A 72,089-nucleotide genomic window follows, 5' to 3' on the forward strand; every position below is an offset into this window, starting at 1 on the left:
CTTTCGATTATTTTATTATATTTTTAGGCGTTCTGTTTGCCATCATTGGTATGTATGACGCAGGTATCGCTCTCATTAAAGCCTTCTCCATTGGTTTACCGTTTTAAAATTCAATTTTTGATGTGCGTTTATCATTTTATTTCGTAATATATACATTGGGAAATGGTTATATGATTATAAAATATAATTTTAATTAATATAAGGCAACGAAGTCTTCCAGTAACTACTTAAATGCCTTCAAAGTCTTCCAAATTAAGGATTTTAGTCATTTGCTAAAATACAAAATGAGTGGCACAAAATTATATTTTGTGAATATGAAAATATTTTATTACTAATATAGATCAAATTCAAAGACGTTCGATATTAACACATATATATATATATATATATTATACATATGAAGTATCCATTCAGAATATATGACAATAGTAAATGTATTTAAAGAGCAATATCAATTATTATATTAATGTATAAGAGGGTGGAAAAACTGCGGTCAATATCCCTTTGTATCTAGTTATACAATAAAATTTGTTTATTATTAATGTATAAGAATGTTAGAGTTAGTGACTAAAGTCTTCCAAGTTAAATAATAATTCCAAAGAATTAATGTCTTCCAAATAATCTTAAATATAAATATATGTTATATAATGCGTGTTTACAACAATGTAGGGAACGTAATACACAAATGTATTGAAATGTATTTTAATTCGTTATTATTTTCAATAATATTGCGTATTACATAAGTGACCGTGTTCAAATTAGGAAAACATTATTAAACATTAGATAATTAAGCGGTCGAAGGTTTACTTCTGTTTTTGTAATCATTTATCAAATATTATCTGTGATTGTTCAAAATCCTTACATATACATGTTAATACTATACAAAGTAATCCTGTAAAGTGTATAATATGTAGCTTAGATTGAGATATGTGTCAATGTAACATTTCGTTTTACATGTTTATGTAGCTATTTAGGTGATCCTTATATGTATGACAAAATATCAATAAACTTAAAAGCAGATTGTCAGATTTATTTTATTTTCTTAAAACCTAATCTTCGAATATTAAATATATGATTATGTATTTTAAATAAAGACGCAAAGGTTATTTGAATTTGTTTTGGTCTTATTATTATACTAACAGTTATTTTCCATACTATAATACAAATAACCCACGCCTCTCTTTTGATTATAAATTACATTTTCTTCAATATCAGCTACATTCAGACCAATCAGGGTGTACCATTAGTGATTGGTTATTTTTCATTGATAGCTATTGGTTAATGTTTGATTATCCACCATTTTGCATTTTTATTTTTGCAATCGAGAAAATATTATTATTGTAAGGTAAATGGTGCAAAATACTTCAGTTACTTACCTAAATCTGCATGATTGACAATATTGATTTTTGTTCTTCGGACGCATGATAATACTTATACAGTGCAACTATTTCATACTAGGTGGAGCTTCATACATGTAATGAATATTATTGAAGTAAACTAACATTAAATGCTAAATCATGTTATTCAATATTAATTGTATCTACAAATATTGATTTATATCTTTTAATGTTTTAGTAAATGGAATAGTTTTAAATAGTAATATATCAGTTATTCAAAAATAATACAATATATTTTGAATATTATAGAATATGGTTATAATAAAATAATCATTGGAATTTTTGCCAAGAATTTATTATTAATATATATCGTCTATAAATATTTTTTGTTTCGTTGACTTGAGAAATTCCAACTGAAATATACGTGCCAACTGTTCTAATATTAACTCGAATAAGTAATTTACCTAGATAATTATAATAGAGGATATTATTTTTTTATACTCAAATTTTCAATGTTTACCCAAGAAAACATTCTACGTACTATAAGAATATATATTCTCAATTTATTTAATATTTGATTACTGTTCAGAGCCCTTATCTGTGTTAATGTATTCGAGGAAATATTAATTAAACTATATATTAGATTGAGATTTGTTTACGCATTTGAATTGATATGAAATAAAAAAAATAATGGTTACTGTTGTAGTAGAATAAGTAGACAAGTTTATGATCGATCAGCACTGTCCGATTAAATATCAATTAATTATCGGTACATAGAACTGATAAACACTATTTGTACATGAAACCCGGCAAAACACAACGTGAATGCGAATTGTTGATGGGACAACGAGGGACAAATGTAATTTAGGAGTAAAAATCCATCCAATAAAAGCGGAATTAGGAAATTCCGAAAAGCTCGGATTTCAAAAGAAAAGCTCCGCTTTAAAATTTATGCTACGGTTGTTAGTCCGCTTTGTCGGCATTGTCCTTCTCGTGTCGAAAAGGACAATGAGCGCCGTATGTGGTCGCGCTCTGCTCATTGATTTGGGGTGGAAGAACGATCATACTTGAGGTTTGCCAAAAGCTGCACGTTATATGTGACAGCTCATGACTTTTCGTCCATTGTTCAGTTGGCGGACGTAAATAAACGGAGGTATAATTATTCGTGAGATTAAACCAAAGCTGTCGCCCATACATTAGACTGTTTAATTTATTTTTTATCCTTTTGTAAAATGGGTATTGCTGCGGTCTACAAATGCGATCATCTGAGTAGGTTAAGCCTCGGTCCTTTGGGTAATATATAATAGGCTGATCATGTCGAGATGATTTTGAATGAGTGCAGGATAATTGGAAATTGGGTATTAATTTTATTTTTAATTGGTGTATTTCCATTCACGTATTGTTTTTGCTGCCGCATCATTTTTATTGATATCATATAAGTTATTAATTAATTTTAATTAACTGTAAAGCTATATAAAATAATAATAATCATGTACATATACATGTACACATTTTATATGTAACACAAGATTATATATTTCATTTTCTTTAAATATATGCTAGTTGAGAATAATACCTTCTCACAAGTACTCTACTGTAATTCCATGATACGTTTTAAGTGTAAGTAATATATATTTCAGATTATTCGAAAATCCTCTCAACACCATGAATCAATTATACGTGTTTAGCTCGTTTGAAATATACGTATACTTTTGTAAGTGATAGATAACAACAAATCCCTTGAACTGCCCAACACACACGCCCCATCTATTGAAACTAATTACATGAGACCCCGAATACAATCATTTCAGTGTGAATTATTAAACGTGTGTTTGGTAGGTAGAGTCACGTCGGTAGACGAGAATATTGATCTTCGTGTTGTATGTAAATTTTATAATGTAAAAAGTTTTTGAATTCCGGTTGAGTTTAAATGGCTTCACGAGAGGATACAAGAAAGTATTAATGGGCCCCTAAAGCCATAACAATATAAGGAATGAATGAACCACAACAATCAAAGGGGGAAACTATGATTTTTATTCGTTCTTTTGAAAACAACAGTATAAAATGCGAGGTATTATAAGTGTAAGTATATATATATAGAAAGAAAAAAAAACGTAGTTTGAATTTAATAAAATTGAGTACGAGTATTCATGTGGGATTCTGTTAGACAAACCGAAAAGATATTTGTGAGAATTAATCGTCTGATTAACGTACATACTCTGTATACAATATGTTCGTTAACTGAGCACTAACTGTAGACACTAAGGGGTGTTTACTGACACATACACAGAGATACAAATATTTTGCTAGGGCGATTCCATTAAGAGCATGTCTTGTGTTACTAGCAACATTTAATAAGACGTTTGGCGCTGACACTAATTCTTAAATAAAGAGAATGTTTCGACGGAGGACGGTGCTGGCTGGCTGGGTTCTCCGTCTGTGTTTGCGTGAGTATCCCATGGTATTGGAGCGGATGAAATGTGATCCCATAAAAGCGATATAACCGAGGGACAAAAACCTCTGCTATCGTTCTTCAGTTCTTGGCTACACGACGAGTCAGCAGCGACACACGTGTGATGACTCTCATTCCGTTTAATTATCTCTTTTAATTACAAGATTTTCCCCTAACACCAATTATTATAATTACATATCATAATTGATGCGCGTGCACATAATTCACAAACGCGTATTATTTTAATTAATTTTAAAGTTTCTGATATGTCGAACTAATAACTACAAAAATTACCTTTATCAAACCGAAATGATATGCCATCTCTCAGATGTAAAAGACAAAATAACTATTGGCTGTTGGCAGTTTCTTAATGACTCCATTATAAAATTAATGTGTGATACTGGAGAAAATTAAAAGCCACATTAATGAATAAATCTAGAGTTTTAATCTGACAAAACAGCATACAAACAAGTTAGCTACGTATTTTTATTAAATGAAAATTTGTGGAGAGTTCTTCATAAGCTGATAAATCTCCGCTCTGTAAACCAAGCCAACTAAACGAACATTTACGTTCTAATTTCCGTTTTTCTCGTTGTTTTAATGTACTCTATCGTTCCGTGTATACGCTGCGTCGTGAAAATATTTTCCGCCCACTCAAACAGTAGTCTATACGTGCAAATGTATGTGTAGATGAGGCGTTAATAGGATATTCATGTATGCATGAGTTTGCCTTGTTACATAGTGTATGTGTGTAATCAGTACGATCACTAATGAAGATGTAATGAGCCCCTAGTGATCGTAGAAATCTATGAGGAACGCAGACGCATTCGTCCATTTCTAACTTGGTAACGATCTTTCGTCGTTTACAGCGTACATTTTTTCAATCAATATCATGTTTTATATACTTGCTTAAATCTATTAATTGAAACTAAAAGGCATTTCTGCATATAGTATATATAATTATTTCAATTGTTAAAGTAAGGTGACAATGCAGTATGTCTAGTAGTTAAGAGTGCGTTGACTGTAATAATACTGATGTACCTCTTGAGGAAGGGAAACGTACCTTTTGGGTATACATTAATCACTATTGAAAAATGAATATTGTTGGAAAACAGATTTTTATATATGCATAAAAATACAAATATCCATAAACTATTTTGTTTGATTTTTTTTTAGTTATTAATTAGAATTTCAATTACCAAGTGTGCACATGAAAGTTTGAAAGCTTAACACTGAAAAACTTCATGGACAATATTTACAAACACGATGGACTTATGTATTTCTAGAGTTTCTATTTCTTAGAAATGACTGTGTATTTAAGCTGTGTGGGTGATGAAATATTAATATGGGAAATGTTTCCCGTGCGAGAGGCCCTTGCGAAGGTTGTATTTCTTTTATGAGAAGGGATGCGGACCGGAAGAAGGCGCGTTTACACTATATTGAAAAAGAAAGGGCCTCCAGGTCCGGCCGCTCGCGATTTACGGTTTCCCGTGCACGTAAATCGCAAAGTTGTTGGGCCGTAACGGCAGCAGTTTTTAACAGATAGCTCATTTGTCATTTGCGATATCTGGATGGTAGCTTGGAGAGAGTAATTGCACGAATTTTCAATGCAAAATTTATTCGGAACTCACCCTCAGACGCACACACGCATTCCGGAGATACTTTCAACATTTCTTTGCGAACCCCTCTCGAGATGAGTTATCGATTTTCGAAGAGGACCTATTAATAAATCCACCCACACTCATCTAAACATGTATACACACAATGTGCACCTACATCTACCCATCTTCATCGAAACCAACCGTAGGCGTCAAACTTCGTTTTTGCCTTTTTAACGCTCGGTTAACTTGTATACTTTGCTGTTTGTTTCACTGGACTATCACATATTTTGCGCAATAGACCACATATATAAATATACAGTAGATTGAGAAAAACTTAAATAAATAACAAGTAAAAAAAGAAGAATCCAGCAAGTAACGACGCTCACGAATTTAATTTGGTAATATCTATTACGATTCTCAAATAATCATACTTCAAGTAATTCTCGTTGAATAAAAACAAAAAGTTTGCAAAGATTCGTTTATTAAAATTAAAAATCATTTGCATCTGAAATTGGAACGATCTTTCCAAATATTTGGAATATACAACAACAAGGTGTGATTCCGTTTTAAAATAGGATCACTTAATTAGATAGGTTGTTGAGTCAGGATAGCGGCGGCGTTTTTGAGATGAGCCAGAAATAAACGTTTCCGTTTCCGTTTTAGACTAGAATTCTTTTCAAAATGTCGCTAATTGATTGCATTTCCAGTGCATCTTAAAACCATTAAGTTCCTCGGCAATTATTCATTCTACCAGAGGGAGGCAGGCTGGTGGGAGCAGTCATTCTCTGCGCATGGAATTTTAAGAATTCTTTCCAAAAATACCTTTTCAAACATGTACTAAAAATAGTTAATTTTTATACTCAGCATATATAATATACAAACTTTATCATAAAATATTATCATTGTATAGAAATCAAATAATTTATTTTCCATATTTTAATAGTAATATCGTTTCAGGTACAATACATTTTCCAATATAAAAAATAAACATTTGTGTTTTTCTTTATTGGTTTACTAAAATATAAACTATAAATACAATAATGTACAGTAAACATTTTGGTAATATTTAATGGAAACTAAATTTTAGATCGGAAAGCAAATTTTATAAGAAATATCAATTATAATTAGAAATTAATTAGTATTATGTAACTGGATTTATAATTTTGTATTTATTTATAAAATTACTCTAATTTAGTGAACATGGCTAAAGTCAAAATATACTTTTAACATATTGCTATAGAATTTCAAGAATAACAATGGCAGATGCATGTTGTATAGTGTGGAAGGGCTACGGAGAAGCACGATCTGAAAAAACAAATGATGAGAGCACATAAAGGATGTTACTGAATTACAGATCTTTGCATCTATTAATAAATAACGTTAAAACAAAATGATATGCTAGAAAAAATGATGATGATAATTGCATGTAACAGTTAAAACAAACATAAATTGTTGATAAGGCACGGAACGTCAGCTTTGCATAAGTGCGAAACTGTTTGCAATTGCACTGTGGACTTCCTGATGAATGGTTTGCAAAGTTGCAGTGGAGTTGAATGGCATAGACAGTCACGAACGCCCCCACGGCCCTTATTAACAGGAAACGAATGCATCTGCGCCACCTAAGAATTGATTAATTGAAATATCATGGCAGCGTGGAAGTGTCCGTTTACGGCGCAAAAGGCGCTGGGATCATTGTAAACGCTGGAATATCATATGAATCTATTTGCAAAATAACATCTCTACATGCGAGCAAACCCATGCATCTATATCCATCCGTATATGTATACATTTCAGAGGTTACACATATTTGAATGTGTTGAATACCTGGTATGATAAAATGGACACACATGAATAGGTGGCGATCCGTAAATTCACAAAATATTTCACGTGTTTAGAGAGATGGAAATTCCCATCATTGTTGAAGTTTAAATGCGAACCACTAAGCAAACTTATAGCCCATGATATTTTTTCATATATTAAATATTGAGCTTCTACATTTAACCGATATTATTTAGTATTTATTAATTCAATTTTCCCATGGTTGCAGTTAACCTCCCTAAACCTACCTAGTTTTATGTGATGGCCAATCTCGAGTTTAATATTGAACTCTATTGAAGGAACCGTTCTTGCCAAAACGTGCTCATTAATTCATAATAGATTCTCAAATTTTCAATGATTAATTAATATCTTTCGACTAATACAATTTGTCTAGATAATATATAGTCACCTAAACTTCGTACTACAACTATTATTGCAACACTTATCACCGAACTTTAAGCTATTAGTAATGTCGGCAGTTAAGGCGAATTGGAAATGTAATTAATTATTCTATTTAGTAATTTTCAAATTGCCTTTACTTATGATTTCCTATTATTCGCAAAACAATTTTTGTGCAAATCTTTGTATATACACGACATAAAATGTTGATGTGATTTCACACAATTTAAACTAAAGTAAATATTATCAAAAAACGTGTATTCTTCAATATACGGGACAATTTCATCGTTGTATTAAAAATAAACATCTCGGAATTCCCGGATAAATTTTAATTCGTAAGTAAAATTGTAAAAATTACTGTTGTTAGATTGATTACCTTGTGTACGTTCATTTTTTTAGTTTTTTTAAGGTTTGTCTTTTAAGTAAATATGATTTTGTTTATGATTGAAATGACAATAATTGAACATCGCATTCCTATGCAAACAAATCGTAAAGTTTGGAGCGGAAATTGGCTGAAGGGATGTCCTGCAATCTGGGGATGAAGAAGCGAATAAAAGGAGGAGGAGGAGCGGCGTTCACTTTAAGGCGAGATAATTGAATTCCATTTTCCCCAACACTTTTCCCAAACTCGATTTTGCTTATTATTCAAATGTATTTAAACACGAGCCGAGATATAATGAACTTTCCAATGCGAAGTTAGTGCTAGTTTTAAAACCGCATTAAAATTAGACCATCAGCTGTTTCGAAAACTATTTCCACTGGATGTTTGTGGCGCGCATCTATTTCACTATGTTTTCATATGAGATGGCCAAAAATAGTATACTGCTTTTATTGGATTTTTGACGACATTCGTATATATTTTATGCTTATCGTATAGAAATAAACTTTATTTTTTACACGCATTTTCCATCTATTTCCTTTTCATACATTCCTGTCTATTAAACACGCGGTTCGTCCTTTTTTCAAACATCCGCTTCAAGGTTACTACAAATAGTCCCTGTTTTATTTTTATTTTCTAGACAATAATATGGAAGCCTAGCATTATTTGTTTTGTTACAAATAACGTATCTCAAATAATCAATGAAAGCACAAGGAACATTACTTTTTTTTTATTTGTTGCAGTATTAATTTGTCTATAGTAATAATAACATTTTTTCTGCGCATTCGTTGAAACACATCAAACTTTAAACAATTAATTCGTGATTTTCACGAAACATTGTTTTTGTAGTCATTATTATAATTGAATTGATTTCATGATAATTGTTGATATACAGTCCAACTGCACGACCGGTCAATCAAATCAAATATATAAACATAGTATTATTTCATACAATTCCTGGCCCCCTTAGACTACAAATATGACAAGTCGTTCGCGACACATTTTTAAAACAAAAAGTAAATCTTCTGTACACAAAAGTTGGCCATCCCTTTTGTATAGTACTAGTTGAATTAATTCACATTCTTTTTATTTAAATATTTAGTTTTATTAAAAAAACATCATATTAAGGTTTAGAATAAATAATAATAATTGTATTAATATCCGACATATATTAAGGATATGTTTATTTTTTTTAAAAGCAAAACATTGAAAATGTTTGGGACGCAGTTATTGTTTTGATTTGGAAAGGAATTTTTGTAAAGGCGATGTCAATCCAAAAATTCGTTTTCCTGTAAATAGAATGATGTACGATCGCGGAGCGGTTCTAAAAATAAAAACCCCGCAAAACGAAAATAAAGAAAAAATACATTTGGAGTAGGAGTCAACACCGAAACTACGCGCTCAGCATTTACAGGGTTGACTTAGGAGTTTAGTAGCGTCGCGCACGACTTTGGTCACATATGTTTTAAGCAAGTGTAATGTATTTTAAGCAAATCGTCGCGTTCATGGTGAATCCAACGTGAAAATATTATGGGATAAATAGGACCTGGTGCGAGCTGGGCATTCGAAACATCAAGATGGACAACCTGAGGATCGAAGTCGCATGCAGTTTGATGATCATGAACATAGTGGTTTCCGGTATATTAGCATCTCCTGGACCAGGAAAGTCGAACTTTCAAAACGGTAAATAATCCTTAAAGCCCAATTGAACTGAAATTCCAAGAGTTGAAGACTGTCGGTGGCGCGTATCTTCATAGTAATTTGAACGCGACCAATCTTAATCAACGTCTCCGCAGTGCCCTTAATTTAATCATTTTTGTAATCTCGAAGTGACTCAGCCGAAACAATTGTTCAGGCCTCTGAGTATCCCCCTAATCCAATTATTCCGCAACTTTTCTGGCGAATACACGCACACGGAATTATATAATGCAAGTAATTGATGATTTCATTTGCGACAAGAAATTCGCGTCGCGTCTTTTGCAATCTCCGACAACATTTAAATTGGATTACTAAAAATTTAATGAAAACAAAATACCAGTTATTTCCATCCCTACAGAATTGTAACCCGTCGCAATTCTATACTACAGAGGCACATTCGATTCCAAATGAGTATGTTTATTATACATATGAAAGGAAACAGAAACATGTTCTTCTGCAATACCGCACATTGTGTGTGTAAAAAGGTCAAGTGCTTTGACTCACAGCATCGAAACATGACGCAAATACACACCAAAGCACACATTGTTGTACGGATGGAATAACACACAGTACATTTTTCATAAATTTCAACTGTAATATTTAATCATTGTGGCAATTAGGGATAGCTGGATTTTGGAATGCGTGAAATAATAATTTACGTTGGAAATATTTAATTCTACCTTGTGTAGAGAGCCAATAATATTTTTTTTTTAAATTGAAGTGAATATAGTTCCATTAAATTTTAATGAGCAAATACATAATGCATGATATATTGGCTGCAATCCATTGAATTCTATTTAATTGAAATTGCATCGATGCCAGAACCAATCGAAAACGAGTAATGCGCTTGTACAAAATTGAACGTTGGAATTATAGTATATTTTTATTTGCGTCAAGTTCCTTAATTTACGTAATTGAAATCGGTGTATGAGTAACGACTGCAAGGGATGTACCTATGTTAAACAGAATTGGAACATTTATATTAAAATAGATACACTATATAAATATCTGGTCTTTAAATCAAAATATTCCAGACGCATCGCTTATACTAGGTCAGTGTAATAATAATAATAATGGTATTTCTTATAATAAAACATTACACGATATATAATTTTAGAAACAGCGGGAAGTTTATACTCTACAATAGGTCGCTTTAGTTATGTAATTGAAACATTCTTTTAGAAAAACCAAAACGGTGCATATGGTTGCGGTGAGCAGGTTTTTCAATTAAATTGTCAGCATATGTATTTTTCTCTTTACTAATGGAACGTCTTATGTGAAAATTTGAAACTTGTAAATTATCCAAGAATTATTTTTTTAATGTCATTATAGTAATATAGAAAAAATAATGTAATTAAGTATTTAATGTAATGTAATAAGTATTTCAATAAAATAATAATATATGGAAGTTGGTGAATTTATATGTATAAAAACTTTCAACGTCTTGATATATTTAGAAAATCTCAGTCTGCTGGTGCTTAAAGTTTTAATACTTTTATGTTATTTTAGACAAACTTACAGGTTTAACGGTGACTTCTTAATCAAAAATTTGTACTTAAATCTTAATATCGGTTAGCTTTGTAAATATTTTTGATTAACAAATATGAGCAATATTTTGTATATTTTTTAGGCTTATAATTAAAAACATATGAAATTTAATAAAGCAGAGAAGAAATTTTTAGTAAAAAAATATAATTTTATCAACATGGTCTGCAGTATAATTGGAATAATTGTCGCTAATTAATTAATAAAATGTCAATACAAAATTAAATATTATTAAAAACTTAAGAAATAATTTGTAGTTTCTCTTATAATATTTTTTCTTGTAAATTAACAAATATTTGTATTGTCAAAGTATTTGATAGGTTTATTTGCTTGAAAATATGTGCGTGCATCGAATACTTTTTGAATATAAAACAAATTATTGTACTTTACAGGTATAAATTTAGATGTAAACGTTAGCACGTGATAGCGTTTAGTGTCAAAGCCAGTCAAATCTACAAGTAGTGAAACTACATAAAGGTGCACGCGCTTGTCATCGCTGACATTTTTTCACGCCCGAAGAGGGACGTGGGGTGCGATGGAGTCAGTTTTGAGGAGCGCGAGTCTATTTATATAAAACACGCAATCTATTTTAGGTTCACAGTAAACTTGATTTTGCTCGGAAAACTGTAAGGGAGCGGGATGGTAATAATTCCGTAGTTCTTCTACTTTCGTCTCGGCCGTTCAGCTCAGATTGAATTTGTTCTTGAGAGTGGATTGAGGAATTGGGGACTAGCACGGGATATAAATCTTGACAAATTAAGCTTGTTTCTTGCATCGGCACAATGCACGTCACCGTGTTTATCTCGAGGATTACGATTCCAATGTCCAATTGGTCTTCGGTTCTATCCTTTAGCTAAAACTTTATATTCTCCAGGCGCTATTGCTTAAGTGATTTATTGTAGTTTCGAATCGTTTCTATCTAATTTACTCAATTCAGGTTAATTTTTGTAATTTTGTTATTGTAATCCCTTCATAATAATTAAAATTATTCAGGTATAAAAACTACGATATTAAAGTATTTATTAAGTCTTAGTTTGATTTTTTTATATTGTTATTAAATAAAATAGAAACATAGCCTTAATAATATACAACACATGTAAATACATTAAAGTAGATTTTCATTTTACAGCCACAACGGATTAACACGATATTTTGCATTATTTTCATATCTACTCCAATTAAGTTAGAATTATTAGAAAACTCAAGCACAATAATTATTATCTTATGTTTGTATTTGTATGTTTGAACTAAATTAATACGAATCCATAAATCCATGATAAGGACAATTGGCAAGGTAAATTGGATGTAATTTGCCAAGTATATCCGCGTGCAGATATGAGCAATGAAGACGTATTGCCGTTCTTTGACATCCGACCATAATTAATGATTTTCCCAGTTTTATGGACGAGCAAGTTTGCGGATGAATCCATCCCCTGCAACTCGGAACATCAAAGCGCACCTCCAATTCCTATTTTTTTCCTTTCCCCTTCTCGATACATTTCATTATATAATGTTCAATGGGAATATACGCAATCAAAGAATCGAATGATGAAATTTTAAATTCGTATCTCCTCTTTGTGCTCCCAGTTTTCCTTTAATCTTCCGTCTAAAGAGCTCTGTGCAATTATCTACGAGGCTTTGCTGGACTAGTTACATCTATATATTATGAATGACGCTTCGTTACTACAAAGATAATAAACGTTTCGTGAGAAGTGCTCATTGTATGACATAGAAACCCGGCGTGCACAAATATTATTCCAGATTTATAATGAAGATCCGTTTATTTTTCAGCGGTTTTAATAAACACATTATATCATTGCTATTGCGTCTTACATATATATCAATTAAATTAATTGCGTAATATCTTATTAGATAAAATTATTTTTTCATTAGTACACTGGGTGCAATGGATTCATAATATTTGAGAACCTAGAAATTTTAAGTACTGAGTATTTGATATGTTAGTTAACACGTTAGTAATAAAATGACTATAATTGTAAAAATAATTACTAATAGTGGTAGGACTTGGTTTATTGATGATCATGAAAGTTAAGCAACTCCTGGCACCTATAAAACTTTAATTGGTATTCTTTGTTTAATGTTGGCTCTAAGATTTATTAGAATAACATGTTTTTCACCATTCTTATTATTATAATATACAGCACATACAGTATAATAATGGGTTTAAAATTGAATTGTGATGTTGATCTTTTTTCTGTTGTTGAGGGATGTATATTATGTTATGATAGCAAAACCTTAGTCTTTAATCAATCTTAATACAGCATACATTGTAATTATACAGCTATATGTAATAAGTGTTTAAATTAAACACTATTATTACTACATTGAAACTGAGGTGGGATACAAAGCATGCGGTCTGTTTATTGTTTAGTTGATGACTTTATGACGGTTTAAGCTTCAGTACCATTGTTCATTGCAAAAACGGACGAATGGATATAATGCACATGCATACGAATGCCTCAGTTCGCTTGAAAGGAGTATACTCTAAGTGAAACGTTTGCTGCCGTACATAAACTTTATAATTTCTGTAACTTTACATATTCCAACAATTTGGAAAGTTGCAGTGCAGCGAACAGTGAGGGCCCTTTTTGGATTCTTAAGAAGCGCAGATTCTTCGTCGTCATGAGCAAAGTTTTGCTTTGTTTCGGTTTTATTTACCGTCCGTGTTTCTGTTTGGACCCATCATTTTCATCGGAGACGTTAATTAATTTTAAAATCGGTTTAATGCCGGAACAGTATCGGATCTCCTCTGCCTGTCTGCGGTGCTTAACGCAGTATTATTTAATTTAGATTATCTTGTTGCGACCGACGGAGCACTGGGTCCGGTAATTAACAAGGATTCCCAGATTATTTAATCCAATTTAACGCCTGACCTGTGTGTAAGACGTTGCAAAACGCCGCAACGGCATGGAATTACGTGCAAATTTGGCAGACACAATTGAAAACGACTACTATTTACGACCTGCATACTACGGGCATAACGCACCGCAACGGTAATGCATTTCAAGCGGGTGTAGATGCGATGCCATGGACTTGCACATAACATACGATCCTGTTTTCATTTCGTCCAGCCTCTCTTTTATTTATTTTTGATTTTACCTTTCAGACGGAAAATAACCAACTTTTGATGCAATATATATATGAATACAAACATTGAAATAACGAAATTGAAATTTACCCCTGGGACAAACAACAACAAATTGGAACATCCAATTTATAATGCTACAAGTAAATTTATTGTTTTTAACATACATATATTATACAACAGCGTTTGTCAACATTTTTGCCGCGCGACTCAACATTTTTGTTTGTATTTATAATGCGACCTAATTGACGCAATGTGACATCAGTCTCTTTGCGACCCATTACAAATTTAACGCAGTACACTATTGATAAACGCTGCTATACAATATTCAGTATTTATACAATTGGAAAAGGATTAAAGCAGATGATTTGAAATAGTCACATATATAGACGATAATTGTATTGCATACATACATAAAACATATATACAATTGACCGCATATTGATTGCTCTCTTTCAACTTCCGTTTACTTATTCAATCTGAATTAATATCGACAGCTTCAATATAATTTATTTCATAAGAACCTTCTTAATTTGGCTATTAAAGTATACTCGTTTTAATAAGATTAACATACATTACTTATATGTAAAATTTTATTTTTATATTGAACAAGAATTTAAATGTTTTATTTTTATTTTCACAAACTCCTTAAATTAATTGTTTGAGTAAAGTCTGGTAAAAAATAACCAGAAAGAATATTTGTGTTATTAATACATTTATATTTAAAGTTAACCGGATTCCATGAATATACGTATAGCATCTGAAAGAAAATATTTATCACCATACTCAAAACTTAAATGTTAAAAATAATACTATATGTTCATTTAGAATGTAATGTACTCGATCTTGTAAATTTTTTTAGCTTATCCATAAATGGTCAACTAAATCCTCCATGTTTCCAACTATTAAACACTGCACGCGTAATTAAAAACTGTCTCAGCAAATGCTGTTATAATTACTGCAAAAAGCTTACAATTCCAACCGCCCGTCGCATTCCATTCGATTTAATTTAATTTAAAGGCACGATCGTAAAATGTTTACAGCCGTAAAAACATTTTAGGACGCATCATGTTGCTAAAATAACTACCGTGCCTTCATGTTTTCGGCATAGAAAATGGTCGGAGGGCGCAGTCATTTAAGTGTAAACCGAAACCGCGTGCGACAAAGAAAAGGGAAACGAAAAGCGGAAAATTCCGTTATGCAAATCAGCATATTTTGAGAGAAGCGGATCGGATATCTCATTTGGCTTTAGGGCAATTAAGTTATACGGCCGTGGTAAGAGCTGAAAAAATTTGATTCCTTATTGAACTAATGGAATTCAGATGTTCTCAGATGAGAAGAACTTACAACGATCATAAAAATACGCAGCGGCACATAAAAAGCATCCAGAAAGAAACATGTGCGTATGTTTTGAGTTTTACTCAATGGAAAGTATTTACGGTTCTTTTTACATTTCAAACAATAGTTACAGGAGAAGAAATAAAATACTGAACTAATGGAATATGGACGAATAGGATGGGAAAAAAGAACATAAGTTTTCTTCCTTTGTGCACCTCTTTATTATTAAATCAACTTTGTTAGTTTCTTTCTTTTATTTCCTTTTTGCACAAATAATTAAATCATCTTCTGCGCAGCGAAGGAAAAGATGTCATTATTTACTTTATTTCCCTTTATTTTTAAGATCAAAGTACGCTTGTATACTTATTTTCTGTGAGTTTATTTGCATTATATAAGCATGGAATGTATTCATTTAGGTCGACTGCATTTTTTGTTTATTACATACGATAACCAAAGAAATGTTTAACTTCTTTGATACCCTTCACTACTTTTGATAGAAAAAAATATCCTGTTACATAAATCATATATCATTATTTATTTTTCCGGAATATTTCTTATTTATAATAGTTAAAATTCAAACTGGAAGCTTTGCAATCTTTCTAAATTATTTTTGGTGTACCCCAAGAAAATATTCTTCATCGAATTCGTAATTTTGTAATTTTATTGAAAATACGTTTAAATTATATTCATTAATATTTCCATGAAAAAAAAATGTTTGATATAAAATATTAGCACATTCTTATGATAATATTACTAATTTATATAACTTATATGATTATCTAACATAGATATTTTGGGGTAGATATTGTTGTTATGAAATCTCGAATTTGAGGGAGATTCCAGTTCACCTACGTCCCAACTATTTTTGGATGAAAACCGAAAGCTGTGGCATCGTGCCAGCAACGGCACACGACACTTTATTATAGTCGGCAGGGGGGCTTCGACGACCAATTTTTGTTGCGCCGTTTTGGCTCCAGTATTTTTACTCCCGTCCTTTAGCTGTATGCATCCTCTTATTTTGTCCCCTATTCCTTTTTCCTGCACTGATTATACACATGTGGACCGGTTCCAAGAATCATTAGTACGTTCCACAATATATTCGCGGAATTTTATCCGCGATGAATTTGGGTGTTTTCAGTTAAAGGTGACTAACGTGGGAATACTTAAACTGTAATTAAGAGACATGTTTAACAAATTCGAAGAAATAAATAAAAATACACGTACACTTACTTATTAAGCAAACATTTTCCTTGAAACAATAATAACATAATATTCCTTAATTGTAAATACTCTATCCATTGTAAATATTTCAATGCTACTACGCGGCTCGAAAATAATTTTAGTTTCAGTGATTCAACTCACGAAAATTTCATTTAACCGCCACATATTAATATTCGCGATACGCTTTTAGAACTAAATACTGTACTTCCTACAGTCGAAAATAGATAAACCAGAAAATATTCGTTCAGTCATTATTATAAAATGTAACTTCACACACATAATTATAATATAACAGTATAAAAGAAATCAGTGATTGATTGCAACGGGCAATTAGAATATTTTCAAAGTATTTTAATACTTTTTATTTGCAAACTAATGTTTCCGATGTATTTTACGTGAAAATAGGCCGAAGCAGTATATATATTTATTAATCGATATATAATTCTGGTACAATATTTATATTAGTTTGAAAATCTTTTTTTTGGGATAGAAAAAAGAAGGAAAGGTATGCTATATTTTTTGTATGTGCGGATTTGTTAGCTTGAAGTGTTGCTCAAATTGATTTATTATGCAAAGAATGTATCACGTGTTTTATAATTCTCCTGCCGAAAATAAATTTATCAATTTAATTCCAGTCTGCTAAACGCGAAATTATTCTCTCGTGAACGTCGCCTACGCCATCAAAAATGAAGAGGCTGTGGCCACTGCGTGATTAAGAACATTTGTCTGACAGCGAGATGCTTATATTTACCGGGCTTTTCTACACTTTATTTCTTCCTATTTTCTTCGTACTTTCTTCGCGTTTCCTCTTTGTGTGTTCGCGCTTGCTTCCTGTCGCTTCCTTGCGATTTTTTCCTTTCGCTTTTGCTACGGCCTGTGCGGATTCTCTGGGATCCTTCGAAAGGATAATAGAAATTGCGAGCCTCACTCGCGTTGCGCGAAAATAATGGCGCAAAATGGGATGGAAGCGAATTAAATGGTTCAGCCGTGGAGGGGGAACATGGAAACTGATGCTTTATTAAGATGTTACTCCCCGCTTTATCGATGTTACCAAGAGGCACTTGAAGTTTAGGGCTAAAAGTTAAGAGCCATTTGGCACTTTATCTAAATATTTTGAAGACGGGCTTTTGTTTCAGTTCCGGCCAAGGTTGTTTGGGCCGTTCCTGGAAAGGACGTGGAGTTACCGTGCGACGTGACGCCGCCATTACCTACAGATTCCGTCAACATGATCTTCTGGTTCAAAGATACCTCCGGTATGCCTATATACAGGTAAGACGGTTTTTGGGATTCCTGTTTTTTTAGAGACAGCAGAATGTAAATCATCTCAGCAAATTGCTGAGTTGTGCAGCGGCAGCTGCTGCCGCTCGTAGTCCATCCCCGCTGCGAATTATGGATTACATAAAATCAGCGGCAGAGAGAGCAATGTACTTACAGTAAATCAGGAAATCTTCGAATTTTTAATCGTTAAACTCACCCGGAGACAGTTCAATTACTTATATAATATGACGCACGTCGACCGGGCATGCGGAAAAACATAAGTGCCGGAATCCAAGTCCGAATTCGAGAAGGGGATGGATAAAAGAAGAAAGAAAGTAATCTTACTAAAGATGACACTGTCTTATTAGCAAGCATTAGGGGAAATTGTAGATACAATCCATTAGCGAGAAACGTCCATCCAAATTGTTTTACCAAAATCAAATAACATGATAAAACTGATAATTGAATGAAAATACCAGTAATATACATAAATATTAAGCAATCGTTAATAATACACAATGTTGTTCACTGGTATAGTTCAAATAAGCTAAAATATAAAAAAACGTACAAGTTCACATTCAAATTTAGTTTTTGACATAAACTTAGTATACAAATAATTTATAAGATGACTGATAAGTTATGTTTAAACGACAATTGTAGCGTAATAAAAAACATTTTATAGTTATTTAAATATATTTGCGCATATTAGATAAATAAATAATAATGTGAAAAAAGTTACTTGTTGAAGTAATTTAAATATTTATTTAAAAGCCTACGATATAAAATGTTTGAAAAACTATATTCATTAAGTCAATTTTCATGTGTTCGATTACAATATCTAGGTCAATTTGTATAGTAATGGAATGATTTGATCAAATTTGATATGTGAGCTTGAACTGGCGCGGTTTCACAGTCGGAGCAATGAAAATTTTTACAAGCTTTTATGGCCTGGAACGGATGCAAATTGAAATTCTCGTACGGAACTTTTATGACTCCGTTCCCCAATGTTCTTGATGTATATGTTCGAAAATGACGTCCGTCTTTCGATTGGATTTTACTTATTCAATCGTTAAGTGTGAAATTAATAAACTTTCGATGAATCTGATCATATGTGTCTGAAATAACAATCAATTCTGCTTACTATATAATATATAAAATGCTTGCATTAGCGAATATGAAAGTACAATGGGAATGACATAGTACATGCTGAGCTATGTGTGTCGAAGCTGGTTCTGCTAATTTGCTGAGTGCACACCGATCGGTCTATCAAATATTGAATACTGGCAGATGTGCAGATGTGCAGATGGATTATTTCATTAGTATGTAAAGTAAATTTTAACATGTCCATTCATACAAGGTTATCCATTTAAAATAACAATCAATCAAAACAAGTTTAATGTTACATGTTGATATTGAAACTTTTAATTTATTTAAATAATATGAATGTGTCAAAAGAAAATTAAAAGTTTACCATGTTTATGTGTCAGTTTGTTACTAATGCAATTTCAATTTCTATATTTACAAATATGACACATTTATGTACGTTTAATAATGTCCGTATTGTCTATGATTATATGATAAGCAATCTTTCTCAACACAACTGCATTGTTTATTATCTAGAATTATAATGGTATTTTTGGAAAATATAAGGTTAAATGAACCGTACGTCATAATTTTAAGACGACATCAAACGGTGCACATCGTTATACTTTTTACTCTTTTCATTTTTCGGACGAATGAAATGACTAATCTGAAGTCAATTTGATTGTCGCATTGTCGAGCACAGAAAAGCGGCTGTGCGCGGAATTAACTGCACTTGTTCTATTATAAATTGCAGAATTTATAATTGCGTGTTCATAAATCAAGTGGTCAGTGGCGTCCGGTGGTAATTGCGACTATAAAAATTTGGCTCGCGCGCAAAATTTTCCCCACCCCACGATAAATCATTGATTGTCAAAACCGAATTATTGATTATCGTGCATAATTTATTTGCAATTAGTCGCACGAAGAATATTAAATGAAAGCGTAATCAATCAAAGCGGACGTACCGCACAAATTGCATTCCAAGGAATCCCAGTTGACCATGGAAATGGTCGATTCTGTGTACTTCGGGGATTGCAATATGCCGATGGACCGATGCATGTTTTCGAATTACAATTTTGACTGTTCTCTGTTGCAGTCTCGACGCCAGACTCAACGAGACTTCACATCTAGCCGTGAGCAATGATTTGGGCACGAGGTCTTACTTTGTGATGGACCAGGATCCTTCGAGGGCTCGTCTCAAGATTCAGGAGGTGGCTGCAGAGGATGAGGGTGTATTCAGATGTCGCGTCGACTTCATCAATTCGCCTACCAGGAACTTTCGAGTCAATTTAACTTTAGTAGGTCAGGGTCAGGATGTATTCTGGGTTTGCGAATAATTTCATTTTGTGTATTGATTATTTATGCAGTGCAGCCATCGGTTCCGAGGATCTTCGATGCCGAGGGGAAGGAAATCCTTACAGAAGCCGGACCTTTCCTAGAAGGACAAGAACTCTTCCTTTCCTGCCAAGTTACTGGAGGTATATACTATATACTATATATATACTATACAATTAATAGTTGTATAAAAAAAGTTATAATTTTGTATTTTAATTTATTATAACTAAATATTATACAAAAATGTAATATAGTGGTTTGGGATAGACTTATCTAATATTATGATATGGTAATTAATAAATGTATGGCATAAAAAATTTGTTAATTACAATATCATATTTTTGAATTTACATATGAGAGGTAAATTTAAAATTGAGAGTACATTTAAGGTTATCTGAAAGAAAGTTTACTTTAAAAACATATAAAGTTGATGTCATCAACATGTCAGTTGATTCTGTCCCACAGGCAACATTTGTACTTGATGAAAGCAACTTGAGGGAATTCCTACAAGCTTTTCAGAAAGAAATAACTAACCAACTGGGATTACTCTTCCAATTCTTCATTTCTCCTAAAATAATAAAGTTTAAATTTTCACGTTTAATTTAAAACCACGCACTAGTGTTCATTAATTACTAACTTAATGTAGGACTAATTTAAAAAAAAAATTGTATTAATATTTATGTATTTTTTTGTTTAGGTAAACCCGCTCCCTCACTAATTTGGTGGTATAATGGCACTATCTTGGACAGTGTTGTAGATACGGGTAGAGATTACTTCACGACAGTAAACCAAATGCTAATAACGAAGGTACCTAGATCCTTGAAAGGCGGAAAACTGGAATGTAGGGCAACATCATACGAGATGGCCGGAGATATCATCAGGGAGGTTCCCGTCATCGTTTACTGTAAGTAGATATTGGAATCTCGAGGAGGCAAGGACGAAATCGAAAAAGAAAAAGAGGATGAAAAAGTAAATAGAGAATATGCTAGGACTCCCCGACATAAAATCAAATTTTAGTAATTGGTTTTCATTATATAATAATCAAATTACACAACATAGTTTTTGTGATAATGAAAATCCTGATACTAATTCGATAAATCTACAAATGATCTAATTATATAATATGGTAATGTTTGTTTAAATAAATGTAGAATACAGTTAAGTTTGCACTTCAATTAAAATGGAATGGCAGAGGTGGGCGATTTTTGTATCGGAGCTCGGAGAATCGATGGAAATAAATCTGATGAAACGATCCTCTCGACGTTTAATCTTCAATTTAACGAAAACGTATATAAAAAAAGAGGAATCTATCAGAAAAAAAAAGAACAGACCCAACACGATACGGCATAAAAATAAAATAAAATGCGGCGGCTTGCTAATTCACCGTGCCGTCCGTAATTTAACCGGAAGTTTCAGCAAGTAGTATAAACATAAATTATGCATTTCAATGATCCTCCCGGGGGCAGTCACGCAATAAACAACGTAACAAATGTTCCTCAGATTGAGTTCGATGCGAAAGGGTATTCTCGTGCGGATTCAGCACTTCAATGCAGCATTTTCCGGCCGTTCAACAAATCCGTCAATAATGATTGATAATGACAGATCGGGGTGCCATAAAACGTTGTATTAACGAAATTCATATGATAAATTAAATTCTAATTGGACGGCCGACATTACTCGCTCCAACAAATGTTCCGCTCTATTTGATTTTTTCCTTTTGTCTGTTTATTTATCTATTTTTGTTGTCGTACCATTCGCCTATTCCATTTTATCTCCTGTTACAGTGAAACCGAACAAAGTGAAAATTGTTTCTCCCAACGAGCTTTTGTCGTGCAGTAAAGCTCAGACCGTGCGCTGTGAGACTTCAGGCTCTTATCCACCTGCAAAAATAATCTGGACACTCCAGGCAAAACCTATGAGGAACGCTGTTCTAACGGTAATTACAAGTATTTTAATCTAGTTTAAGAAAACTACTACGACTTTCGAAACAATACTTATATATTTTCAATCATATTAAAATTAAAAATGTATTATCAGCTTTTAATCAAGAATCAAATTTTAAAATTCAATTACAGGAATTTTATTTAAGAAATGTTTAATGTTGAAATTTTCATTTGTATTATCTTATATCATAAATTGTATAACAACAAAATAATTGCATGAATTAGTGCGAGTTGATTTTTATGGCTTTGAAAGGTAATAGATTTATATTAGATATTTCTGGTTGTTAGGAAGAGGAGACGGAATTGTTTTCGAGCAGTATAATATCTATGAGACTGGAGGCTGAGGACGATGGCAAGGAGCTGGTTTGCAGGGCAGACAATCCTCGATTCCCAAAAGGATATCTGGAGGACAAGCGGCGGATACATGTTGCGTGTAAGTAATGTCTCGCCCGGCGCATCCACTAAAAACTCGTCCACCTTGCGCCCGTATAAATGCTCTTCTGCAGGTACTTGACCGACAGCAGGACTAACGTCACATCTGTTCATGTCGTGGCGCGCATTCAAATTCGCCACCCTCGCATCTGGCAAATTACCTTTGTGCAGTCCCCAGGATAATTCCGACTTAATAGATTCGACCGCCAACATCTTGAAACTTTCCGATAAGATCGACACAAGGCTAAACAAGAATCGATTTTGCTATCTAAATAAGGCATACAAAAACAAATGGTTTATCGAATGATTTGATACAGCTACTAGTTTAGACGCCAGAGGTATTTTCATAATCATGAAAAATTCCTTTTGGCAAGCTGATGCAGCTTATAACTCACTTTGACTGCTCCAACTTTGTCACGCAGCATAAATAAATTACGTTCGTATTTTCACAAATTACACTAGTATTAATAAGCTCATAGCATATATGTATTTCAAATTTGCCTTCTATTATATATGAATTTTATATATGAATATAATAAAACGATATGGTCTTTTTACTCATAATATTTCATGGGGCGACTAATAGTCGATTGTTAATTCGCCCTACCCACAATCGAACCGGCGACGGTTCGAATCCTGGTCAAAAGCCAGGCCCTTTGTGAGCTCTTTCGGTGCTTGCAGCAATAGGGCCATCGTTTATCATAGATGGACAGTTTAATGAATGAGATCCAGCATATGAACCTTCAACCAAGTCGATGGACAATGACAGTGTTAAGAATAGCAGCAGATTCACAGTCAAATGAAATAGTGGAATCGCAGAGCATCAATATACTACTAAAGTTAAAATCATCATAATGGTAATTATCCACCGGGAAAGATTTACTCAATGTTAACATTGATGAACAAATTGTGAATAAAATTACACGACATAAAAAAATAGTATTTCATAAATTTTTCAATTTATATGCATATAAATAACATAAACATAAATAAAGTTTTAACTGTTTTAACTTTAAAAATTATGATGTTTGGGTTGGGCAGTTGCTAAAACAGCCTAGAACTTTATAGTACAATCTCTAAATCGACCCGGAAATTCTGTAACAGTTATTTACCAGCAACTGACTTGAATTTGGCACTTGGGCTGACAGCTAACATTGCGGCTGTTTAAATGGGCGCTAGTCCCGATACAATTGCATGATTATAATGAAAATTAATTACTGCGCAACAAGCTTAATACAAATACAAACTTCACATTGAAAATATAATTAGGAAAGTGCAGCATATTTAAATGAATTAAACTACTTATTTTTTGTACGAACCAATTCACCTTTGTAGTTAAAATGATTTTGTGCTGCATGAAACAGAAGTAATACGCTTTTTTTTATGCGATTTATAAACCTGTAATTTTGTGTAGAATTTTTTTTATTTGTGACTACATTATTATATTCAAATTACAATATTATGCATAGTCTGAAAGTGTAGTAAAGCAGTTGTTAGGATAGATTAAATCAGATACACTTCAAAATATAAGAACTTTCCGACCAATTTGATAATGTAACTGTCGAAGTATCGGAAATCGCACTACATAAACCTAATAGTTGTTGCAATCAGTAAATGCGCATATTTCTTCAGGTAATATTTTGCATAATATTGCCACCGCAATTTGCTTTCTATCGATAACTAAATCTTGCCTCGTGCCTTTCAAAATGTATGCTCGAGCCTTTCATGTCCACGTAATACAATATAGAAAGAAAAAAAGATACATTTCAGTTTCATATTTGTATATTTTTTTGCAAGAAAAACAATGCATTCTGCTTGGCTTTGTTTAAAAAAACCTTATTGTTTCCTTTTTAATTACAACATATTTCTTTTTAGCGTTCTTCGCGTCATTTATTTTATCGTTGCCCTTAGGAATGCTCGCTGTTAATGTAGCGCGCAATATCTATGAATAGCAGATCTAATTATTTCCTCGTTCTTCGCTCTTAATGTTTCCATTATCGTTTTTCTTCTTTATACGTATATCCATTGTATTTCGAATAATTTACGATATTTCATTATTCACAGTTTATAAATTTTAAAAAGCATTTCAATATAAGTTAATTCGAATAAATTAATTAAACTATTATTATATGGTTGAAGTGAGCCGATTTCTCCGCTTGGCACATTCACTGCAATAAATAATAACTCCATTAGCATGGTATAATTTGATTATAGAAATGTGCATAGCGGAGTCGAATAAGATACGGGAATGTGATGTATATATACAATGTGTAAAAGGTAAACGTACTTGGGGTGGAATTTGGTGTGGTCGCACCCGTGTGTCCGGTGACAAATGTTGGGTCAGTGTGTATCCCAGAATAGAAACCGCATCCCTAACAGGATTACCGGAGGGCATTCGCTCTTTGCAGAGTCCTCTTCTACTTCAACCTCATCCCACATGTTACTATAAGTACATATTGAAATTTGAATATTTTACATATCTCATAAAATTATTAATATTCTTAGCTAACCTTAAACTATTTTCTATTATATAATGGAGCATTGATTGCATATATTTGGTGTTTGCATATAAGGAAGAAAGAGAATTTACTGACTGCTCGTAAACATTGGACTTTCAAACGGGCATTTCTGTACGTGTGGGCATTGGCACTGGCTTTTTCAATTTCCCAAAGACCTAAGTAGAAGCCTAAATAGAATTTCCATTAGGTAAAGAGGGGCAACAACGTCTTTAACAAAGGCGCAGCTTTTTACGTGGCCGTGGCATTTGGAACCTGCCGGGAATTAAAGATGATCCCTCGGTTTTGGTAGCCGACCGGCACAAATGCGGCCGTTTGTATTCTGATCAGAGGACGGGACCATCGTCTCAACGCCAAGGACTTAGATAACTGGCAGAGGTTAGACCGTTGTGTCGCGGCCGAATGTTCAAACTTTCCACTGCACCGGCGATAAATCATTGAATCTAGCCGCCTCCTCCTCCTCCTCCTTCTCTTATTCTCCTTCTTCTTATTCTCCCTCTTCCTGCTCCTTCCACTCCCGTTCATCCACCAACGCTGCCGCCGCCACAGCCCTAGACCCATTCATTAACTAATCTACGTTCTGAACCGTGCTGATAAAACGACTCAACCGTTCCATCAGTGAAAAAGAAATAATGAGCGATCCCTCCTTATATATTTATATAGAAGGAAAAAGGGGTGGCTGTGAAAATAAAAAAGAACATCGTTGCCGAAAAAACTGTTGGCAGGATGAAGAGATGAGTGCAGCTACGAAGATCACGAGCGATAATTCCGGAGAAGCCCATTCATTTTATAACTTCCCTCGTGCACTTCTGTCTGCAAAGAATATTCCTATAAATATATGCATTGAATTTATGCAATACAATTTCACAGGTTCTTGATTTTATGGACGAACGGCAAAGAAAACGGCTCGGGTATGTGACATCATTATTGTTCTGTAGGAAACTGCTTCGAATATCCAATATTTTAATTATGAAGTTTCTTCTCGATTTTTGAGCAGTTAGGATACTATTTAAATGACTACAAGTTCTATGAGATTATATATTAAAACTTTGGACTAAAATTAAAGCATAACAATTTTATATTGAGTAATTTTGTATGAATTGTGATACATTTGTGGAGGCGCCAGGTAATGCGTAAAAATAAATATTAATGTGTCAATAAACAAATTCATAATATAATTGCTATAATATTAAAAACTATCTGGAATTTCTATCACATAGTTTGTAAAATTTGAAAAAGTTTCTGCGTGAGGGTAATGTTGTTCGTAACCAACTGTCCTCTTACATACCAGTTAATTACAACTCTATGCGTCTAAGTATATAAATTGGTTAACAGACCACACAATGCATCACAATATATGGCTTAATAGCTTCCTCTAATTTAGTGATGTTCGGATGCTAGTAGCTATCTCCGTCGCTGCTGTCTGTGGCCGCAGGACTCGCTCCAATGGACACCGGACAGTCTGTTCGGAAGCCCATAAATTATAGTTATATACAATCTATATATTAACTGACTATTGCGCTAACTACTATTTCATATATTACAGTAGTTGTTTTTGTTGTTATTTATTTTTGGGATTCGTTTTTGTATCGTCTATTTTGTGTGTCTAGTTTATTTTCCGGCGGTTGTTAAACGAGCTCCATATGAAATATGGAGCTCGTTAACCAACATGTAAATATTCTAGTTTAATATTTAAACTAGTATATTTCAAATATCTTTCAATCATATTACATAATAAGCTTTCATAGGAAAATAATTATACTATTTTTCTACTTAATATAATTATTCTGATTATTCTATACTTTTCTTTTTAGAATGTAAATTTAATTAGCTGTAATACGGTTTCTTGCATAAAATAACACATTTACAAATAGACTAGCTAATGGATAAACACAAATATTCATCCTTTTGATTTGAGCGAAACTTTAATCCATATTAACATGTAATAGGAGTGGTAATGTTGTTTGTCATTATAATATAATTAAAATAACTGTACTTACATTATTATATTATCTATCCATTTTTCTTTTAAAATAATATATTATTATTCTGCATATCCCATACATATTAATAATATTATTATAATAATAATAAACATAATTTATTTTATTTATCGCATAAGAATGAAGACATTTTTATATTAAACGTATACATTTCATAAATTCACTGTTTTCTCGATGTATCTAATATCTGCTACGTTCATTTATAATTATTTTTTAAAATATCGAACAAAAATTGATTTTTTTTAAATGATTCAATTAAAGTATTATTATTATATTTGAAGTACCGAATGCAAATAAGGATGATTAATTAATGTTAGTTGATAATTTTAAATATAATAAACATTTCTTGTAAAATCTTGTAATAGTATAAATGCTGCTGCTAGAATCTAAACGAACAATTAATAATACCTAGGGAATGTTTCCGACTAGCATCATATACACTTGTGACTACAGCGTAATGATATCGTTTCAGACCCTCCCAAGGTGGCGGTCAGGCTCGACTTGGGGGCAACATCCCCTGTTAAAGAGGGCAGTATCGTGGTTTTGCGCTGTGACTGCAAGGCCAGGCCGAGTCCGCACACTTTCAGCTGGTACCAAGATGTGAGTATTTGCATATATTCTAATTGCATGTATAAATAATTTCGTGCCGCCCTACGTCCACCACCCTTCAGCCTTTCACCCTCTGCAAATCGGAAGAAGACTCACCAACTAATGTATGCGGAAACACAGCAAAAGCTCTGTTCAATATAAATAAAAATGAAACGAAGTATGTAAATTCGTAAAATTTACCCCGACAGCGCTTTCTTTACTCTCCAGTTTAATATTTTCATGGTACTCTTTCTGAGCTTATAAATATGTAGAATGGACGCCTCTTTCGGATCGAGCCCCTTACGATCACTTAAAACTTGCTTAATAACGAAACCTCGTTCGACGTCCGACAAAGAAACGAGAAGGGAACAGCAGAAAGCGAAGAAGAATTTCGTTTTCGCCGGTGTTGTTCTTCAAACATTAAACATTCAATTTGTATAGTCGACCAATCCTATTTCAACGTGGGAGCATGGAAAGGCCTTTTGCACCAAACACGACGCCCCGAGCATCAAATTACGGAATCACGTCTTGTTATTATTACCATTATTGCTCAGACTCATATTGAATTATAAATTAAGTTCGACCCGGCCGCGACCGCAATCTAAACTTCAGTTATCGCAACAATATTTTTCCTGTGCAGCACGGAATTTGCATCAAAAATGTATGGAAAGAAGAAATAATTTCAGCGCGGCGGAAATATCTCCGGCTGAAATTTCATTGCGTAATTAAAGGGGTTCTGGGTTTGGCTAGGAACGCTCTAATTAACGCACTAATTGAACAGCACTTTTATGCGGCAAATTAAAGGTGGAACGGCTTAAAAGTTTCTTGAGCCGCGCCTTGAATCTTCTGCTCCCATAAACTTTCCTCTTTTATTGTACAGAGCATAAAGACATATTAAAGCTAATTTTATCATGGTCTGCTAAATTATAATTATTATAGTTATAAATGTACAATAATATTTTTATTTTAAATAATATTATTCAGTTATTTACACGATCTCTTGAAAATGAAAAATAGAAACTGATCCTTATTATAAGTTACTTCACAAGGATAATTGGTTTGAGTAAGAAAGTATAAAGAAATATATAATTTAATCAAGGAGTACAGTTGAATCAATTTAATTAAAAATACGTGTAAAATATAAAGTACATGAAAGATAATAGAAAATATGATGCATGGAGGGAAAGTGAACTCTATCTGTTACGTTTTCTCGCTGGTTTTGTCTTGCCTTAATTTGATGTATATTAAGTGTGGAAAGTTAATGGTGATTGCAACGTGTGTGGTCTGTTAGGATGCATGAAGGATGGTAGGTTGTGCTAGGAGGGGCAACAACACATGTTTCTAAATAAAGTCTAAAAGCATAATATCGCGACCATATATCTCTGGTGTAAAACAGAAGAGAGGAAGCTAACAAAAGGGGAGGTATTTGAAAATTTCCCCAGTGTAAAGCATCCTTCATAAAGGAAAAAGGCCACGTAAGAGTTATGCGTTCGCGGCTCAAAGCTGTCTCGAGCGTATTATCTATCCATCCGGTCTGCTTAGTTCTTCCTCTATTTTCCATCCGTGCTTCACTCCCTTTCATTCATTCTTCAAGTGTATTTTTAACACGGACCATACGACGAATTGCGATAATTCCATATGTATTTGCACAGAAAATATTTATGAAGGTTTCCCATTTTGTCTCCGCCAAATACATTGACCGGCTCTCGCATCTTTGTATACCTAGGCACTAAGTGGACTGAGCAAACCGAACTGAAAACGAAACCGTGCAGATAAAAGGAGATTTCGAACCGATGCGAGCTTCTATTAAGGATCTTTACACACAGAGTTACGAAATACGATTTTCATCCGTCACTGACACATTCCGTCCGTCTCTCTTTTCATCTCTTTCCCATTAACCTCTGCGAATCCAACGCAAATACAATTCAATTATGTCATGCGAAAACAGATATATCATTCTATTTTATCATCCCAGATTTATGTCATTATCGTTTTTTCCGCTCCACGGATTAGCAAATGATTCCCAAATATAGGAATGAGAAAACGTGTAAGAACAAATTCTTGCATGTGGAGCAAACATATTTTTCGAAGCAAATTTATGAAAAATTATTTGTAAACTTTTATTCTAGTATTTTAACACATCAATTATATAAACCATCACATCAGACTAAATGTTTGGAAAATGTAATGAAATTTTAATATTATGTTTTATTTGTAGAAATTTATACTAAAAGTATGAGTATTAGGCCTTAAGTGATCTTTATGTTCATACATTTTGTGATCGAATTTGGTCCCAAAAGTTTTCTTAATGTACTCTTTAAATTTTATGATGCGAACCGCTTCGAACCCAGGTAATAACATTTTATCTAACTCTAAACTCAGGATATAGTCGTCCGTTCATATAAAATGTAATAGATATTTTAAATCTAAAGATTGAATTAATTGTTTTTAAATTTTAAAGCGTAATTAATTTGATGGAAATGCATTTATTTAACATGTTGTTTATAATATAATTAGTTTAAAATAATTATTGATCTATCCGCTCTAGTTTAGAAAATGTTAAATTTTGAATATTGAAACTAAATCATAATATATCAGAGGTATAAAGAATTGCGTAATTTAGATAAAAAATTTAGTTTATAATATTATATAAAAAGCACTGAATTTTAAAAATAATAATATTTTAACATAATTATAATAGAATCACTGTATATTGTAGATCGATTTTTAATAAAAAAAAATATTCATTATGTGCATAAGCAGATATCATATGAAGATAAATACTATGCTACCGGATTCATTTGCAAATGCTTTAGGCAATCCATTAGTGATATGCTGTTTGTTCAATTTTATCGGTAAATCATATATACTTAAATATTTGTTTCAATCAATTTGGAGACATAATTTTAAGAGTACATAGCAATATAACTTGTTATAATGTAGTGTTATTACAATTTAAGAGTAATATATTTAGTTATCAAGACATGTTTCAGCAACAATTTTAATTAGAATTAAAAAAAACACATGTGTATTATAACTTTTAGTTATACACGATTTTGTATACACACAAGTTGGAATCAGTACTATTTGACTGGTTTATTGATTTCATTTTTTTTTTCAAATTTGTTTTGTAATGCTCGATTGGAATACAAATTGCCATCGTTTGATTCGTGCATTGGCAGCACACGTGAGTGGATGTGTATGTGTATTTTTTATTTGTTGGGAGAAGAGGTTGCATTGGCAGAAAAGGGAATCTCCGGCGACGTGAGAAATGATGCGAAGCGAGCGAGGATGAGATAAATATCGAGTAAGACAGACATAGATAACACAAATCCAGTGTCAAGGTGATAGATGGAGGCGGTAGATGGATAGATGCGCGCTAAACAAAAAGAGGGCGAGTTTTATTGGCCGTGAAAATAACAAATAGAGCAGCAGGATGGCGTGATGGGCCAGCATCCAACATATTTTGCGGTCTTCCATCCCTTGAGGAACATCTGAACCCGTGCGAATTCTAATTAGACTGCGAAAAAGAAGAAAAAAGTTGAAGATGTAGTGTAGTTTTGGGGTTGATATCGTATACCCTTGGTCCCCTTGACCCCGACGGCATTACGAGTGTATTTCCATTTCAGCAAGCATCTGTTATACACTCGTCAGAATGGTTGCTCAAGTTTGAAAACTTGGTGGTCCCGCTGTGACATTAATGTCAGTAACGATTACATCGTTTCATCTGTCCTAATCCTGAGCCACAGGAGGCAGAGTCATAGCCAGTAGCCCTCACGAGATAAGTTGCCTGAATTCTGATTACTGAGGCTAATCCGATTTGTTTTTATTGGAATTAATTCCTCGACGGTTTCGCTCCGATAAACAACGGACTTTAGTATTCAGTTGGCGCCGATAGTACAGTATATATATATATATATTTACCCCTCTTGCTTCGCCGAAAAAGTTCGCATTGTATTCTTTTAAGTGCAGCTCGCGAGTTAATAAAAGAAGGAAACAAATTTTAGAAATTCCAGAACAAAATTAGCGTGGATCTCTAAGAGGAACTAAAAGGAAAGTTCGGTCCATTTTATCAGCTCCGCTCTGTGTATATCTATAGATATATACACACTCTCGGAGCGTCTAAGTAAACGAAGTTCGATCGAGTTGGCCATCAGAAATATTTAGGGAGCCCGTTTCTTCATCGCACAGTTAATTAACTTTTCTTGGTTCCAATTTAAGGAACGCTAATTTATTTCAACGGTCCAAAGACAAAATAATCCTGCGAAGAGAACGGAATACCCGGAGATATAAATTAAAATAATTAACGTAAGTGCGCTCCTGGTTCCCCGTTTCTTTTCCTTCCTTTTTCTCTCATTCTTTCACTCTCCTTCCGTATATTTTCTTATTCTTTTTTCGCTTCACTTTTTATTTTTTCTGCACGTTCATCTTCTCTTATTATTGCCCTTCTTCCTGCTCTTTGTATATTTAATTACATCCCACCTCTGTTTTCGGCTTTCCAACCCTCCGTCGGAGCCGCCAAAAAATTAACAATGATTAAATTCAGCAACGGCTTTGCATATAAAAATATTAATAAGATTTCTACTCCTGAAATGCAAATTAGACTAGATATTATTCAATGTTCAATTAAAGCACAATTATTTCTTCAATTTTAAGGTATTTTGTACATGTATTTCAATAATATTTCTCTACAAAATAGTATTATTCTTTAATAGTATACATATATGTATTAATTACCATGTCTAAATGTATTTATTTTTATTTTTTTCCTATGAATTTGTATTTTATATATGTTGATAATCAATAATTTATAGCTTAGATAATTTTTTACAAAATATATACATAATATTAATGAATAAAACATAATTATGTAAGTTTAATAGTTGTAGATTATCATTCTCCTGGAAGGACGATATTGATTTTTTTTTGATAGAAATTGATGAAATGCTTTACTGGTTATATAGTATGAGCAACAATTGAATGGTATAAACGTCAGGTGCATTTGAAATGAAATATGAATTCTTGATATGTTCAAACTAACAATTATAAAAGCGATTCACATTGTTGAAGATGCACAATGTTGCGTGTAAGAAAACGCAAATAATAAATCATCGTGCAGTGCTTTTATCTGTGAAATAGTTAAAACTTTCAATGCGGAAGGGATGAACTCGATAAATTTGAAATTCAATGCGGACATCCCGGAAACTTTATTATTGTTTCGAAATTAATGGAATCCAATTAAACTCGTTGTCGTTGCAGGGGCATCTGGTCCCTTACAATGAGACCGCCGGATTACTACCAGCTGATGACACTCTGACCATCAAAAGCATTCGGAGACGGTCTGAAGGAGAATACTCGTGTTCGGCCACCAATTCAGAGGGAGAAACGTACAGCGCCCCCTTCAATCTCATTGTTCAATGTAAGTCTGCGATTTATTCTTCTATTCTGTTCATTTTACTAATACCGCATTCCTGTATACCTTTATCACTAGCCTTTGTGTGCTCGTGCATTAAATAATCCCTCTAACACATATCTTTACAACCAAACTGATTTAAAGTAATACAAAAGTAAGCTTAGATTAATTTTAGTTTCGTAAATAAACCAAAAATAAGCAATTACCTAATTAATATTTATTATATGGTCAATATTATTATAGTAATTTGTTCACTCAAATATAATACATAGATAAATGTAACATAATATAAGAATATTAGAACAGAAAAGTAATTCTAACTAACAATTGAGTAGCCATTGATAATGAATTGAATGTGCATACGTGGCATGCACAGCATTTCTATAGGTTATAATAGAGTTAGAATCCTATATATGTGACCCACCCAAAAGATTTATCAACTTGTTGCAGTTTGGCATCTGTTTATATTAATGACCTCTTGTATCATAAATTACACTTAGCTTCGGTGGTGGTGGGCAGTTCAGCAGACACCGCTTATGTATGCTTTTTCTTGTGCGGTTTAGTTCTTTCTGCTGCTCCTTTAAATTGGAGCTACTAGCAGTGTATGCGTGTCGAAAAGTGAGGAGATCCATTTGGACTTAAACTAATCGGTTTGCGGTCAGTGAGTGATCTCTCTTCGGGTAGCTTTTCTGCGCCCATCCATTTCGAGCGATCACCCCTTGCCTTCGAATGATGGGGATGGGCTTAGAACTTGCTGCTAAATTCGCTCACACAATTTAAACTATTACCACCATCGGCGTTTAATTGCCGCAAGTCCATTTCCGTATGCCGCCCCTCAGACATCTTGGGATGATGAAAATGCCACGTGTATTGTTCGATTGCTGTGCGCGACTGCATCACCTCAGAGCGACGGATGATCTTCAATTGCAGAACACTAATTACCACTTTATTACACATCAACGTGCCAGAAATAACGAACGTTCTGTATATACAACCGCAGGATTTACTGCTGCTATGCTTTTGTGTTTTATAACAATGGATTCGGCGTACTGCTATCATGTTCCATCGAATATAAAAGCTTTCGAAGTGGAAATAGACAGAGCAGTGGTAAATAAAAATTACAAAAGCATATTTCCAATTCAGACATCAATAGCGTTCCTTTTCCGTGTGATTTGATAATACATCAAATCAAAAACTCATCAATGATATAACTATGATCAAGTTTCCTTATTATCCTGTACATATATAAAAAAAAACAAAGCAAACAGTAAAATAAACAGTAATTCTATATATCGATTTCATGATTATGATGAGAACGATGCAGCTCGCCAATTAATTTTAATTAATATTACATGTCATTCTGTATGAATAATTGCACATAAAATTGGATGAATCTAACAGAATATGGTAAATTGATTTTTCATAAAATTGTGATTTAAAATGTCCTTTTTGAGTTAGCAATTGTGAATTGAATACTTATTTTAGAATTGTATATCGGTTTTAAGGTATGTAGAATATAAAGTCATGTATTAAATGTTGGATGTTACATGGTGATAATCCATTTATGCTTAATTTAAAACACCTGTTCGTACTTAATGTTCAAGTTTTGTATAGAGGCGTGCAGAGGAAAAGATGTATACGTGTGTGCGCTACAGTGTTCCTATGCATTATTCTAGTTTCAGGAGTTGGGTGTACAATGGTAGTAATGCGTTGTTTCTTAAACATTTAATTAAGTGAAGTGGATATGAACGTTTGCATCTGGGATTAGGTTGTTGGTAATTGTACCGGCAAAGTGGTAGTCAGGATAATGGAATGTCTGTGTCTATATCTCAATATTCGGCATCTGCTCTATGACTAAGCGGATATTATTGCAGACTATGCTAAGGGTGTATCGAACGAGATGAAGATGGGAATGGGGAATAGTTTTGTTTCATTCAGTTCCTTCGCGTTTCTTGTTTCTGTAAGTCTGTAATTGCATAAGCGATAAATTTCTTAGCGTTGTTTTTTTCTTGCGACGTTTCCTTTTCTTTACTCTTTTTTTTAATTAAGCCAAAATAAAATTCTTAAGGGTTGAAGTTAATAAAGAGCCTCTATCCAACATCGGTGTCAGGAACTGCGTGAATAATCTGTCTGTGTGACCGCGAATTTTCTGCTCATTACGTGCCCTGCGCTGCTCGTTTTTTTGCTTTCCCGTGCGCTTCCGTCGACGAAAAATTAACTTTATCTTAAATTGCTATCCCCTTGCCAAGAGAACCGAAGTCTTGGAGTCAAGGAGGAAATTGCGCATTTTTTCCGGGCCGACAGCCGGAGTTATTTAAGTAGTTAGACGAACCAATAAAAGTCCGATAAAGCCACGTTCTGATCGAGAATAATGTGTCAATCAGATCTATCGGATCGGAAAACCTTCTGAATGAATATTGTAATTTTCCGTTTCAGATGCTCCCCACGTTCAACGCTAATGCATCTGTTTGCTCCGCTGTTGATTCGTGAAATTATTTTCAACCGTTTTGCGGACGCCCGAATAAATTCCTGCCTCGCAGTTTCGGATTATTTCTATGCAATTAAAACTTCAATACAATGTCGTCCGCATTTGCGTATTTTGCACGGCCGTCTCTCTATAATTTGAATGAAATGAAAATCGCGGCGCCACTGCCAGACGTGTCCTTTTTGACGCTCCAGTTTCATACATAAACGGGATTTATTACGACATGCACTTCGTGACTTCACTGCTTTCTAGAGACGATGCCCTCCTTGTCAACCAACCTCCTTACCCACCGCATTTATCATAACAACATTTATTTATGCAAATATTATGAAACCAAAAACACAAACACAATAATAAAATACAACTTTTAAATTAGTGTTTTTAACTGTAATGTGTGTATTTCAGATGCGCCTAGGTGCAAAATAGGTTACGAGGTGAACAAGATTGCTTCGGTGACTTATGAAAACATGATCGTACAGTGCCATGTCGAGGCAATTCCTGAAGTAATCCGTTTCCATTGGACTTACAACACGAGCAAAGGTGTGCTTCCGATGCAAGGAGCTAAGATGCAGAACACGGGGGACGTTTCCACTCTGCATTTCACACCTGGCACCAATGATATTGAATCTTTATCGTGTTGGGCTACGAATAGCGTAGGTAGACAGGAAACACCCTGCCTATTCCATATTATACCTGCAGGTGAGTTATCAAAGCAACCTCCCAAAATTGAATTAGAAATTCAGAATAGATTACGACTTATTAAATATTAGTTAAGTAGTAAGTAATATGAGTCATCATTAGAGTAGTGGGAGGTATACAAAATATGTAATGGCAATATTTAATCTTTTTCATCGTAGAGCTTTTGTACATTGATATTTATTATGGTTCTTTTTCACACGTAGGCCATATTGCCCCATTTCGGTACATTTACAAGGAACAGCACTCAATACTCAATGCTTTATATCAATATCCATCGAACGTAAAAAAGTTTCATTAGTATTCTCTTTTATATAGGGCGCGTACAAAAACCATGAAAAAAAAGACACTAAAAAGAAAATAATATTTTTTTAATTAATTTAATTAATATTGAACTGTACACGATGCTTATTCTACAGTTAGCAATGATATATGATTTATAATATATACACAACTTCAAAATCAGAAAAGACTTAATTTGTCTTTATTATTTTAATAAAGATATAATTATCTTAATAATAATAACAACAATTCATTGGAAAAGCTTAAGCTGCAATATTATAAATCCAAGAAAATTATAATTGTAAACAAATAACGATGCTAAATTTTCCTTAGTTCCACACTATGGCTCTCGAATTACTTATAAATTATTGTTATTGTTAAAACAATCAATAAAAAGAAATTTAAAACTCCACTTAGAACGTTGCTGTTTTTAGCTATAGCAGTATAATATAAGGTTTATTTTTAAGTTACAAAATTGTGAAAGCATTCGAATCTGGATCGCATGCGGAGAAATAGTATTTGCCGAGATGTCCAGGGATGAGAAGTTACGAGATGCGGGGTGGCAGTAGCTTACGATGGAAATCGATTCAAATTTATCGGTTTTCCGGTTATTGGTAACATGATTTACGTTTTCCCTTTCAATCTGAGCCGTTTGTTTGCGGCTTCGCTTCTAGTGGATAGGGATGTTTGTATGTGAGAGAGTGAGTGTGTCCGCCTTTTGTGATATTCTAAACCTGATGTACGATATAAATGTGAATACTACCAGGATGGATTCCCAATGGACACTGTCATCCCATATGGCTGTCATGCGTCGGACAACTTTATACGAGCTGTTATTTATCTAATAGGTTCTCGTTCGAAGGAGAGACAAATTTATTTCGTCCGTGGATGAGAAGAAGCGCGTGCATTATTTCATAATACACCGGGATTTATGAATTTCTATGCTGTTTAACATGCAAGAAGTATTAATGTTTTGGTTGGTTGAATTTGCATTTCTTGTTTAGATAAGCCTGAGTCTCCAAGGAATTGCTTGATGCGGAACGCATCGCACGGGGGCGGTCTTGAAGTATCTTGTTTAGCTGGAAAGGATGGGGGACTACAGCAGAGCTTCGTGCTGGAAGTAGAAGATCTCACATTACCACTTGATCCGTCTGTTGTCGCCACTTTAAGCGATCAAGGGGATCATTCTACACCTGTGTATCGAGTTCTTGGTGAAACGCCGGTTTTCAGGTAGGATTTGAGGAAAATTAATCTGCTTTGTATATATATATATATATTTAAACATGAATTTATGTACAGGTTACATAGCTTAGAGGCGAATCGAGAATACCAGTTCGTAGTGTACGCAGTGAATGCAAAGGGCCGATCTAGTCCTCCGGTGGTTCTGCCCAACATTAGACTTGAAGTCCCTACAGATCCTAAGCAAGAGAACGGTATGTCCCCGATGGGATTTAGCTAATTTAATTAAAGTAGACAGTAACAATAAGCGCTTGCGCGTTCTGCATCCTAATTGGAATGACCTACTGCCTCTCGAAGAGTCTATCTCTAATTAAAATTTGCTTCCCAAAATGTCACAACAACTATTCATTCATTAAACCGCTGAAGCAATTAACTCGTCGCCCCCTAATTATTGTGCGATAGATTATTTGGCAGCGGGCGATGAGGGCAGAGAGGGATGGAGTTTTGGAGGGTGATCCTGTCCACTAATGTCTGTTATTATTTCCAAAGGGCTGTCCATTGGGGTGTACGATACGGATAAGGGGAATCATCCTATAACCTTGACCCTTCTGCTTGTAATCCTGGCAGCAATCGTGATGGTTCTTATAATTGGCATCGTGGCAATCGCAAGTGTACTGGCCTGCAGGCGACAGCCTCAGGTCGCCCTCAGGGCACGCAGAAGCAGTAAACCACCCGAAGAACTAGAACTTTCGGAAGCAGGCTTCAACGAGGGTTTCCATAGACGCAGCGCCCAATACAGGGCAAGTCTGTACGCGTCCGAATCGGATTTCGAGAGGAGCATTAATTCAGGTAAAAAGTACTATTATCAGCAGGGTATGCAAGGAACGTCTTACAGTTTGTCCCTAGAGTTTCAACGTCGATTGGGAGGCGCACGCCCTCTGCACCAGTTATGAACACGTGTGACGGGAGCATTTAGTTCTCTGATTACCGGTTTGGCTAACCTAACCCTCTCAAATTCGGAATACTAACTTACCATTCCCTTCTCGCTTACATTGCAAATTAGCACACAGGATATACCAGTTAAATAATTCAATATCCTTGCTAAATACTATCCCTTCGCATATCATTTGCACATTCAGCTCATTACTATTATAAAAACATTTATGTCTGCTTATATAATGAAGTGCATAATAACAACTTACAATCACAACATACAAAATACATACATTGTAATGGATATATCATTAATATTATATTTTTAAAAAAACATACAGTATTATATTAAAGATATCTTTGTGTAAATGTCTTTAGTCTACTGTTATGTGTAAATGTGATAATATTTTAATTGAGTAATTAAAGGAAAAGATTAATGAATATGTATATAATATTTAAAGTCGTATAGCACATCAGACATTCAAAAATAGTATTGTATTTTTTTTTTAATTATTTTCAAATACTGTGGTATAAGAATCAAATTTGATTAGAATATTTATATGCATGAGGGTAGCATGCAAACAGAATTAAATGTAAAATAATCCTACAATGAGTATTGCAGTTGTGTATATTATATAATGCAGATGTTTGGTGCGAAATGCAAGTAGTAAAACTTTCCGCAAGTTGCACAGTGCAGATAATTTCTTCCCATGGAATAGAAACAGATGCGGACAAGTCTAGTAATCTATGCCTAAACCAGATCAATAGTCGTAATATGTGAGGATGTGTATGTGCTACTTCAGAATACATATCTTCTTATTTTGTCGGTAGCGGCTAACGACGGTGGTTGGAGAGTATGAAAAGAGGGCACGTATAAGCTTTGAAAAAGCTGCGGCGATCGGCGCTGCGGAACGAACCTTTCCGTATCTCAAATTAGCAGATACAAAGCCACAGAAGCTAAATGGTTTCTGTCGATAAGGCCATGAAAGATTTAGCTGCGATCCATTCGGTATGAACGTGCCCTTTCATTTCGGCCCCGCTTAAAGACCAGTGATTTACTGTGCGAATACGCTAATATAAAATGCGTTATAACCCAGCTCAGGGACTGTAGGGGGAGGTTAAAACTTTGACAGAAACAGAAAAAAAGAAGTAAAAAAGAAAACGAGATAAAATATTGGATATTGTGATACACATAAAAGTCAAGCATACACTGCCTTACGCTTCGTTTATTTGCGTATTTTAAATCTTCTACATTGCTTATTTTTATTTTGCTTTACTATTTGTCGAAACAACACTAATGCGAACTAATCCTGCGTCCTGGAGTGCACGGGTTTCTCTAGCACGCTTTTAGTGTCCTATGGCATATTCAGCAGTACGATCGGTTTTTCTAGCATTAAGGGGATGCGTTGCATAAAATTTCCATTCCGCCCCTGAATAGCATTTTCCGATCACAAATCGTTGGAAGTAGACAGCACCATCTAAACAAACCATAAGTCTCGAGCGCCAAGTGTACGTGTGGGCATCCTCAGGGAATCAAAGCCGACTCTTTGAAAACAACCCCTGAGATTTGACACACCCGGAAGACCACAGCAACAATGGTCAAATAACTTTTTACTTTGCACACTCGCCTATATTGATGTAACAAATACATTTCAGCCTTCTTACAGAAAACTTAAATCTTTGTCTATTTAAATAACAAAACCAAAATTAACATGGAATTAATACCGTTCTGAATCAATAGATTATAATCATTTTAATGCATTACTCAGTTTCATGCTAAACATAATTTCGCTCTCATGACGCACACTCCAATATATTAGTTTACATATAGTCCAACCACTGAATTACATTAACGGTACATCATGTATTTGTGATTTTAACTAATGCAATGTAACAACAATATTGCCTTCATATATATGACAAGAATGTACTTTGTATAATAATATTATAGAATCATTTTGTTACTTCAAAAACAGTAAATGTATTTATTAATTAGTGTGCTATCAAATAAAGTTATTTTATGACTAGATTGGATGTACCATATTATAGAATGATTTTGGTATTTAAGGATTTCGAATAATATAAGGGCGTGGGGAGGGTCATTGACACGGCGACCTTGACAACACGCGGATACCGTGTGCAATCCACCGATTCGCAGGTCGACGTGGGGAAAATCGAAATTTTCGCCGTAGGAAGAACTGTCTGAAATTCTGCACGAATTTGAAGCAGTTTGCGCAAAGTTTTTCGGCCTCGCGATCCCGGAATGAACACAGTAAAATATTCACAAACAATTTGCAATTCTTTTCGCTGTTATTCGGAGCGCTTCAATTCGGTGTGCATCGTCGAAAAGTTTCCGTCCAGGGGCATGGAAAATATTTCAATTTGATTGTGTTTTGCATTAGCGTCAGTTTTGTTCGCAAGTCGAGTAAAAAGGATTTCGAGGGCAATTCGATTTCCATGGGAATGGCTTACTTTTCATCATCGCCTTCGATGTTCACCTCTTCGACTGTAGCAGAGGGTATCGAATGGTTGGAAAGAGTTCGGTGGTGGCAGCAGCAGCTACTCACTTTTTACTAGGTGTTATCGCCGATCGCGTTTACGTAATAATCGCAGATTCAGCGATAAGAAACGGGGAATGGGGGTAATTTGAAAAAATAGAAGCCTAGGAAAACATGCGAAGCCTGCGACCCAGCGAACCCGACGTTCAATGTGCATTCACGTTTCCTGCAGGACCTAATGAAATTATTGCTATTCGTCTTGTATACTCGTGTGTGCAATTTGCTTTCCTATCTGATTAAGTTCTGGTCACCAGAGACCCGTTGTTATTAAGCAATCAACTATACGAATCGCATTTTAATTGCCCGCCTTTATCTGTCTACCATATAAATCTTAGATTTAAATTCAGTTTTGGGACGTAATTTAGAGCGCTTACAACTAAACTTAATGTCTTTTTCGCGGTCCTCGCGTTAATCCCAGTGTTAAACACCTCTATTCTTTGCTCAGCCGCACGCTATGTGTAGATTAATTACTTTTCAACCTAAAAATGTAATCAATATTACAGTACGAAAATAATATATACTAAAAGTGCTCTTTAATGATTAATTTACTGGCGTACCCAAAACTTATTACAATTTTTATTTACAAATTTTATTTATTTTGTTTTATTTTTCAGGCCCGGATTTGATCTTGGCTCCTGTGAATTTTCCACGTCAAAGCACCGACTATTGACCCATGCTGACCAGGCGAGGATGACCTTATTTATTTGTAAATAGATTAGTTTTATGACATCCAATGCAGCGCGAACAAGAAACTTAAAAATTCTTCATTCCAGTATCAAAATTATACAGTCGTAGAACACACTCGTTGTATAATATTTGTTATAATTTTATTATATATTTTTGTTAGTTGTAGTGCTAATTTTAAGGAGTAATCAAAGAAAAAATGATTCAAGTACAAACAGTACATGCTGCAATCGAAATAGGATAAACTATCGTAATAATACAATTTATAATAAATTAGTTACTTAAACTACGATTACTCAATTAAGTATTTGTTTATATTCTCAAGTGTACGTACAATTAAATTTACAGCTATAAAACTTTATTTAAGTCATTCTGGACTAGTAAAACTTATAAAAGTAAAAATTGTATGTCGCGTTATTGGAAATAAATAGAGAAAGTTGTTGTTTTTTCGATGTTCTTGCTTTCTACTTATTCATTAAAAAAGCCCCAAAAAACTCGTTAAAATATGAAGTAGGTTATTCCAAGGATAATCATCGTTACATTAATATAAGCAATTTTATTAATGCTCATAAGTTGATTTCCATATTTGACAATAATTACCTTAGATGTCCTGCTAGTATTCAGAATTTTCATAATTCCATGGCTTTAACTAACAAATTTCTAATAATATTGATTCATTTATATAAATCAATATTAATTAACGATATAAAATGTAGCTTTAAAGTTAGTCTACCTGGTTTTTGTTTTCCGACAAGTATTAGGCAGCATGACATATACATTGAACTTCGGTATGAATCCCAAACCTGCAATTTGAGCCACACAAAGTTCTGGCCCAGAGGCCATTTCACGACATATTTTCAGCCGATTGTTCGCAGCTTTCGCATCACGAGTTCCGACTATTGTTTGTGTTTTATACCCTTATTTAGTAAATACATGGAAGAGCATTGTTTGCTTGGGTTTCAGATCTCTGTATTAGTTTTGTAATATAAGTTCTCTTTCGTTGGAATTTAGGTTACAGTTTATTATTATATCCTTGTTTGCAGAAAACATTATTTTTATAATCATTAATCCTCAGGATATTACATAACTCTGAAAGTATAAGTATATATAAGTATACTATGTATGTTTTTTGTAATAAACATTTTTATTGTTCTATAATATTTACTTGTTTAAATAAAAAAAAAAACACAATGCATTTTTAATATATTATAGAATCATTTTATGTGGATTTACACTTTATTCAATAATTATAGTATTATATCAGCATTTTGTAGAATTTAATAAACACATTTTTACATGATAAAACTTTTTACTAGTATTTCCGTTGTATTTAGAAATATAAGTTATAATCTTATGAATTACTATTAAAACTAAATTAAACTACTGCTTTGAAAAACATTTTATTAAGTATAAAATAATTGTATAAAGTATGGAGATGATTGCAATAATTTAATTTCTTTTTCAAGTAATGATTTCCACACATTATATAAAGTGAGTATACACTAAGAGAGAATTGAGGGAAAGAAGCAGAGCGGAAATTAAAATCGGAATGGAAAATATTACTAGGGATTCCTGGATATTTCTTAAGAAATTATTATTTTTTGTTTGGACGATATTAAAAGCAAACAAGGGCTTCTGGAATATTTTTTCTTTAAAAATAATATCTCCTCATCTTTCTATTCCTTATATATTCCTCCTAATTATTTCCTCCTCTTTGCATTCTATTTAAATACGTTTTACAGACTGCTTAAGTCCAATTAATTTCGATTTGTTGAAACCATTTTATATGAACTCACCTTTTGAATTGTACATGCCACATTGTTATTATAGGATCCTGCAATAATGAAAACGAAATAAGCATAACGCGTGACTGAGCACAAAAATAATATTGATTTTGGAGTAAAATACTTAACAGAACTTTTGTTGTAATTATTGTGAATAAGTATATCCTTTGCTCTTTAAAAAATAAGAGAATATGTCTGAATAATGTACATATTTCATATTCAGCAATATTATTTATTTCTCTGCATATAGTCAGAAGTAGGTTACGACTCACATTGTGAGTACATGTCACAGTTGTGATGAGAAATGAAAATTTATATTTACAAAGCGTAAAATAAACTTACCTTTAACATGTATCTCGCATTTTCTATTTCGCAATGCCTATTATAAATAAATACACTTTGTTCTGATATTGTTCTTTAAAAACCATCAATATTTAACATAATGATATAGATTCAACCACTGCACTAAAATACCAGACCAGAGGTCGGCAACCGTTTTGATGTAAAGAACCATTTCTGCCATATTTAGTGTTTAAATAAGTTTAGGGACCTATGACAAAATTTCAAATGTTTTAGTTGATTGGAGAATTTCAAATGTTTATCCATTTTACTTTTTGTCATCAAATGAGCTGCTAAACTAATGAAATAATCAATATCTTTCTCTTGATATGAATAATTTACTCTTTTATCATTTTTATTTCTATTTTATAAATAAACTATATTTATAGAAACAAGCAATAAACGTGGAACTTGCTACTTATTCCATGACTATATATCCTTACGTCAATACTTCTTAAGGTTTCGCATTAGGTGATTGAAAAGAACTTTCAGTGTTGTATATTTATTCCTATCGAGTATCAGCAATAAATCAGGTGTTGGTAGGGCAACGACTGAACGTGCAAATTATAGTAATTATAGATATTTCATCTAAAAGTATTGCATCAAAATAGATTCTTTGTTTTATAGCACACACAAACAAGAAAAATCATTTCCAGTTGATATATACATATATGTATATTACATAGGGAGCAACATACGTATAAAGGCGTACTGCTGATGCCTTTTTTTTTGTATTTTGGCTGGCGGCCAGTTGTAAAATAAAAGTCCTACAGTGTTCGTAAACATATAGGGAACGTACGTTACGGTCCATTTAGACCGATGCGAATTTTATTCACAAATGCTTTGTCCACTGAATAATAAAACTGATATAGAAACCTATATTATTTTACCGTGAAAGGGAGAAAGGGACTGAATGGACGCCATTCAAGATTCGATGATCCTCGAGCTGGGAAAATGCACAATTGAAATCTATTCGTGTATATTATGTCCATTGTTTTAGTCCGTTACAATTCTAAAGTTAAATGTATTCTATACCATTTAGATAGTTTGAACAGTTCATAAAGTGTACTATTAATATGACAATTATAATAACTACGTCATTTGTCATATACTGTTAATTTGAAAATATATTCCCAAAAAATATTTTATCACGTAAACATTAACTACAATTTATGTCAATTTATGAAAAAAATTAAACATATTCAATTTATACTTACTACAATAAACATTATGAACTATGAATGTGATACAATATGTAAGCAACAGGAGCTATGTTAAATCATCAGCAGATCGTTAATATTAATGTACATCGGTGAATGCAAGCTAATAGGGTTTTCGGGAAAATTGATGAAAACGACTTCTTAGATAACACACTGAATTACTTCTAATGAAAACTTGTTGAATTTGATGCTCTCTATAAAATTTTACGGAGTCCATGTAGCAGCAGCGATGTTAAATTCTGAAATTGATGTATTGCGTTCGTGGGATTATACAAATTTGCTTTAATAAAATTAACATTTTTGCATCGTAAAATGTCCTGGGGCTGATACTGCAGGTAATGAGAGGTCGAGAAATTATGGAGGACGGAGAAAAATGCTGTGCAGAGTTGGGGTTCTAAGGTAATCTAAGTGTCGCTTATTTGCATCCCCGCACGTACACATGTCTTTGGTGGCAGGTGCGGAAAATAGTCCAGGGAGTCAAGATCTTCGATACAAAGTACCTTAAAGTCGCGCAAGTACGGTATTCTTGCTCTGACAATTTGCATACTGGGTCGGTAATGACACAGTAAAGTTCACACGATACTAGATCTTAGATATCTCCGTGTGGAAATTACCTACTTTTCATATAATACCGCATAGCCATAGCTCGCATGTGCGATATCACTGACAGGCAATAATGTCTATATTAATAAAATTAATGGTCGTTTCCACATCATATGTGTTCGAGTACCACTAGACAATAATCATACATGATTATTTCTCGTTTCTGTTAGAATTATATAATACTGTATTATATTTCAAAGCTTGATAAACTTTAATAACATGAGAGTGTATTTAATTATATATTTCATATATTTAAATACATAATTAATCAATCATATCAAATTACATTACACATATCACAGTAAAAAAGCATTATATAATATATTTATTGATATTACCTCTTGCATCCACCAATAATTCATATTTTTTATGTTATTATGTCAAACATTAGCAATAAAAATAATGAACGGAATGTTTTTGAAAAAAAAATATGTTGCAAAATGTTAAACATTTTACTTAGATTAAAGTTTGGACAAGAAATATATCATATACTATATCTCATAATCGCTTCCTCTATAATATATAGAGTTTATATGTACGACATAGTTTAGCAAAACGAGGGGAGCGTTTCATTATTAATCGGTTTTAGAGTGCAGGTATATTAAATTCGGCACGTCATATTGATTAGTTGTGTATTATGTTTTTTCTCGTATATAAATATTCAGTAGAATGAAGTAAATAATTTACATAAATCAATTCATCAGGAACGCCAGAGACGGTTGTTTTAGCACAGTAGACGTTTCGTGCAATTAAAAACGTATTATTGAAATTCTGGCCAACGTAAATTGTAATAATTCGTCAGGCCAATATTAGGACAAGGCATTCAATTTACGCTCGAAAGTTAAAGGAAACAATAAAACAATATATAAATATAATAATGTTACAACAAAACGCAATGTATGAACACCAGTGGCAAAATAACATTTGCAATTTGCCGAGACCGCAGCAGTAATTCCTGAAATTCAAATTAAAAACAACAATTCACGAGAATTTAATTGTAATGAGACGAATTATACGTTCACATCTGTGGATGTTTTGGTGCGAGCCTCGCCCTCGGCGGATGGCAAACTTTAAAATTGCTATGGCGAAACTTCGGACAGATTTATCGCCAATAAAAGGGGAATTATTGCGACCATATTGCGTACGGAGATTTGTTTCAGATTATCTTCGGCTATCCTCTCTGCAAATATTTAAATCACATACAAAATACGCATGAAAAATAGAATTAAAAAAAACAACAATAACATATAAAGCAGTAAATAAGAAACAATGACCAACATATGAACAAATGATAATTTATTAAACGTTCAAAAGTATTGAAATAGCCCCTTGATATATAGAACTTTCACTTTTTTGTTTCATTTTGTTTTGCTTGGGTCGCAAATTAATTTTTTTTATTAGGTTTGTGATTAATTACTCGCAAATATTATTTGGAAACAATTACGAAAGGCAAAAATAACAATAACAGGAAAAAAAAGATGCGAGTGCAAATAAATCTGTAACTTTTGAAATTGGAAAACAAACATATCAAACAATGACAAATTGTTTGTGCGGAAAATTTTAATCTAATTTACGTATCCCGTTCTAGTTTGTTAACATTCTTTTTTTTGTGGCCGATTCGTTTTTGTGTTTCTATCAAATTGTAAACAAACGTAATTGCATTACTTTTAATTTTCAGTGGTGACAAAACCTGAACAATGATAAAAAATATTATTGCAGACACGAAAAAATTACGTTGTAATTTATACATATGTCATTTTCATTTAAAATATTTATTAGCGAGTTATTATGTTATATATTTTATGCGATTGTTTACAAATTGTTTTCATGAAGATATTCCTAATATTTTCATAATATAAAGTTGTCGTAATATCTGTGAAAGTTCGAAACAATATTTAGTTATCAAATATTACACCGAAAGTAAAGAATTTTATTATTATGAAATAATAATTAGTTGGCACTTTGCAGCAGATTTTTATTTTGTTATTAAGTTATTTTGTTGAGTTTGTAAGTTAGTTGCATAATCTTAAATTAAATTCGATTAAGTGATACATTTTATTTTGCGATTAAAGTGGATTTTTGTATTTCTTAATCGTAAAATATAAAACTTTCAAAATATGAATTGAGAAGAATATATGCTTTATGTTATAAAATGAGAAAACGTAATCAATTTTATGTGTTGAAGCTAAATATAATATTTAACACATATGCCTTTAATAGATGCAGCCATCTGCCATAGATCTTCAACACTTGTCTTTACGTGTTACCCGGTGTTCTTAAAGTCAAACGTTGATAGTTTCTTCCCCTGAAATTGGTCCATCAATCTTGAGATGTATCCCGCTTTTGTTCTGTTTATGGAGTGGCATAATTTAGTTCTAGGTTCCAGTCCATAAATTGTTTAGTAGCACAAACGAATTGCCCTTTTCGTTTTTATGTACATGTATAGAAGTGTGGACTTATTCTAAAATATCTTGTTTATAAGAGACGTTTCTGTTTCGCCTCTCGATGGCATCGCGCGTGCAGTCATTCTAGTGTGAATATGATGATTTATCTTACCACCAGCTTCCCTTAAAATTCGAACATTCTATATTTATACATGTTACCCTCTTATACACAAACCCATCACAAATAACAGCATTATATTATAGTTTATTCAGCATTAAGTATTAAACTGTTATTTTTAACTACAAGACTATTATCAAAATATCAATAGTGCGCATGAATTAGACGAAGTTATCATGTACATAAGGAAATGTTAATAAACCTTTAACAAACTATATAAAATCGAAAAAGATAATACATTTTTTAATATAAGTTTAATTACACAAAATGTATTGTATCCTGTATCCATTTTAGTCTCTAAAACATAGATACATTTATTAATAGTATCTGAAATCTTGTTTCGTATTCGATATAACATATATGAAATCCGTCGATGCATATCGTGCAATATTGGTATATTAAAGATGTTCATTGAGACATATTTATTCGTAGTGTAATCCCAGCGGTATTGAATAAACCCTACAGTAATTTTCTAATTAATGATGTAATTAAAGGAAACCGCAATAATTTCTTTATGCAGTTCGTAACCTATTACTACTATTCAAGTAGGAGGATGGTGTGCACGAGGGTTTGAAGGGCTGTATCAATATGGACTTGATATTATTAAACTATATTGCAGTAAATGTGTAAGTGTGTATAAATTATGCAGGATTTGCGTGTTTGCCTGGCGTGATCACTTCAAATGTAAAACTCCTTGTAAAGAACCGACATTAGAATATTCCATGTTATTTCTGTTTTAAATTACAATTCGCCAGATTCGGCTGAATTACGTCATCACAAAAATAAATAGTAAAAACATTTCCATTTGGAAATTATCAAACTAAATAAATATTTATTTATTATTTTATTGAGAAATTTATTTGGATATAGACCAAAATAATACATTATTAAATAATATTTTGATATTTTACATTAATTTTCTTTGTGTGATTTTAAATTTTCCCTTGATTGGTATGAATGAATTTAATATTTATTAAATGATATTATAGTGAAAAATACTTCAAACTTGTAATTATGTAAAATAATTAATGTTTATTATGAGAATATTAGTTGTAAAAGACTACAACTGGAAAGTTCTAAAAATGTATAGAGCCATAGCGACAAATGAAGAATCGCGCAAACAGGACATTATCGGCGTTAACGCGTTTCCATATCCGAGCTTTCCGCTTAACTAACTCCATATTCGCCCGCTTTAATTCCAGTTAATGCTGCAAAAGATACATTAAATTTACATAATTATTACAAGATGTTCGGATGATTGTCTTACTTTCCTCCAGATTCTGTTAACGTCCTATTGGCACCGTTCGCCCTCCGATTTTATTTAACGTTCGGTCATATAAAGCGGATGTTGATGCGTGACTAGAATCTGCCAGAGCATCCGGCGCATTTCATCTAATCAATCGTCGGTTGACCTCGTAAAACTGCAACTACTCTATATCAGATTATAGAAGTTGCGAATTTATCGGGCCGGTTCCGAGCCGAAGAATCCGAGTAAATTGCCATTCTCCTCGCTCCCTTCAATTTTTTTTTTGCCTTCGTTCCTCTTTCCTTCCGAAACACCAACCCCGAGCCCAGTCCGTTCACTCTTTCCTATTTCTGTTCTTTTTACATAAATCGTTTAATTATCTAGCGAGTTTTGAGGCAAAAGGAGTTTGGTGTGCTGATAAAAATTATTAAGCGTCGCGTTTGCCTCGTAAACATAAAGACTTTTTGGGCGATGCTAAGGAAGGAGACAATCGCGACGTGCATCGGGCGGAATACCCAGATAACAGTTAATATTACTAAGTATTAGCAGTTTCTATCCACTTCCACGAGGATTAGGCAGCCAAGTGTACTTTTACATAATCAACTTTTATAATATATATATATTTGCCAAAATAAACTTTCGGCTTTTGCCCAGAATTATAATACATTATACATTTGTTACATATTTCTCTGCCAAATGGTAAAATATGCATCAAATAAAATAATTTATTATTTCTTTAAATTTTTTACCATTTGTATTTATGAATTAATAATATTTTTTGTAAATTGTCAAGTACAGAAAAAATCTATTATACGCTTACTCTCTTTTCACATCACCTTATGAAATAATGAATAATGATAAAAACGAAACGTTTTGCAAAATACTATAAGATTATATGAATTCAGTGCAAAACCTGACGATGACATATTTTCTAGTTATAATTGTTTTATAAGCATATATATAGCAAACCTTGTTCTGTTCTGTAATTCACCTCAATCCAGAAACAACAGTTTCACGTATGGAGGCAACCAAAAACGAGAAACAAATTCGTTTAATGCCGCAACTTCCAGCAAACGTTTCCTTTTTGCCATACGGCATTTAAACCAAATTAGGAAAATGCGCGTTAAAATTAAAACGAGCAATACATTTGTCGTTTGCGTAATGATAATTTGATACGCAACGTGAATATTGCCGGGCATTCGCCGAGATCTGCGGTACAGCCGAATTTACTGCACCACCGAAATAAATTTATGGAAACTGAGAACTCGTGCAATTAAATTACTTGTACCGTCCATGAAATTCTAAATTAAACAGCACGCAAATTAGCAAATACAAACAACGAACACAAGAGCTAATTAATTCACAATTACAGGCTAAATTAATTGATGATTGTATATTTTTCATTTGCTACTGTTGTTATAATTCGCACTACTAATCATACTACATATATGTATAAAAAACAATCTCCATAAACAAATTAACGAACATTGAAAATGATTATTTCAATGAATGCGAAACGAGTTGATTCAATCTAAAATGAACCAACTTATTTTAAGATAAACTAAAGTATATGAGAATATCGTTTCATTATATATTGTTTTAAATGTAGCACAATTGATCAGAAGGTAAATAATAATGTAGAGCATATAAGAATTATTGACTCGGAGTCAAATTCATGTTATCTGCGTTCTTGCAGCTCTCGAAGAGCGACGGCTGCTCATTCATCAAAGTCCGATAACTTACAAACTCAACCAATGTACATCAATCCAACGTCGAAATATGGATTATTCCACATAATTTCGCGAAACGAATGAACTTTTTTTTGTATATATATGTTTCTTTTTTTTTCCCTCTTTTTGGCGGAATTAAAGTGGCGCTTGGCTTTGATCGATGCATTGCAACAATGACATACGTTATCCGAAAAAGTGATTTTGCAAAAGCTGTATAAACTATTTATGACTACTTGGATGCAGCGTGTAAACCTTGTTGTTGCGAAACGAGGTCTCCTTTTCAGACGGGATAGAAACGGGGCAGAAGGTGTGGCATCTATCATGCTCGATGATGGTCATACATTCCGAATATTTACGATAACTGCGGTCCCGAGTCTTGTTTATTACATCTAACTTTATTGGACGCAGTATCTTCCTGTTTATTTATGTTCAGCGATAAACAAATTTTTCGCATACAGGAATTATTGTACGGCCTCGCGAATAATCCGCTTCACTTTCCACTTCACTTAAACTTTGTTCGAAACTCTCCTCTCAGGTTATGAACATAAATCAATTTGCATCTCAAAACAGAAGAATCTTATTCTTAAAGTGTAATAACACATCGCACTATTTTTCGTTACAATTAAACGAATTCAAATGAGAATTCGTGTTTCATTCCTCTGTTTTTTTTAGCACGCGTAATTAATCCGAGCAAATATTTTATTTTAATCATCAGCATAAATCTTAGTCTATTTGCAGATTAAAAATAGCAATTTCCCCTGTTTTTAATGCACCCCTCGTGCGGTCTGCGCCGTCTACTCTCGTCCGCCATCTCGCAATTTCTTTTTTTTTTCTTTTTCACTTCACGGTTGCCTGTAACCCTGAAAATGAGGCAATTAATTCTCAACGCACACAAAGTTGACGACACGCAAATCCCTCCACGGTATACATGTATTATCCGTAATTCGTAAAAGGGATTTCGGTTTGTTAATTGCCTAAATAAAACTCAATTACAAAAAACCCCTGCGACGCCTAAATATCGATTTCACAGTAATCTTCTGTATTAATCTTTATATGATATTACCTTCGATTTCCACAATATAATAAGAATTATTATTGTTACATTATGATAATATTTTATAAATATCATATATTTATAGCGCGAAAGACATTTTGAAGTTATCAATACATTAATTTTTATATTTTTAACATAATATATAAAAAAAACTTCCTTATTCATGTATATGTTCGTGTTCTGCTCTATCAAAACAAGAGCGATCAATCATTCATGCAAGTAACATTACGATGAGATAATGATGATGTTCTCGTAATTAAGTACTCGCGAATAATTAACCGTGCCGCCATCGATGTATCAGCCACTTAGTCGTAATTTGAAGCACTGCAGTAACTCCTCTTATAATTTATATAGCTTTCAAGATTGAACAACCTAAGAACAAGAAGCAATTAAAATATAAGCTTAATTTATACTATCTACATTACAGAATTATTTTGTGCAATGTTTATGGTATCTTTTGTAACGATTTCATATAAAATAAGTGAAATAACAATGCTTTTAAAGGTTCTATAAAGCGTACAGCGTAATTCCATGTACTTTATATATTTCTATAGCCCTTCTGCCCTTTCAGCAGTGCACGAGCGCAGAGATATTCTCGTAATAAAAAATGTAGAACAAAAGCGCTTTAATTGCCGTAAGTGTTAAATAAATAATTGCGTTTCGACCATTCGCGAAAATGAATTTCTATTATGGGGCATAATTTGCTGCGCGCATTAAAACACACGCGCGGACGTTATTTGTGTTCAATAAATTTAAGATACAACTATTTCCAATTTGCGTGCTTCCAATGAAACGTGGAATATATTTATGGTATTTCCTTTTTTGTTCCAACCGTTTAATTGATTTATAAATTAAAAAATTCAAGAGGTCTCAACAAAAAGTATTTAATTATTATGATATTAATAATTATATACATTACTGTACATTATTTCACATGTAAATGAAATTGTATTGGTATCTTTGGTAAAATATTATAGTAATTCTATAGCAATATTTCATGTGCTAATCAGAAATGTTACATTTGTATGTAAATATTATTTGTCAGGAAAACCGTGGAGTTGCTTGCACGAGATTAAAATCTGCTTAACAGCGAATTCACATTTGAATTTAGATTGAAACAGGCGATATCAGGATTATTCGATTGTTAATTTATAACTTTAATTAAAGTACCCTATAAACTGCACTCTGCGGTTAGTTCTAGAAACAAATATATGAGTGTGAGTTGAATCAATATTATTATATTTTTAACATTTATTTATTATTTGCGATCTGTCACATGCTGGCAATAATAAAATAAAAATAATAAAATAGATAGGTAAAATACAAAGAGATATGAAAGTATGAAATATAAATATTTATATCTTATTTCTGTTGGATATATAATAATGTTAACAATAATAATTAAATTAATTTAAGTGAAACATTAATTATATTCATTACCTATTATTTTATCGTATTCGTATCACTTTATAATTTTATGAGGTTATCCAAGTTTCAATATTCAGTTTCTGTAATATCGTCTTGATATCGCTTTAGTACAAGCTGAGAGAATATTATAAAGCATTTAGAGAAATGATATTATAAATGATTTATAGTAAGTAGCAAACTTTTATATTTTAATTGAATGTTGTTAATCTTTTAATTGGTTGTATACACTTTATAATTAGTTATAATATAATTAACGGCAATAAATCAGTTGTGAAAATAAATTAATCTAACAATTAAATATCTACGGCTTCTAGAATTTAACAAATCCAATTATAGATTGAATTTAGTATTCAGTAGGCGATCGATAGATTCAAATGTTAATTATAGAAATATTTAGATATATCAATAAACAATTATACTTCATAGTAAAAAGTAAAATAACTATTTAAAAAGAATAAAAAAATTGTGCCTAGAGTATAACTATTATTAAATATTCTTTCCGAGAAAAAAATCTCGAGGTTGCTATAATTTATAATACAATAACTTCGAGGATCCCTGGGTTCTATGCATAATAGAATTTTGAATGCGGTTTAAGTTGGCCACGGAACGCTTATGTAATAGAATTTATGTCATCTCGATGTCCGGTAGTATCAATGAGGGCCGCGCTGGATACTAGTTTTCAACGTTAACTAACATAGTTTGCGTAAGTTCGAGGCGAACAATTTAACTCTGAATACGTTTTGGTAAGTGTGTTAGCCTGGATAAATATCGGAAATGTTTGTTTTCGGAATGGTTTGCTAATCAGACGTTCGGCGATGAAAGCCTTAGGTGTGGATGGAAGGAGGTACAAAAATGCAGTTATTTACTCCACTTGTCTGCAGCCCTTCCGTTTAGAAAAGATTAAATATTTGCATTGAACGACGTACAATTTCCCTTCTGGAAATTGCAGAGCGCCGTCGTTCGCTGTTATATTTCGCGTGTGCCCGTTCTGTTTGTGCACGTATTTAGCAATGCGCCAAGATCACAGTCAACCGTTGTCGGCTGGGGCGCTTTCACAATTCCCCAGTGTATTATATTATTTACATGCGAACGGTGCATACAAATACAATGCAGACTTCCTCGTTGTACTCGAACCGATGTGATCCGTGCCAACACCCAAACATCCAAACATATCCTAATGGATGCTGCAGCTTAAGCGTCTCTCCACTGTGATAACACAGATCGAATAAAACCATCAGCTGTCAGAGTGACAAGGGACCCTGTGGTGGTCCCGGCCAGATTTGAGGCCGGCTTTGTCACACGACATCCTCCTATCCAGATAAATGACACCAGAACGTCTTGTATCACTTAAATTAAACGATCGGATCCAAAGCACAAACGATGTATTTCCTTCTTCCTACCCCATCGACATCCGCACAATCAATAGAAGCAGATATCCTCTTTCTAATGTCAAGAAGAAAACCTTGAAAATGTACAGATTGAAATTCAACAACTGAAAACCCTTCATTTAATACATCAACAGTTAATGAAAATATTGAACTAAATTTTAAAAAGTCTTAATCGCATTATTATATCTTTCCTAAATTAAAATTAAATTATAAATTATAATTTTTATCTAAATACGTTATTAATATAAAATGTGATCAGTTATTGAATTAAACAAATTACAAAATTATTAAAATATTATTGGTGTAGAATCAACAATTTAAAAATGTTATTTCATATTTATATTCAACAATTATAAATGAATTAAATTATTATCAGAATGGACAATAATTAAAACATACAGTATAATTTTCAGGTACAACAATTTGCTTTATGAAATTGTGTCCTATAATTAATTGTTCATTGTTGTACAATATTGCGCAGTGTTTTCAATAAAATTAAATACTTTGAATTTGTTCATTTTACAATTTGAAATATCAAAACATATTATTTTAAATTAAATTATATATTCATTATATAACAACCACATAAACAATTATTCACATTCTGTTCATCAATCTGTACATTGAGTAAATTTAAGATCGCGGTTGACATTAAATGGATAATCTTTAATTACTGAATATTATTAAACATATGTAGTGAATACAATTATGATAAAAGGGCTACACCTGAAAAAAAAACTAAATTTTAAAACAGAATAGAAGAATGGAGGAATGGATAAAGTGGAAAATATTTATGTATATTGCAGGACTTTAGATCGGCGGTTGACAACCTTTTGGAGCTTTTTAAAAGATTTTGCCTATTAAAAATGAATATGGGGAGCAGCACGTAACATTATAATCGCTATATTTACTTATGAAAAGAAGTTTCCAACCGCAATTCCTCATCAAAAGAGCGGTGGGTTTCCGACCCCTGCTTTACACTAAAACTTATTTGGTGTAGTTATAGTTTAGCATTACAAAGGGTGAATGACAATAGATCTGTGATCATATTCACATATTTATTTTTGAGAAAGTAAAATTATTGATATGTCACATTTCGTTTTATTTTGGTTATTATTTTCTAATTTAACCAATAATAAAAATAATATTACAATTTTTACTTGACCAAATGTCTTACTGTATTAAAATGAAGTGAAATTTTAAATATAATATATAATTTTAATAAAATTAACCATTAAAGGTAAATAAAGTAGAAAAAAAGGGATATTTTCATTTGGATTCAAGGGTGGCCGCAGTGCGGTGGAAAAGATTATTTTCGAAAACATTTTAATACCATCTAATTCCCTACGACACTGTCAAATCCGTATTGCCACTTAATCCCTAAGCGCTCCAAGGTAAGCCGAACCGTCGAAGCATCTCAGCACAATTCCTCGTGCTCTTACATAAAACCGGGTCACACAAAAAGTCGTCTGAGGAGGAAATCTGATGCTACACCTTCTAATTTAGATGATAGGATTATATTTATGGGAATGACTTATTGGCAGACATTAGGACTCATTTATAACACTCGAGACTGAATCACGTCTGCGAGCGAACGAATTACAGCAATCAATTACATTGATTTGACCGAATTATTATTATCTTCTAAACGTGCAAAATTATCGTTTTTACATCTTTGAAAACTTCTTTTAATTTAAGTTCAATCAAACTTTCAATATAGTTGAAAAGAAATAATGATAAATATGAAATCCGGTAAACTATATGCATCGGATGAAACTGTAATTGATTATCTGTTTTGTCGGAGAGAGTACGCAACAGCAATGATTGGGTAAATGCGGTTATTTCGTAGGCAATCGAAAATGTACATTACGAATGGCGGATGTATAATAAAAGTTTATAAATAATTAATCGCTCTCGCAAAATAATTAAAGTCATCGGCATAAATGCGAATGTTTGCGCGAATGTTTATCGATACAAGGGTTGGAATCACATATCTAGCATATATTGTGTAATAAAAACGCTCGGCCGGGGAAAACAAATATCTGGTTTTGCTGCGCGATTTAATTTCAATATTTCCGATCGACGTCGTTTTCTGGACAACGCCATTTTGATTGATTATGTTATTCGAACTGGGAATTACTAGTTCCTGTATTGTTTATTGTACACAGATGCACGTATGCACACACATGCACACCTACAAACAAGCTCGAGCGTACATACGTGTACCCACCCATCCAGACAAAAGGTTGACACGCGGATAACATATGCGCCACAGTCGGACGTTTCGTTATAAATTATCGTGTACACTCATCACCTGAGCTATCAGGGTTACAAATTTATATCAAATATCAATAATCACTGGCAATAACCAGAATTTATGGCGCAGGTTCACGTTTTTTTGCAGCTACGCTTATAAGCGCTAATTGCTTTCATCATTGCTTCAATATTAGTTACAATTTTCTATTGCTTTTTTAATATAAATAAATAGATACTTATAATTAAACTAACTTCAATACTAAATTAAAAACTTACCTATCTTTTTTAAATAAACATGTATTTATTGGAAATTGAAAATGCAATGTTAAGTTATCTTAATCTATTATTTTTACATACTACACACAAAAAAAACTTTAAATTCTCGTTATTTATTTAATTAATTATTAATAGAAAATTAAACAATTGTTCAATTGCAGCATAATTATAGTTATAATGTCACCTAAACATAAATATCCGACTAATATTTTGCATAGGGGGAAAATATTTGATGTTCTATTTAATTAATAATGCATTTTTAAATTGACCAATAACATTTATTATTACGTAATTATAAAATTCTTAAAGTTGCAATTTTAGAAGTAGTATTGTTTGTTAGTGGCGCTTCATCAATCTTCTCACATATTAAATATAATGTTTGTAATCCACATCACTCATACCTCATGACACTTGATTATAGATACAAATATTTATTGTGTTATGTATACATTTTCACTCTAAAATATTGATATAATTGACTTTATTAAAAAAAAGGAATTAATCGATATTTATCAATTCAATACATATTAAGTGATCTTTTTCTTGATCATACTGGTAGTTTATTTTCTATTATATTCATATTAATACGATCATTAAATTATTAATGATGATATCACTGTTTTTTTATCAAAATATTTGTGAACTTGTAATTGATTATCATTAATATGAAAGTAGCAATTTATAATTTAAGGAAAATAAAAGTTTCTATTATTGGAGTGAGGACAATTTGTTTTCATCAGACCGAGTTGTTTGTGACATTACAATAGATGATTGATGTGCTTGGAGGAATTTAATTCTGGCGTTCGTAATGGAACAAGGGTGACAAAAATTAAGACCATATTCCACTCATCACAGGCGCATACGAAACCCTCGAAAAACGCAATTTTCCCCTTTTAAAGGTTGTAAAATGTATATTATACGACGTCTTGAAACATTAAACGGTAGATTACAGTGGCCATTAAAAACAGGAAACTTGTCGTTCGGGCGCCCGAAAACTACCATATTTATATTTGTTCCGAGGCGCACTTTAATCACATCTTTGAAAGTTCATTCCTTTGTCTCCCGAGATATTACATTTTATACTTAAAAAAGTGTCAATAAATAAATTGCGAAAGTAAGAGGAAAAGTTTAGTTTAATCTTCAATAAGGGATCCCGGATGCTTTCCTCTGTCTGATTAAAAAGTTTTCTTATATTGCGTATCTGTTTTCCAGCTGCAGATAATTACGTACATTTAAGTAAAATATTTATACGGAAAGGGATGAAGGACGAAGGGAAAAGTTTTTGAAAAGATAATACTTACAGTTCGGAGAAAACAATAACAAAACTCGGCAAATTATCGGAAAAGCGTTTTCCTTAATTATTTGACCCGCATTAACGGTTTACCATTAACTTCAATTTAGCATCTCTTCTCTTTTCACTTTATTATAAACAGGAGGATGTTATTTGGTAAATTTATGAAAAGCCTTAGTTCTGTACAAACTATTTGCAATATTCTATCTATATTAAAAATTGTATACAGTGGAAATTTTATGTACTCAATTTGAATTATGTATAGACTGTTTCAATTCCATTTTCTACTATTTAACTGGATAAGGATACGTTTGATTTAATTCTTGACAGGAATAAAATGCCAATAAAGACGGGTGCCACTCATTGGAGGATTATCCCAGAGTCCTTTCCATGGAGCCTACAGAGAAGGCCCTCAAAAACGTAAAAAAATCTGTGCCTCGTGTTTATACTTGATCTAGGGATTACGGCAACCTTCATTCGTCACTGCTGTCACAGATTCATGGTTATTAACTAGGCCCTTCACGCCAATCATTTATATAACAAGACAGTATTTGGTATTTATATATGTTGAATTTTAACTTTGATGAAAGACAGTTTATGGTCAGTAATGTATCGAGATTGAAAAATATACGAGTAGGCTAGGAAATATCATAAAACAATATGAACAATTTGTTTGAGTTAATTGCGTTGAAAATGTTTAGTGAAGTGTTAGCATGATGAGTGTTTGCGGTCGCATTCGGTTTATCGCGCTAATTAGTAGAAAGCTTTTGTGCGTTTTGTATGGGAAGGGTGAGACCGAGCGTAGCGTATGCGTTTCTATCTTTAACAGAGATTGCTCGTAGGCATTAGGAACAATCAGAGGCAATCCTTGCGTCCCAGGAGACAAAGTATAATTATGGTAAAGATGGCCGAAGAACGCATTAAGGTGAACACGTTGAAAGCTCCTGGCCTATAAAACTGTTTACGACTGTTTAAACGGAGTACCACCATAAAAACTCGGCGCACACTCAACTACACGGAATAAGTAAGAGCACCCTAGTTTCCTTTTTTTTGTATTCCTATCTCCGTCTCTCTATCACTACTCTCTCTACCAACTACCTTCAAAGGGCAACCCTAAAATTTTACAACGCTGGAATTATTAACGATTGGCCGCTCCGCACTTGCATAACTTTAGTATATTACTCACTGACATTGCATGTTTTCGTATATATCATTTAATTATATAATTATGGAATAAATTATATTACATGAACTGATGAAATGCTATGAGAAATGTATGTCTAGCACGATACACTTGTGTTCAACAACAATATAAGAAAATTTAGACATCTATATAGTTTCCTTAAATAAATAAGTGATTGAAATTTAGATTTATATCATTGAAGATCTTGATTTCTGTATTTTTTATTAAGTTTATATTATATTAATGTTATAAAAAGTTTTCGAAGGATTGTTTACTCTTCGTAGCATTAAAAATGTTAGTTCTTTCAATCCATTTAACAAAAGATTAAATATTTATTCATTGTTATTATCAAAAGACTATGTATTCATACATGTACACATATGCAATCACACACTAACGCGATCACCTCTTGGCTATATGAAAAATTGGTACATGTACACCATTCTCATATGAATACATGCTTGTATAAAATAATATAAACTACATTCTTTATTCTATTAAAATGTTAATATGCTATATTCAGCGGGGAGCAGGCCAAACCCTGAATAAACAGGGTAAGAAATGGCGTACAGCAGTTGAGGCTCTTGGCAATACTTTTTTTTAAAGTAAATATGCTTATATAAACTACAACTCGCTCAACATTCTACTATACAAACTCTTAGGAAGTCTTATAGATATATTTCTCTTGCACAAAAAAAAACTAATAACCGTACACTACAAAAAGATTTTAAAGCGATTTTTAAATTAATTTGAACATAATTATAAACTGATGCTTCTTTTATTCGTTCAATAATTTAAATATTTAATCATCACTCAAATATTTTCTATACAAAGAAATATATATATAAAATAATTACAATTACTATTATAGATCTGTAAGTTTACTAAAGAACAAATTTGTATTGTTTGGTTTTGAAAAAGTTACACAGAACATAGTCTAACTAAACACTTTTAAATTACACGTTATAGCAGCTCGGGAACGTATTTCAGTTTCCTTGGTTTTTATGTATATTTGATTTCTTAAAAAAGTATATATGTATATACAAAAGGAAGTAAGTATGTTAATGTGTATCGTGAACTGAAGCAATTTCCTGTAGAAATAAGAAGAATAAAGAACCGAATTTGTCACAATAATTTGAACCGAATTCAAATTAGCTAGCTTGAATTATTTTTGTAGATAACAAATTTCTTTCTGTAAAAATACTTCCAACGCAATACAAACAGTTTTTAAAATGTTGAAGTATTAAATTATATGGTAAAACGGAAAAAATGACTTTTTTTCAATGCATAAAAAGAATATTTTTCTGCTAATTATCTTTCTTCACAGAATAGTTAGTTTTTAATACCTATTTGCTAAAATTATGGCGATTTTCATTAATATATAATAAGTGATATCGGATTTGTTCAACATTTGTATTTGTATTTTCAAGAAGCAAATGTTATATAGAACATATGGTGGATGTTACGGAACTTCTTTTTTTATGTCATATAATTTTATTCACAATCTGTTCATCAATGTGAACATTGAGTAAATTTAAGATTGCGGTGGATAGTTACCATTATGATGGTTTTTAGTTTTTAATTTGTTGATTGGTTGTCCTACAAAACTTCACTATTTCCTTTGACTGTGAATCTGCTGATATCTTTAACACTGTCATTGTCCATCGACTTCTAAATCAAGAATTCTTACTTTGTCCTGCGGAATCCACCTGCTTGTGGTCTTGTTTTATCATGATAAAGAACTCTTTTGATATTTTTAATAGAACTTATCGTTTTTAAGCAGATCCGTTTTTAATCTTACTTATTGGGAATAATACACCTCTGCTGTAATAGTCTGACCAGGTTTTAGTAAATCATAATAAATTATTCTTAGCAAAAAAACATTTCTTTTAGTTTACTATATATAAGGTAAAGCGAAAAGAAATGTTATTTGTTCTAATATTACGCGCAATCAAGTAATATACACTATAATTTTTAATAGCCAGTTAAGTAGCAAAACAATTATATTAAATTGATTCTACTTTTACAACTGTTCTTGTTCTAATCATTTTCAAGTATACATTACTAAATGTGAATTTAAAATAATTACGTTTTAATGCATATAATAATTTGAATAAGATAACTATAAAATTTTAATAACGAATAAAATAAAATTAGTAGACAGCCATTACCATTCAAACCAATTATCTGACATAAATTAATGCTAATGTTTCATATATTCGTATACAATTAGTCAAACGTTTACAAAATATTTGTGTATATAATTATATAAATAGCGTACAAAATCGCATTGGAATTTCAATGAGCTGTGTAAGAAATTATGAACAGCGACGGAAACTTCTGTTCGGCATTCTTTATATTTCTTATCGAATATAAGTTTATGTATTTCGTGATACTTTTATAGTTTGATTGCTGATTGGCTTCTTGAAAAATTACTTTACACGCTACCTTATCACACGATATCAATAGATTTACAGGCCAATTACACTTTCAAATTCAGTTTACATTTGAACAGTCACTGTTCTCTGTAAATATTATTTTTATTTTCACTTGTATGCATTATATCTACTATTATTTAACTAAATAGAGTTTTAAAATATATATCAGGTGAAATAACGCATATAATGCATTAAGCATTATTAAAATTTAAAAATATCAGTTCGAAATTTATCAATGTTAAATAAACCTTGATAAAGTCTGAAAAGTATATAAAAAACACTTAATTATAATTAATTAAGAATTTATTAAAAATGATATTATCTGTGATGTTGATATTGAATATACTATGTATTATAGCTATATATAAGGAGAACTATAATTTGTGTCATATAATCTATATGAAATATAACAGGAGTGGCCAAACTGTTTTATTTTGCAGTAAAGGCATCCTATACATATATTTCTTCAATTCTTACCTGAAATGAATTTAAACAAAGCAGTTTATAAATAGTCACGTAAGTCGTAGAAGCCATTATGCGTTGTAATGCATAATGATAGTTTATTATAGATATTAGTCGTTGTGGTTTAATGCACGTCACTTGTATGTACGTACATACAGCTCCAACTTAACTCTGTTTATTTTCTTTATGCCACAGTATAATATGCATTAAATCATTATCAGATTCAAATTCAAATTGGTTCGAAGTCTCTCTAATCTCAAATAGGAAATCAGAAATAAAATGGAAATGAATGCAATTACAAGCGTTCGTTACATTGTAATTAAATAAACATTCGGATGATTTATATACGCCTCCCTTCATAAATAAAATATTACAGCATGGCGGCAGGGTCGATTCTTTCAAGGGGTTACCATTCACTCCTATATACCAAATCTTTATGATATTATGTCCAATAATGAATATAAATATATATAATAATAATATTTATTTTAACTAAAACATATCATTTAAATTATTGATTTTTTTTTTGTTAAGTTAATGCCACTAGATTAATTGTCGAAATATTTTATAACTCAATTATATTTAACTTAGTGATTTTGATACATAGTTTTGAAACATTATAAAAATACATATTAATATGTCATTTGTAATCGTATCACGAAAACAATTAGATTTCACATTTAAAGAGAGAAACGTTACGCAATTCGCGTGTGCGTTTATAAGCGCGCCCCTGTAATTATTACATTCATCATGGCACGATGATGCATTGTTTCTACAGAAATGAAATCATCTAATTGAAAGCGACCGGTTTACGTTGGGGAATTTATTTCCAACGTGGAATAATAAATTAAAAATAAAAGCAAGTTTGTTATGAAACAGCGAATGTCGTTTCATCCAGCAATTCGTTACGTTTCATTTATATTTTTCGCGTAGCTGCAGCGTTGAACTGCTGCTAAACCCTTTTAAACTAACATAAATCTCAGTCGGCCGACTAATGCATCGCTGTTTTCGCCTAAGGCAAATGTTCTCAGTCCACCGGATTCGTTTTAATTCATCGAAGCAAGATCTCATCAAACTAATTAACGTCATCTCTTCTTTTGTTTTTATTATTTCTAAAGAAAGGAAAGACTGCGGTCAAGTGTACTTTTTATATTAAATATTGTTTATTAAACAATAAGCTGCAAAATAAACATGTTTTCGCTATTTGAACAGCTCATGTTAATTAATTATTTCATGTGCTATATTATAATCGATGGTAATTTTAATACTTAGGTATAGAGTTTGAAGTTATTATCAATACTGAAATAGTACCATTGATAACTAATCAATATCGGCCGACCAAATGTCACGCTTATTACTAATAATCCGGAATTATCCAATGCGTAATAATGTTTTTGCATTAACAATGTAGTTATATTATATGATAGAAAATTTAAATACTTCAATATTTGTGATGATAATTATATTATATAAAAGGAGATTTATTTTTCGACAATCAAACATTTTGTATGTAGTCCTTAATTACTAAGTGATTATTTATTGTGGAAAGTAATACAATTCTGAAATAGTATTCCGACGATAAGCATATGTTCTTATGTAAACTATTAACGACATTAAGAAATATGTACTTGAAATAGCATACAACAAACGGGATGCCAGGTGTAAACCAGTAGTTGATGTTTATTTACTCAACAAGTACAACTGCTGTTTATTAGACACAATTTCTTGCATTTTAAACGTATCATACGTATCTACCCTTTATTTATGCTAGAGTCGAGCTGTTTGCATGTGCCTGTTTGATATGAAAACATGAATGTTGTCTCTCCGTCGAAAGTTATACTAAACAACAATATGGAATCACGTTGCAATAATATTAATTTCCATTTAGTTACACAAAGTTTTAAAATACACATACTCAGATTGTAAATATAAATACTAATATCTTGAGATTACATAAATTGTTAGTTTACATTTTACAACATTGTAATTGTCTAATTTCGAAATGGGAGTGTGTAAGTGGAAGTTATATTGGAGAGGAATAATATTTTGAAAATATTGAAAACCATTTGAACAAAAAACAAATATAGTTAAATATTATAGAAATCTACATATACATGTATTAGGTAATACTTATGCATTTGATGTGATAATATTTATTGATTTATTTATTATATATATAGTATTGCTGATATAATATTATATTATTTATAAAAATAAATTACAAAACGTACGTTATTGTGTTTACGTATCATCTCCTGTAATGAGAGTAATTTGGGTGATACACAGCTAAAATGTGTGATCAAAGTCTGTGCATACTTGGCGCTAAAACGTCTTTGTATCGTACAATATCTGTGCATTTGCATCAATATTGTAGTCTAAAGCCGGGTTTAATCAAAGCGCTAAAGTGGTTGTGCACGTGTTATAGCCCAAAGGTAATATATAACAAGACGCACATTGAGAGCTTGATGAGCATCTAAAATTCAGAATAAGGCGTTACTCAGTTATGTAGAAGCGTCTTCTTAAAAGTCAGATGTGGCTGGAATTAATGTTGGATGCTAATTCTTTTATTGCCATTTGCAATTGACGAGTATTTTTTTAAAGCAGTCCGCTGTTAGGCATCGGTGGGATTTACGGTTATTTTATAATTTGCATTTACATAAAACAGTTTACTTGTTCGCGAGTCTAGGTCCCCGGAAATTTATCTCCGAACGGTGACCTGTTGTAGGGGTTTTGTTGTACGTTGTTGTTGATTATCTCTTTTTTGCTCTGTTTTGTTTTATTCGTTGTTAGTTTACGTTTTGTTTTATGTCGCCCGTAAGGCCGGTACAATAATTCACTTAGCTTTATGGGGAAATTACCAAAAAATTTCGTTTGCTGCAAATTGACGGGACCGAAGAGAGATGGCGCTTCGAAATGGTGTGCGTGTGCAGTGGAGGAAATAAATAAAATACAGACGTGCTGTCGTTTCATTATTTTCGTTTATAATTTAGTTTTCCCGCCGCTGTGTAAATCACACTCGTTAACCGTCAGTTACAGTCTACTTTGAATTTATCGCTTTTGCCGCGGCGCTCATTGTTATGTAACATGTTAGTGTCGTTAGCAATCTTTGCCTTTGTTTCGCTTCTGCAAATTTTACAAATTGTTCGATATTATTTAATACTTCAAACAACATTGAAAACACTAACAGTCCAATACTTTGCAATGATTTAATTCCAGACATTTAGCTTTATTTACAGTGGATGCAGTATTAGTATTTAATACACACAAATCGTTAGATTTATTTATTTTCTTTATGCTTTTGTTCAAAAGGCTTTTCAAAAAGGATTTAATACGATTCATATACTTCTCCTGTATTGTAGCATATAGCCACTTATCGCAAAGTAAGTACTCTGCGCCAAAGGAGCTCTATATTATTCTTGAACTTGAATAAACATAAATATCAAAAGCTGAAAATTGTTTGAACTCTCACAATAAAACGATTATATCAATTTGAAACACATTTCAACGGAACGCTTCGCACTGTCCTAAGCGAAATGGAATACATTTGTCTGGTAAAGCAGATGAAGCTGAAAATAGTAAATTACATTACGACCGGATTTCAAATAAGACAATAAATCGCGGGATAATGCCGCTGAATATTCAGCATTGTGAATGTTCAGAAAAGCAATCAGTTTTATAAAATTATGCTTTAGGAATTGTGCGTAGAATGTCTTTAGTGCTGAAGGAAAATTAGTTTTCTGTCTCCGGGGATGGCGACGGTGGCGCTGCACTCGCGGGGCGATGATCTCGTCTTTCCTGTGAAATTTAATAAAACAAAAATGTCTTTGTCGATGCGCACAATGCTAAATATTGCATTATTTCTGTGCTATCATGGGGAGACTTTCTTCAGTTGCTGTTATTAAAGCAGGAGTTTGCGACGCGACACTACCAACGAAAGTAAAGAATGGAAAGCGCGACTGAAAGGCAAAATACACAAACACACACACACATATATTTATATATATGTGTATGTGTCTTACGTCCCCAACTGGTTGGCTGCAAGAAAGCTTCACCGTTATTAGTTCACATTTGGCGGAAATGAAAAATGAGCTTTGCGTATTTATTTTGGTTTTATTATTAAGCGCACTGATGTTTTATATTTTATTTTTTTCAGATAATGTATGTCTCTCTCTTTCCCATTGATGAAACGTATTTTCAACTAACTATATTACAAAAGAATTATAAGGAAATATAATCGTTGTATCTCTTATCTCATCCAAAAAAGAAAATTTCTCAAGGTCACCCATTCAAATACTAACCGTTATAAGTCTTGGATAACTGAGTAATCGCATATTATTGTTTACGTGAACGTATAAAATTATCACTTACATATTTTAGAACGTAACATACATAAATCGCAACATTACAAAATCAACGTCTATGCATATGGAAAGTCCTAATTAAGTTATTTCGACAAGAGGTGGCAGCTAACATAGGACGATAATTACGTATAAATCACTACCGTCTTAGCTCATTGCCATTCTGATCGCTCATTGCTATTACCAAATATTCATGAGCGTCAGCTTATGCAATGTACGCAAGCTGCAATGTTCTCTTTCAATTGCTGTCAGGATATTGATTAAATCGCTGCAACAGATGATGCAAATCGCGTGCGGATGTTTGCAGAAGAAGATATTCGTGTATGCATATTCGAAATGCATTGTTATTTGAACAACTTTTTAACAACTTTTTACAATTTCAAAGTGGTTGCATTGTACGCAACCTAATAAACAACGGTTGAATGATGTCTGTGGATAGCTATCCACTCCAATGTCCGGTATTTCTTCTTCTGGTTAATAAGTATTCTTCAGGGATTCGGAGGAGGTGCGCGCGTTGGTCCGCGTGCACGGACGATGTGTAATTAACGCGGGGGTGGATATCCTGTACGTGAGCAGTGGAGCTCTCTGGCTTTCATTACACGGCGCGATAACATCACTCGATAAATCAGCGATGAATGCTGCAATTTATTGCGCTATTAACGGCAGACAAGACGAGTACAAATAGTAAATATTGGTTGTAAATATTGGGCCAATGTAATGGGCGGTAGTCGACTCATTATTATGCATGGATCCGGCCGGACGAACTCCTCGCCAATCCCCGTACAACCCCCTCCACCTGATGAAATTCATTTCCATTGCTAACCAGAGGGGTTAAAAAAAATAATTTGTACAAATTTTCGTTCAAATATTAATTCAGGCCTCGTTCATCGGCATAATCAAATTCACATACATTGAAGAGGAAAAATGAAACTCTTACAAACCTAAAATATTATGTAAATATTTATCTTAACTGATTCAGTTGGCTTGAAATGTATTTTCAACCACCACGATTTAAATTTGATATACAATTTTTTCTCTTTTTTAAATTTCTGCTTTGTACATTTTGCTTATATCGTACTTCGTAGAAGGAATAATCCTTTCAATTTCATTTCTTTAGAATACCTTCCACATTTCATTATCTTTATTTACATATATAAAGGTACTATTTATTTTTAAAGTGTCACTACAGTTCTATTTTTATGTAAAGAAGCATACCTGTATTGAGGTTATTCAATGAGCTCGTACCTGTTTTGCGTATACATAATGCAATTACCATCAATCAATTATGTAATCTCCTTTATTATTCAATATTTAGTATTGCAGCACTAGCAATTCCTAGATTTTTTAAGTAAATAAATCTTTTTCTAATGATTGAATATTATCAAAATATTGAACAGTAGAAATATTTTAATTTAGATGAATTTTTCAGCTATAAAGAACTTTTCAAGTATAATATTTTGTATGTCGAATTCGAAGTTAAAATGATTATATAAAATATTTAAAAACTTTGTTTATATAATCATTTCCAAATGGTTAGGTTGGTTATAATATAAATATTGATTAAATATAAACGAAAAAAATTCCATCCAGAATTTAAATCTAATAGGAAATGTTATAAATTTACCTAACAAGAATAAATCGTGCATCCTTAAATAGTATACATACACAATTTTTAATAGATCTAGCGTACATACCTAAGAAATAATTGAAATGCGAATTATATCATTTTGGCAATTTGTATTTTAATAAGTTTTAATAAACATATGCGTGTGGAACTGCTATATTCAAAGCAGTTGTTAGAGATGGTATAATTATAGCAGGGCTTAAAAAAGGTCTCGATTTACGCGATGAAATCAAATGTTTTTACATGATTTATGGTCCAATGTAATGCCATAAATTTTATTATTATCGGCCTATATGCAGCGATGTGCGACGTGTAAGTGAACCCAGGCTACTCCATAAAAGTGTCTGTACCTCGAGGCCAATAAACCGATATACTTTGGAAATAATAAATATCACCACCATGGATGGTCGTAACTCATTGCTGAAGATCAGGTAGCTAACAGATTCCCCATTAAAGATTCAAATTAAATTGGGATAATGTCAATATTTAAACCGGGTAATGTGCTCGGTAATATAAGAGTATTCAAATTGAAAAATGATTGATATGACAAGATTTGTTTCATTATTTAATATCATTTTGAACAAACTTCATAATTGAACGTACGTACCAATCGGGAATCTTATTAACAATTTATGAACCCATTAATTTAAATCCAAATTCGCAATCATTCCATGCGGAGTACATAATAATTCATTTAGAGATAGCATTAGTTCCATGATAATGCTCCAACTGATGGCCCATATACCAAAAAATAAGTATTAATAATTAAATGAGGATTTTCATTAAACGAACATTATTTGAATTAAAACTGCATGCAATTATATATAATTAATGAATTATAAAAGTATACATTCTAAATAAACTAAAGCAATTTAAAATATTGGTATAGTAAATATTTATTTACAAAAAAAGCTTTGTGAACCGAATTCAGAATTAGTGAAGATTGAATTCCATGTCTATGAGTCGATGCTTGTCCTTCTAAAACTATGAATACATTGCGATGCGACTCATCACAGGGTGCTTTAATTAACGGCGACTTGGTGCGTGTGTATTAGTAAAAGCGACCAACCAAGGTAACACAAGTTAGTTTGACAGAAGTCATATACCCATTACTGCACACTAATTACGCAGCACATAATTACGGTTATACTAATTAGAACTCCATCTCAGCTTGTATTATAACAGATGTAGTACATGGAGACATATATTTACTAGATTCTAGCCGATTTTGATTTGCGTATTAACATTATAATGTAGACAAAAACGTACAAGTGTACATCTCTAGTACAACTTACTTTTATCAACGTTCCAATATTTGTTTATCAGTTATTTATATATAATCTTCTAATACAACTTAATTTTATCTGTATTAAATTTTAACAAATTATATATCTGAACCATTCTTGTATTAATAAATGAAATATTTAAAATTAAGGCTGTATAATTTTGTTTTAATTAGGTATTGAGATAATTAGCATAATAAATTAAAATAAATATTTCAGCTCTTAACCCTGAAGGAAATAACCGTGAAATAATTTTATGGACAAGGTAATAAATAAATATTAGATGATATAGAATTCATTTACAACCGATACAACTTGATCAGTACGATATAAAGAGTGAATAAATTGCTTTAATTTGGTTGCTTAAAATGAATTTGTCAGTTATATTTTTTGAGATATAAATAAAAATGTGAAGACACTACTTTTTCGAAACTTAACAAAAAGTATCTTCAAGATTAACAGCTATACCAGTATACACGTTTTAAAGAGTGAATTTAGTTAAATTGTTTATAGATATTTAATTTTTTTAAATTACAATTATTCAGTTGGTTTTTAATTACAGGTGGATACCGGCCTCTCGAGCTTTTATGGACTAATTAGGCCTTGCTGTATAAACAGTGGTAACAACAGCTTGGTAATTAATTGCGTTTATATATTGATTAGAAAAAAAGTATTAACCTTTCTTGATCAATACTTGACAATATATTAAAGCTAGGATATATTATAAGTTTCTAATGTTACTTCTAACTACGGAAATTGCATAATATGATCAAATAATTCCTATAAATTAGCAATTTCGTCACGCACAAATTCATTAATTATGTCGTATTTATGTTGATATGGTGACAATTAAATATTATAATCAAATGTCTGCTATGTGCGAAAATTATGCAAATCATTAATTATATCCGAGAGCCGGCTTATCTACTAGTCATGGCTGCATAGAATTTACTATAAATTGCCCTTCACTCGACGATTCTGAGTATTGTACATTTTTTAAAAACTTCCTCGCGGCAAATACATAATAACCAGTAAATACGCACCTTTAATTGTGCAATTCTGTGCTAAATAATTCAGGAGCTTTTGTTTTAAGTGCAAATAATTGTTATATTTTTTTACTAAATCTGTCCTTTTGCATTTATACAGCATTAGTCAGTGTTTTAGAGTTTTGTAATAATTAGCAAGTTCAAAGAAATTAACATCAAGAAATCAGATTCTGAAATATAATCTTAATTTCAGCTATTTTTCTTCTTATTTATAACTTTACTTGTCATTGTTTAATT

The 72,089-nt window shown here is 32.4% G+C and overlaps 2 protein-coding genes across 5 annotated transcripts in view; both read left to right on the forward strand.

Moving 5' to 3' along the window:
• LOC108566200 (vesicular inhibitory amino acid transporter) overlaps positions 1–289 on the forward strand; it is a 2,135-nt gene extending 1,846 nt beyond the window's left edge. The window contains exon 3 of the mRNA XM_017925982.1: positions 1–289. This exon is cut by the window's left edge and continues 711 nt beyond it. Coding sequence (XP_017781471.1) covers positions 1–107 — 107 coding nt within the window. The 3' untranslated portion in view covers positions 108–289.
• Positions 290–9,381: 9,092 nt separating this feature from the next.
• Positions 9,382–42,615, forward strand: LOC108566204 (hemicentin-2). 4 transcript variants are annotated; one of them, XM_017925987.1, is made up of 14 exons: positions 9,384–9,669; positions 18,031–18,163; positions 20,331–20,532; positions 20,607–20,712; positions 21,267–21,473; positions 22,354–22,505; positions 22,801–22,945; positions 27,936–28,063; positions 33,311–33,470; positions 36,355–36,648; positions 37,932–38,157; positions 38,227–38,360; positions 38,656–38,955; positions 42,212–42,612. In XM_017925987.1, the coding sequence occupies exons 1-14, from the start codon at positions 9,564–9,566 to the stop codon at positions 42,265–42,267; spliced, it is 2,349 nt and encodes a 782-aa protein (XP_017781476.1). In that variant the 5' UTR covers positions 9,384–9,563; the 3' UTR covers positions 42,268–42,612. The 4 variants fall into 4 exon arrangements, with proteins under 4 accessions (XP_017781477.1, XP_017781476.1, XP_017781475.1 ...); XM_017925986.1 differs by having other exon boundaries at positions 9,385–9,669; positions 20,331–20,536; positions 20,602–20,712; positions 42,212–42,610; XM_017925988.1 differs by lacking the exon at positions 38,656–38,955 and having other exon boundaries at positions 9,382–9,669; positions 20,331–20,536; positions 20,602–20,712; positions 42,212–42,615.
• The last annotated feature ends 29,474 nt before the right edge of the window (positions 42,616–72,089 follow it).

Source organism: Nicrophorus vespilloides, unplaced genomic scaffold, assembly GCF_001412225.1.
Source record: "Nicrophorus vespilloides isolate i.1.1-1 unplaced genomic scaffold, Nicve_v1.0, whole genome shotgun sequence".
Lineage (NCBI taxonomy): Eukaryota > Metazoa > Arthropoda > Insecta > Coleoptera > Silphidae > Nicrophorus > Nicrophorus vespilloides.

Excerpts from the sequence above, each read along its gene's own strand:
- LOC108566204 (XM_017925986.1), top strand. The coding sequence starts at position 9,564 with ATGGACAACCTGAGGATCGAAGTCGCATGCAGTTTGATGATCATGAAC. Across the intron at positions 18,164-20,330 it reads TCCGGTATGCCTATATACAG|TCTCGACGCCAGACTCAACG; the intron begins GTAAGACGGTTT and ends TCTCTGTTGCAG. Across the intron at positions 38,361-38,655 it reads AGATCCTAAGCAAGAGAACG|GGCTGTCCATTGGGGTGTAC; the intron begins GTATGTCCCCGA and ends TTATTTCCAAAG.